Source organism: Microtus pennsylvanicus, chromosome 13 (assembly GCF_037038515.1).
Source record: "Microtus pennsylvanicus isolate mMicPen1 chromosome 13, mMicPen1.hap1, whole genome shotgun sequence".
NCBI lineage: Eukaryota > Metazoa > Chordata > Mammalia > Rodentia > Cricetidae > Microtus > Microtus pennsylvanicus.
This window is the reverse complement of record NC_134591.1, coordinates 74,747,313-74,817,474: the sequence shown is the minus strand read 5'-3', so window position 1 is coordinate 74,817,474 and position 70,162 is coordinate 74,747,313. Positions and strand designations below refer to the sequence as shown.

At 46.3% G+C, this 70,162-nt stretch overlaps 3 protein-coding genes and 2 pseudogenes across 4 annotated transcripts; 3 read left to right on the top strand and 2 right to left on the bottom strand.

The window, feature by feature from the left end:
- Positions 1-10,227: 10,227 nt before the first annotated feature.
- On the top strand, positions 10,228-19,360 carry Cfap107 (cilia and flagella associated protein 107). 2 transcript variants are annotated; one of them, XM_075946869.1, is made up of 4 exons: positions 10,228-10,338; positions 14,148-14,261; positions 17,804-17,981; positions 19,179-19,360. In XM_075946869.1, exons 1-4 carry the CDS (start codon positions 10,228-10,230, stop codon positions 19,358-19,360), a joined length of 585 nt encoding a protein of 194 aa, XP_075802984.1. The 2 variants fall into 2 exon arrangements, with proteins under 2 accessions (XP_075802984.1, XP_075802985.1); XM_075946870.1 differs by lacking the exon at positions 14,148-14,261.
- A 6,209-nt stretch (positions 19,361-25,569) lies between these two features.
- Positions 25,570-27,213, top strand: LOC142833352 (kinesin-like protein KIF2C pseudogene; annotated as a pseudogene).
- A 7,681-nt stretch (positions 27,214-34,894) lies between these two features.
- LOC142833351 (PRAME family member 12-like) lies at positions 34,895-37,745 on the top strand. The gene is made up of 3 exons (XM_075944634.1): positions 34,895-35,187; positions 36,133-36,708; positions 37,223-37,745. The coding sequence occupies exons 1-3, from the start codon at positions 34,895-34,897 to the stop codon at positions 37,743-37,745; spliced, it is 1,392 nt and encodes a 463-aa protein (XP_075800749.1).
- A 24,774-nt stretch (positions 37,746-62,519) lies between these two features.
- LOC142833350 (preferentially expressed antigen in melanoma-like protein 7) lies at positions 62,520-65,265 on the bottom strand. Its single transcript, XM_075944633.1, has 3 exons — positions 64,979-65,265; positions 63,931-64,500; positions 62,520-63,084 (listed from the first exon to the last, which is right to left on the bottom strand). Exons 1-3 carry the CDS (start codon positions 65,263-65,265, stop codon positions 62,520-62,522), a joined length of 1,422 nt encoding a protein of 473 aa, XP_075800748.1.
- A 1,363-nt stretch (positions 65,266-66,628) lies between these two features.
- On the bottom strand, positions 66,629-66,737 carry LOC142834543 (5S ribosomal RNA; annotated as a pseudogene).
- Between the last annotated feature and the right edge of the window lie 3,425 nt (positions 66,738-70,162).

Below are 70,162 nucleotides of genomic sequence, written 5' to 3'. Positions count from 1 at the left end.
AAGTTCAGTGCCTGGAGGCAGGCACAGAAGAGGGCATCGGATACCCTGGAACTAGAGTGACAGGCACTTGTGAACTGGCCTGCATGAGTGTTAGGGAGAGATTCTGTATGCACCACTATTCCTGGCTCCCACTTTGATTTTTATTCTACTTATGTATTTTTGTTTTGTTTTTTCAAGATACGGTTTCTCTGTGTAGCCATAGCTATCCTGGAACTCACTCTATAGACCAGGTTGGCCTCAAACTCAAAGATCTGCCTGCTTCTGCCTCCTGAGGGCTGGGATTAAAGGCCTGCCACCACCACCACCACACCCAGATGCTCTGATTTTTTTTTTAATGTGATACTATAAATCTCTTAAAACCCGCTTCTCCATATTTACATATGTACCTATAGAAAATCTATATTATTTTGAGAGATGATTTTGACAAACACAATTGCCTAAAATACATTATTCTCTACCTGTTGTCTGTCTTGTGCTGTTTCAGCCAACAATTTATCTTAGCAATCTAATTTAGTAAAGATATTTATCATAATTTCATTTATTATTTTTTAAATTATATATGTATCTGTGTGTTTGTTATGTACATCCAGGGGTCCTTTGCTCTGGAGGTAAAAGCAAGGTTGTCCGAGGTAAAACACTAACTACTGTTTATTTGAGTTAGGATACTGTGACAATCTTAACTCAGGTTTGTAGGCTCGGCAGCGGTGGACTTTACCCACTGAGCCGTCTCACCAGATCCAGTGATTGACCTTGGTGAGATTTAGAGTGACTATGGAAGCAGTTATCTGAGCGTGTTTGGGAGAGGATTTCTGGACTAGTGTAGCTGAGGGTGAGGAACACCGTTCTATAGGCTGGGGATCCAGTCTGGAGGAGAAAGAGAAAGGTGCCCAAGGAAGCCATTGGGATCCCCTGGAGCTGGAGTTAAAGGCTGTCTGACAAACTCGGGTCTTCTGGAACAGCAGAAAGTGCTTAACCAACGAGCCACCTCCCCAACCCTAATGCCCTTTCTCTTATCACAGTCCCTAACTCAAATAAACAAGTTAGTGTTTTACCTCTGACATCCTTGCTTTTACCTCCGGAGCAAGGGACACCTGGAGTCAGTGAGCCAGCTCCAGCCTGCAGAAGCTACCTGCCAGGGCTTGTTCTGTTCTCTGACCTGAACTCCTACCCCCTAATGCCACAACTGGTTGTCTTGTTTTGAAAACTGCCATACAAGGTTGGATTAGGTAAGAGAGGGCCTGGGGTTCAGTTTCTAAGTATTTTTATTTCTAGGGAAATTCTCAAAGAAGGACAGAGCTGCTGTTTCACTGGCAGAGCAAGGCCCTGGGTTCAATGTCCAGCACAAAAAACAAAACCTCACAAACAATAAAAAAAAAAACTACCTGGGGGTGGGGAGAGTCTCTATTAAAATGAAGCAACATTCTGCTTATGTCAAAACTGCAAAACCATTTAAAGATTTATTGTTATTATTCTTAACTGTGTGTATGGGGCGGGGGGAGCTTATGCATAGGTGCAAGCAGGTGCCATTGGAGGCCAAGGGCTTCAGATTCCCTGAAGTTGGAGCTTCATGGAGTTTCAGGCAGTTCTTGGACTCAGGTGCCCTGCAAGAACAGGACATGTTTAACCACCAAGCCATCTCTCCAGCCCCAACAGAACCAACCATTCATGGAGAGACATATTCTGGCACTGCAGACATGACTTGGTTGCTGGAATACTTACCCAGTGTGCACCAAGTCTCATAGCCAAATAAGACCAGGCACAGTGGTGCATACCTGTAATCCCCGGAGGCAGAGGCAGGGGGTCCTGGTGCTCTAGGTTAGCCTTGGCTAAATAATGAGTTTAAGCCAATGCAAGAGGGAAAAAGAAGGTGCTGGTGGTAAGAATGGATGTGTGTGTCTCTTGCTGTTTTTGCAAGGCCTGCAGGAGGCAGATGATCATTTACTTGCCCTGTTGAGCTCTCGGTTTCCCTGTTCGGCAATAGAAGGGCTCATCTCTAGCGTACCTTGATGTTCCTGGCAGGAATGCTTACTCACTCGGTGGGAGCTGTGATTAGAGTCCATGTTTTCATCAGACTCCGTTCCAGAGCTGCTGTCTGTCAGGTTTACAGCAAAGCCCCTGGTGGGGTGAATGGGTTCTTTTCTAGGCCTCAAGGAGCAGAAGAAGTCAATGGAGTACTCACTCCTTAGGTCTTGCTGTAGATGTTATTTTTCTCTGAACTGTCTCTGTACTAGCAGTGGTAGGTTTTTCCCTAGGGGCTTTGCATGGCACTCTGTGGTACCTCTTCCACAGGCCTGAGTACATGTTTCTTCTAATTGCACAGTAACTGGGTTGAATTAAAGTAGCCCCTAACTTCTCAGATGGTTGAAAAATCATTTCTGGAGGAAGATAGTATCATTCTGGACCTTAAATTGTGTTCATGAATAACTTTTAAAATATCAAGCAGGGCCGGGCGGTGGTGGCGCACGCCTTTAATCCCAGCCCTTGGGAGGCAGAGGCAGGTGGATCTCTGTGAGTTCGAGACCAGCCTGGTCTACAAGAGCTAGTTCCAGGACAGGCTCCAAAACCACAGAGAAACCCTGTCTCAAAAAACCAAAAAAAAAAAAAATGTAAAATATCAAGCAGGGCTGGAGAGATGGCTCAGAGGTTAAAAGAACTGACTGCTGTTCTGAAGGTCCTGAGTTCAATTCCCAGCAACCACATGATGGCTCACACCCATCTATAATTAGATCTGGTGCCCAGAACACTATATACATAATAAATAAATTTAAAAAAACTATCAAGCAGAGGGGCTGGAGAGATGGCTCAGTGGTTAAGAGCATTGCTTGCTCTTCCAAAGGTCCTGAGTTCAATTCCCGGCAACCACATGGTGGCTCACAACCATCTATAAAAAGGTCTGGTGCCCTTTTCCGGCCTGCAAGCATACACACAGAATATTGTATACATAATAAATAAATAAAATAAATATTTAAAATATCAAGCAGATGAGAAAAAAGGGGGGAGCTGGTAATATGAATCTGCTGAAATTATAGGAAAGGAAGGAATGGAGGGAGGGGGAGAAATGGACGGAGGGAGGGAGGGAGGGTGGGAGGGAGGAAGAGGAAGAGGCTGGGGAGCCAGCCCAGCAGTTAGGAGTTTAAACTGCTCTTGCAGAAGACCTGGGTTAGGCTCCTGGGTTCAGAGAATCCAGCACCTCCTTCTGGCCTTTGTAGTAACTGCATACACTTGAGGCTCATACATTCATGCAGGTACCCACACATACATAAAATAAAATTTAAAGCTTCTTAAACACAGACCCTGTGTGACTCTCTGCTAGGTCCTCTGTATCTAAGGTGTGGTTGTGTTCCTTGGCGTTCTTGTGAGGGTCCTAACAGTGGGAAGTAGGGCTGTTTCTCTTTTGCCTGTGCCTGGGACTGAATTGCCTCATCCAACCTTGATATGAAGGTTTGGGCCGAGTTGTAACTCGTGATGCCATGTTCAGTTGGTATCCCTAGAAGGCCTGTCCCCCCACCCCAAGGGAAAGGAATGAACGGGGGGGGGGGGGCAGAGGGGACTGGAAGGAGTGGGGAGAGGGGAACTGCAGTTAGGAAGAAGAAAGACACAATTGTCTCACAGGCTTGCTGAGCATCTGAGTGCGCCCAAGAAGGTAAAGTCTGACCTTGAAAACTAGGATAGGACTACAAATGGTGACCTGAACTTTTGTAAAGTAAAACAAATAATCAAAAAGTAGAACTGTTGCTGGGCGGTGGTGGCACACGCCTTTAATCCCAGCACTCTGGGATTAAAGGTGGATCTCTGAGTTCGAGGCCAGCCTGGTCTACAAGAGCTAGTTCCAGGACAGGCTCCAAAACCACAGAGAAACCCTGTCTTGAAAAACCAAAAAAAAAAAAAAAAAGTAGAACTGTAAAAGCACCGTAGCAAATTCTCTCTCTCTCTCTCTCTCTCTCTCTCTGTGTGTGTGTGTGTGTGTGTGTGTGTGTGTAGTGTGTACATGAATCAAACAGAAATTCTAAAACTTAAGAATATAATTAAAAAGACCCACAACATTATTTTATTTTTGGAAAATTTAGCCTTGGCTTTTCTTAGACTTGTTATCTTCCTGACTTGGTCATTTAAATGTTGGGAATTATAGATATGTACCAGCTACTTGGGTGCTTATGGGCTTTATTTCGTATTAGATGTATCTGAAGAAGATGTATGTGAGGTGGACTCTAGGTAGAAGCGTTTGAATCAGTATGAAGGGATGGAGGACTAGACAATATCAAAGGGCACTCCAGGCATAGTGATGGCATATAACAGGTGCCTATTGTCTGCCAGAAGGAGAGGGGAAGGAGGGTGGATTCCATACTTGACAATACCCGAAAGCTTCCTGAACACTTGAAAATTTTCCCCACAGATCAAAGTAGTACACAAGTAGCAAAAAGTAATTCACCCCAACACATACCAGAATGAAGCTGCAGAGAACCCAAGAGAGAAGACTGAAAACAATTGTTGGGCCAGACACGATGGCACATGCCTTTAGGCCTAGCACTTGGGAGGGAGAGGCAAGAGGATCTCAGTGGTTTCCAGGCCAGCCTAGTCTACAGAGCGAATTCCGGGAGTCACAGAGAGAGATCCTGTCTCGAAACCAAAAACTAATAAATATTGAACCAAACAAAAACCCAACTACTTCATTGGTGAGATGACTTAGTGGATAAAATGTTGGCAGGGTAAAGTCAGGAAAGAGTGGAATGATCTGTTCAAAGTGTGAGCAAGGGCTGGAGAAATGGCTCAGAGGTAAAGAGCACTGGCTGCTCTTCCAGAGGTCCTGAGTTCAATTCCCAGCAACCACATGGTGGCTCACAACCATCTGTATTGAAATCTGGAGCCCGCCTCTAGCATACATGTGTGCGGGCATACATCAAGGCAGAATGTTGTATACATAGTAAATAAATAAATCTACAAATAAAACAAAAGAAAAGTGTGAGCAAAATTAGCCATCAAGAAGAATTCGGTGCTCAATAAAAGTGAGCAAGCAGGATGTTTTCAGATAAAACAGAAACAAGGGGAGTTTGCTGCAATCAAAACTGAATCGAAAAGGAAGCTTATTCTTCAGGAGAAAAGAAAGATGATCTCACACGGGAGGTCAGAGACACAGGAGGGAATAAGAAAGTGTGGCAATCAGAGAATAAACACGAACCATCTGGTCTCTCCTTCAACCAAGCCGTCCTCAGACAGAACTCAGGCCGTCGTTGGCAAGTGCCTCTACCCACCGAGCCGTCTCAGTGGCCCGTTTGTAGCTCTTTTGATCAAGCATTTGGACCAGATCCAGAAGTGCCCACAGTGCAGCTGTTTCTATCCAAGGGAAGGGGGTTTGGCGGTATCTTGCCACTCCGGAAGCTCTCTGAACGCATCCATTTCTAGCTTTTCAGGTGCCTTATAGGAATGCTGAACACATCATTAAGCTACTTGTGGGTTAATTCAGCCTTTGACCTCTGACCCCTTGGCTCTGACTCTACCAGGAGTGCACCTACAGTCAGCTCACTGGCGTCAAAAGTCGGAACTGATTGAAAGGAATTTACGATGGATTGCGGTAGGGGGAAGCTTCTTCTATCTGCCTCAGGAGCTGGGGATATACACACCTAGATATCACAATGTCAGGAAAGAACAAGTCCGCGGATGCGGTGGGGCAAGCCTTTAATTCCAGAGTTCAGGAGTCCAAGGCAAGTGGATCTCTGTGAGTTCAAGGCCAGCCTGGTTCGTGCATCCAGTTCCAGGACAGTCAGAGCTACAGAGTGAGGCTCAGTCTCAAAGCAAAACAAAAACTGCAGTTACCTACAAGGGTTTTCTGTAAGGGCTTCTCTCTCTCTCTTCTAAGTATGTATCATCTATATAAGTAATTAATTATGTAAGGGCATGAAGCTTGCTTCCTTTCTTTGAACAAAACGCCGTCCCAAAGATGAAAGCAATAGAATTCGAGTGAGAATTCAACTGATTCTTATCAAACGCAGGCATTATACAAATATGCAAGAAATAAATACATAAAATCATGCTATTCTTCGCGCACATTCTTGTCTGAGGAAATGAAGTTAATGATGTCACTTGCTTTTCCTATCTCAAAATGAATAAGTCTCTGTAAGATTTCTGATTCCGTTTTTAATGTGACAAGTATAAGAAGCTGCCTGAGAAATAAAAAGTCAGCCAATACACCCCAACGTACAGTTGTTCTAGCCAGGGCTCTCTAGAAGAACACAAACCAGTAGAACCAAAGGGGATTTATCAGGTTCGCTTACGTGATGCAGGCTGGATAATCCAACAGTGACTGTCTACATGCTGAAGAGGCTGAGAACCTGTTGACCCTTCAGTCCATGTTGCTAGATGCCGCAGTCTGGTGCCGAATACCTGGGAAACTCCTGGAGAGCCACTGGATGGAAGCCCGAGGAAACGGGGCTCTCCTGGTAGCTGAGTACAGCAGTGGCAACCATGGATAGATGGCACTCGGTGGCAGGAAGTGAAGGCTTGGCAGGTGTGGTCCTGCCCACTGTGGGGGACAGTCTCCCCACTCAGCTAATCACCTCCCACCCCCGAGAGGCATATCACTTGGTGGATTCCAATCCGATCAAATTGACAACCCAAATTAATCCTCACAACAGCGTTTGCCAATTCTGTGACGTACATATTTGCACTGTGACAGATTTTAGCCACGGATGTGATTTCACAGCATTTGGAGGAGATGGCAGCTGTTCTCACAGGAGGTCACAGCCAGCCTAATTGGAGCTCCACTCAATATAATGTTTCTAAAGAGGTCCTGGAGTGGTGGTGGAGAGATGGCCCAGCAGTTAACAGCACTGACTGCTGCTGCAAAGGATCCGGGTTCAGTTTCCAGCATGCACGCACGAAGTTGCTCGCCAGTGTCTGTAACTCCAGTTCCAGGGGATTCTACCCAGTCTTCTGGCTTCCATAGGCACCTGAACACATGTGAGTGTGTGCGTGCACATGTGCGCAGGCACACAAACATACACACAATTTAAAAATTAACTTTATTTAAAAATGGAGACCCTACAGTTTGAAAACCCCTGCTCTAGGGAAATGGCTATCCATGGGCATCAAGAGATGGCTCTGTGGTCATTAGTCCTAATTGTCAACTTGATTGGTTTAATTTTAAAATATCAAGGAGATTAGTGAAGTTCTCCCTGGCTGTGGCTGTGATGACTCTCAGGCATTGATCCCTTGAGGGATCTGTCATAGGGTGAGACGAGGAAGGTGGCCCCTCGCTGAGGGAAGGAGGTCACTGAGGGCCTGTTTCTGGGGCTCTATTTTGTACTGGTCTCCTTCTCTGTGTGCTTTTCTCTGTTTCTTGTCTGTTATGAAGTGGTATTTGTTCATATAGCTGCAAAACTACACCCAGTAACAGGAAACGTTGCCTTGTGGAAGCTGTCAAAAGCAAAATGGAGTTATTATTTTAAATACTAACCAGATGGAAGCTGGGTGTCTTGGATGAAGGGTCCCCATGCATATGCCATATTAAAAAGAACAATACCAAGAGACTCTGCCAAACCACAGCTGACTGTCAAGGCCACATCTATGATACCATCTTTTTGGTAATAAGGGCTAGGCTAACTGAAGCCTAGCAAGTGGCCTTGCTAAATCATGAACCAGCAGTCAAGGATGCTGCTAGGAAGACCAAGTGAGAAGCTGCTGTGCACATCACTGCTCATGAATGCCTCAGAACCTACAAACCTGTATGCTCTTCTCGTCTTAACCTTTGACACCTGGCCCCTCCCCGAGCAAACTATTTTAAATGCACCTACAGCTATCACATGTTCATCGTCCCAGGTTGGGAAATATTATTTATTCTGAAATATATTATTTTTTTAAGTTTTAAAGTCTTTTTGTATTAAAGATACACCTCAGGCCAAGTGGTGGTGGTGCACGCCTTTAATCCCAGCACTCGGAAGGCAGTGGCAGGCGGATCCCTGTGAGTTCGAGGCCAGCCTGGTCTACAGAATGAGTTCCAAGCAGGGCGGTGGTGGCGCACGCCTTTAATCCCAGCACTTGGGAGGCAGAGGCAGGCGGATCTCTGTGAGTTCGAGACCAGCCTCGTCTACAGAATGAGTTCCAGGACTGGTTCCATAGCTACTGAGAAACCCTATCTCGAAAAGCCAACAACAACAACAATAATAATAATAATAATATACCCCAGACTACAGAGATAGATCGGCAGTTAAGAGTGCTTGCTGGTGCCACAGAGGACCCAGGTTCAGTTCCTAGCATCAGGCAGCACACAACCATCAGTAACTCCAGTCCCAGGAGATTTGATGCCAGTTGTGGAATCAGTTTCTCCTTCCACCTATGTGGCTACCAGAAATCAAACTTTGATTACTCAGCTTGCATGGTAAACACTTAACTCTCTGAACCATCTTTCCAGCGTGAAGATGTATCTTTTTTTAATGTGTGTGTGTGTGCGCGCGCGTGCATACGCGCGCCTTTCTAAGATTATGTAGCATTTGTACCCATGTGGTATGACTGTGCCTGTACTGTGGCTATTTCAGACAAAAGTTTTTTCTAGGGCTGGATAGATAGCTCAGTGGTTAAGATCACTGACTGATCTTCCAGAGGACCCAGGTTCAATTCCCAGCACCCCCAGGTTTCTATAACTCCACTTCCAGGGAATCTGACATTCTCTTCTGACCTCCATGGGCAATAGGCATGGATGTGAAACACAAGTAAGCAAAATGCCCAGATGCAGGAAACAAAATAAAACTTAATTTCAAACAGTTTCCTCTATTTATTAGGGCATCTTTTTTTGGTTAGCCCTTTTCCTTTTTCCTTTCTCCCCTCCCCTTTTCTCTTTGCCTCTTTCCTCTCTCTCTTCCTCTCCCTCTCCTATTCACCCTCTTCCTCCCTTCCTTTGCTAGAGTTTAAACTAAAGGACTTTTCACATGTTAGGCAAGTGCTCTGCCACTGAGTTGCATAACATTGCCCTAGCCCAGGCTTCCATAAGAGCTCCAGAACATTGCGTCATGTAGACATCCTCCACCATTCTGAAGCAGCCATCTGTAGATAGATATCTTGGTTGGCTCATGATCCTTTGGACTAAAGAATAAGCAAAATATTAAGCTCTGTCCCATTTAGCTGAGCCGAGGTCTGTTCATGAATACATCGCAGCCTCACCTTAGCTCCTAAAACACAGAATGTGAAGTAAGTGCTTATGGAATGAATGAATAAAGACTGAATGAATGAACCATATTGTTCATTCGCTGCAAATACAATGTAGGGTTCTTCCCTTAGTCAGAGTTACAGACAGGTAGAAGCTCGAGCTTTAAGCAGGAGTTGGAACTGATGTAAGTCTCAAGTGTCCACCAGCTAGCTGGGTGACATTAGGTGCCTGAACCTCTCTGTGTGCTTCAGCGTCTTCAAGTACAAAGCAGATACCGTCGTGGTACCAGCCCCCAAGAGGCGCTGTGAGGGAATGTGTAGAGACCACGGGTCTAGCCCTCCTCCCGGGGTTGATCTTGAGAACAGTTTCTGGCCAGACATCTTGTTCCATTTTCCGGCTAAACATCCTGTTTGTTCCTGTGCTCCCTCTGCCCCTCTGGTGGTTAGCTATAGGGCCATCGTTGACTCCATTTTGGGTTTGGTAATTTCCTACCTGCCTGGGGAGAATTTCACTGTGCAGCAGCTAGGTATATAAGGGATTTCCTAAGCTTGAATAAACAGCATTCAGCCTTCTTTCCTCACGAATGACCCATGTCTCTTGTGTGCTCCTTTAATCTCCATGCCCTTGCCCCGCTCGCGAATAGTACGGTAGCGTGATGAACTGTACAGCAGAGTCTTAGCATGGGCCCACATATCAGCAGTAAGCAGTATTAAAATTCAACTCACGCTCATGAAAGAGTCCAGCAAGGGTGGTGTCCCTCTTGTAACAAGAGATACCTGGCCTTTCACTACCGTTACTCTGGCTTCTTTATGTGGGGCCAACTCTGCTCCTCCAGAATCAACTGCTGCCTAGTGAAGAGTCTGCAGCCCGTGTCTGTCACCATGGATACAGTCAACAAAGAGAATCCAAGATCACATCACTCTCCAAAGTGAGCTCTCCAGACTTTGTTTTAAATTTCCTGAGCTTGACAGAGGGCCACCTGCTACCCACTCTGGGAAGGCAGATGAGGAAAGGAACATTCGAATAACCCCCAAATACCTTTCTGTCCCCTGAATCTGCCCAGTCAAAGGGACGTGGGGAGGAGCCTCACCATGTTTGTGACTTCAGCGGTTCCTCAGGCATTTTCCACGCCAGGCTGGCAGATTGAGAAGAAGTACTCAACGAGAGTGCTCGTGGGAAACTGGGTGGAAGAAAGAAGGAAGGTAAGAAGGGACAGTCCGTGGGGAAATAACTCAGGGAGCAGTGAAGTCCGCTTTTCTCAAATGGGAGGCAGCCTACAGTTAAGTCTGAACATCATGGTCTTCATGCTCTACACAGGAAAGATGCATTCACACGATAATTAAGGTCCCTCCTTATGTCTTAAAGACACCATAGTAGGGGTATGGATACAATTGTACCTCTAGCACTGTTGTAACTGGACTATTTCAAGGTAGCAGAATATTCCCCAATACCTTTGCTCTTTTAAATTTTATTATTATTTATTTATTAGTTTTTTATTTTTATTTTATTTTATTTTATTTTAGGTAAGATTCTTTCCACTTACCCCTGATTGTCCTAGAACTCACTGTTTAACCCAGGCTGACCTTGAACTCACAGAGATGTGCCTGCCTATGCCTCTCAAGTGCTCAGATTAAAGGTGGCATGTGACACCACCGTTGTACTTCTTTAAAGTGTTTCACTGGGTTGGAGACATGGCTCAGTGCTTACTGTTCTTGTAGGGGACTGGAGTTTGGTTTCCAGCCCCACCCCCATAGCTGCGCTCACCCAAAACTTCAGGGGATCCAATGTCATCTTCTGGCTTCCTTGGGCTGTATAAACACGATGAACTTACATACATGCAAGCAAATACTCATACATGTAAAATCGAGGTAATGAATAAATCTTTTTTTTTCTTTTTTTTTTTTGTTTTTTCGAGACAGGGTTTCTCTGTGGTTTTGGAGCCTGTCCTGGAACTAGCTCTTGTAGACCAGGCTGGTCTCGAACTCACAAAGATCCGCCTGCCTCTGCCTCCCAAGTGCTCGGATTAAAGGCGTGCGCCACCACCGCCCAGCTGAATAAATCTTTAAAACCAATAATTTGTGTGTGTGTGTGTGTGTGTGTATGTGCGTGCACGCGTGTGTGTGCACTTGCATGCAGATGTCATATCCATTGCAACAGGAAAATCCCTGAGAATCAATTCAGCCTTCATGATGACTGGCTCCAAAAACAAGCTAGCTTAAAAAAAAAAAAAAGGCCTCCCCTTGCCTATATATAGTCAACAAAGCGGGGAAGAGTTGGTGCTCTTAATTTTTATTTTTTTTCAGCAATGAAAAAAATCATTAGGCGTACAAAGGAAAAGGAAAGCATGCCAAAGAAATAAACAAGGTAGCAACCTTCCTAAAGAAACAAAGAGTACCGATGTTCATACCTTTAATTCCAGCACTCGGGAGGTAGAGGTAGGCAGATCTGTGTAAGTTTGTGTATCTCTGTGAGTCTGTGGCTAACCTAGCCTACAGAGTAAGATCCTGTTTCAAAAATAATATATAATGGCTGAAACTATCATAGCTTGAGGAAGGACATAGCTTTATGAACCCCAGAAGTTACAGGAATTCAAAGGAGAATAAATGTACAGAGAGACACTTTGGTGATAGTCATGACAATCAAACTATTAGAAATCAAAGACACGTGGACTCTTAAAAACATGAAAAGCATGGGCAGGAGAGATGACTCAGAGGTTAAGAGTACTCTTTAACTCTTTCAGAGGGCCCAGGTTCAATTCCCAGCACCCACATGGTGGCTCACAACTACCTGTAACTCTAGTTCAGGGGATCTTATGCCCTTTTCTGACCTTCAAGGGCACCAGGCTATTCATGTGGTACACAGATATTTATGCAGGCACAACACTTATGTATACTCATAGACTTAATAAATATACAAAAGACGACAGAGGAGGAGGAGAAAAATAAAAAAAAAAATAGAAAGAAAAATAAATGAAAATAAAAATCACAAACAATAATTTTTCCAGAAGGGGGAAGGAGAAAGAAAGATAGGAAAATAAATACATGAAAATAAAAACATGGACAATGATTTGTCCAGTGCAGTAACAATGACTTATCAGAGGACATGTCAGTGGAGGCTTTCAGCAAAAATCTAGAAGCGGTGTGTGGTCATAAATTCAAAGCATAATAAAAAGTAAAGACTGTCAGCTGAGCATTCTATAGCCCACAAAACTTTCCTTCAAAACTGAGAAAGTAATGAAGACATTTCCAGACAAGCAAAACTCGAGGCTGGTTATCCACCCGGAGCTCTGGAGATCCAGAGACCTGCCTTTGAGGTAATCATTCAAGTTGAGGGACTGAAGAAATGGCTCAGCGGTTAAGAGCACTGACTGCTCTTCTAGAGGACCCGGGTTCAATTCCCAGCACCCACATGACAGCTCACAACTGTCTGAAAATCCGGTTCCAGGGGATCTGACACCTTCACACCAATGCACATAAAATAAAGATAAATAAATCATAAAAAATTTTAAAAAATCATTCAAGTTGAAACTGATATGCAAGTTGAAAATGAAGGGATGCTAACCCACTTAAATGAAAACACACAGACAAAGATAAAAACCGGTACTGTATAATTTAAAATTAGTAACTACCTGTTACTTCCTACACGATTTAGAAAACTTGATAAAAATCGCATCTCTATCCAAATGAGCGCACAACTCCCTGTGATGTAACTTGTAACAGCAATGAAATAAACAGGACTTGCAAGATCGCTCTGTGTGTAAAGGTACCTGACAGCAAGCCTGATGATCTGAGTCTGCTCCCTGGAACCCACATGGGTGGGAAGAGAGAAATGACCCCTCCATGTTGTTCACTGAGCTTCACATGTGTGCCATGGCATGTTGCCCCCCCCCCATGCATTTAGATAAGTAAAATGTGTTAAGTATTTAAAATACACACTCTTGTTTTCATCTTGGGAAACTTACCTAATAACCAATTAAATCATGCAATAGAACTTTTTAAATGTTGCTTTTATCTATTTCATCAAACCTCAGCTTTCACAGCTGCACAGTTAAATAATAAAATGTCATAAGAGTCTGGAGAAGACTTGTAGCTGCAGACAGGTAGATTATAGTTTAACCATTCTTACGTTGTTCATGTTTCTTCTTATAAACTGTAGTTTCTATTTTCTTGAGATTTTTGTTTACATCGGCAGCACACTGACATTGGGGTTAGCTGGGAAAGTTGCTTACAGCTGGCTTTGTGCCCATCAGATAGGTCCCTATAATATTGTGTACTTTAGCAACGCGATTGCTGGTGGGGAGGCAGGTGGGAAGGTAGAGCTTGAAATGTGTTAAAGGTATGTTTTAAAGACAACTTGTTGCCACTTGCTTCATGGCTTTTACCTCTCCTCCCATATGTCTTGTTCCCGCTACATCTAGCTGGCAACTCTGCTTTTTCTTCCCCGAGTTCTCTCTGTCCAGAAGTCCTGCCTATACCTCCTGCCTTACTATTGGTTGCTTAGCTTTTTGTTGCACCAATCGCGGTGACATATCTTCACACCGTGCAAAGGAACATTCCACAACAGAGGGGCTGAAAAGATGGCTCAGTGGTTGAGGCCACTGGTTGCTTTTCCAGAGGACACAGGTTCAGTTCCCAGCACACACATCAGGTCACAACCACCTGTAACTCCAGTGCCAGCGGAATCTGATGCCCTTTTCTGAACTCTGAGGGCACTGCACACACATACAGGCTGGCAAAACACCCATATACATAAGATAAAGAAAAAAATTAAAATAATGAGAATAAAATTAATTAAAAAAAATGTTTCTTAAAAGGAGAAGGGGGAGGAGTAGAAAGGATTGAATGCAACATGACTGTGTGGCTCTGAGCCCCTTAGCTCATTCCCTTCCTGTGTTATTTGGTTTCCTGGGTTCTTATTCTCTTGGTCCCTGTGTGGTGGCTGAGGGACATAGCAAGGGTAAGAAAGGCGTCAGCATCTCAGACGTTCTCACGGTCATTGTGTTCTTTTCCAGTTCACCAAAGCCACTGACCACACACCCCAGTGCATTTACAGAAAGGAATATGTCCCCTTCCCAGGTCACAGACCAGACCATATTTCCAGGTGGTATGGGAAAAGGAGAATGGAGGTAAGTGACATTGATTATCAGGTGGGATTGTGCCAGAGGCTCTAGAATCCTAGCACCTCCAGGTACAGCAGGGAAGGACACCTTCTACACGATTTCCTCTGGATGTCTCCCTCCAGGCTTGCGATGGGGATAGAAAGCTTGTCACCATTTGTCCATAGGGCATAGCTGTGCTGTGTGCCACCATGCTCTGAGAATCCCAAGTGTTTTGTTTGGGCCAGCCTGTTGTCTCTGCTTCCCATGTCACTCCGCGTCCCCCAACACCTGTTTAAACTCAGGCCAGTGGTAGGCAGGAGTGAGGTGTGATTTGTGAGAAGCAGAGCATTTTAGTGAGGGGAGGGGCCCAAGAGACCAGCTACTCAGAATGGAAAGGCAGACCACCAATTCTTCCAAAGGGTGAGGCTCCACAGGAAGGGCAAGAGCAGGTAGCTTTCCTGTAAACAAGAGACAGCGCGTGCATCTTTCTCTTTTAAACTTTGTTTTGTTTTGGGGAGTTTTTAATGCTTGTTTTTTTTGTTGTTGTTGTTTTGTTTTTCAAAGCTTGGTTTCTTGTCTTGGAACTCACTCCGTAGATTAGACTGGCCTTGAACTCAGATCTGCCTGCCGCTGCCTCCAGAGTGCTGAGGTTAGTTAAAAGGGTGTACCACCACTGACGCCGCCACCACCAGGCTTCTTTTAGACTTTCAAAACACATTAAATTGTCAGTTTGCTATAGGAGACATCTGTGTATGGGTGGAGGCCAGAGGACAATTTGCAGGAAATGGTTCTCTCCTTCACATATGGGACCCGAGAATCAACCTCAAGTCCTCAGGCTTGGCAGCGAGCAGCTTTACCAGCTGAGCCTTCTCCGGCCCAAGCCACACCTGTGTTAAAGATTCTACAAGCCTGAGTGACTGGTCAGAACTTCCTAAGTATAATGGGTTGGAATGGCAGATTGAGAGCCAAATTATTGGGGGGCTATCTTCTTGGTAGCCATTCCTTGACTTTGTGTTTGACCCATTGCTATTTGCTGAAAAATTTTAAAACGTAGTAACTTAGCTTCCAGCTACCCAAAGCTGAGAACGTCCTCAGACAGCATCTGAGACTTGTAGCAGGCATTTCTCCGCTTTGTTAAGACACGCCTACCTACCTGATGTCCCCACTAATGCATTTGAAAAACGCTTTATTTTATGACTTTATTTTGTACCTACCAGAAAACTTCACGAGATTCTAGGTGTGGTGGTGCACACCTTTAATCCCAGCACTCAGGACACAGAGGCAGGGGGAACTCGGTGAATTTTAGGGCAGCATGGTTTACCTAGGAAATTCCAGACCAGCCGGGGTTGCACAGTGAAACACAGACTCAAGAAATAAAAGCAAAGAAACTAACTCCAACAATGAAACAAACCTTCCTGAGGGCCAGCTGGCAAGAAAACTCAGTGGGCCAATGACTCAAGTCACGAAACGTAATAACCTGAATTCAATCCCTGGAATGTTCTTTGGTGCGAAGAGAGAACCAGTTTCTGCAGGTTGTCCTCTGATCTCCACACATGCTTACACACACACACACACACACACACACACACACACACACACAGACTCACACTCGCATGCATGCATGCATGTATACAAACAAATGTTTGACCTTTTACATAAATGCAAAACAGCAATTAAAACCATGGACTCTTTCAAAAGAATCATGAAGTTGTTTCTACACACAGCCTGCTATTCTTGGCTACCTGAACCTGTGCTCCCGAGCCCTGATCACTCCTAGTTAGTTCAGAATAAACTATCTTTTTTTTTCCTTTGCGATGAGAGCTGGGTTTTGCATTGACACTCCAGAGACGACTGTCTTCCGTCTCTGGGACAGTCACACTGACATTAATGATGTCAGACTCAGCGCTGGCACCCCTGAGACACAGCTACACTGACATCCCTGGACCTGGCACACATCTCTAGTCCTCACTGCCATTCCTGGCTGCGTTGGTATCCCAAGACAGTGCCGCATCTCCAGGGCATACTCTTGGGTTCTTGAACTTCACCACTGCTTTCGTCAGGGAAGACGCAAAGGTACTTTAACTGAAGGAAGTCAGAATAAGAACTCAGAGCCTGGGGCTCCCAGTCCCCAACCACCCTTATCCCTGTTGATACATATCAGATCGTTACCTCACAGCTTCTTGGCCTTTGGCTATGATTACGTATATAGGACTGGCTATCTTTTAAAGAGACCCTTGGACTCACTGCAAACCTTGACCCCAAGACATGGCTTAATATGGCTAAAATGAATACATCCCAGGAGTGTGAAGGATGGTTCAGGAGTGAAGAGTCCTGGCTGCTGTTACAGAGGACGTGAGCTTCGTCCCCAGCACCCATGACTGCGGACACTCAGCCCTCTATCACTCCAGCTGCAGGTCGGAAGGATTGACTCCTCTTCTGGCCATCAGGGCACCCTCTTCCCCACCCTCAACACACGTGCATAGAAATAAAAATAAATCGGTACTTAATAGTCCAATCTACACAGAGAAATCCTGTCTCGAAAAACCAAAAATAAAAACAAACCCAAAACCTAAAAACAAACAGACTCTTCCTCAAGATTCTTTCTGTTCCTAAGGGCTCATTCACGAAGCCACATTGCCCTCTGGAGTTAATAGCTGTCCCTGGCTGGTGCTCTGCTGCCTCATGTGGCCATATGTGGCATTGCATGCCCCTCGTGAGAACAGAAAGTTAAGAGTCATTTTTGAGACTGCAGGACCGCATACAGAACCCAAAGAAATGCCAATAGAATCCCTGTTGGTCCCTCTCCTGAGGGTCTGCCACTCAGGGAATGCCACCAGCTCACTGCTGGATTAGAAAGGGACTCCTGGCCCCTAGTGGTGCAGATCTTGGGAACTGTGTGTCCGATTGCAGGTCAAATCCTTGTCTGTCTCTGGCTTTGTGCTCTGACTTATTTATGGAATGACCCTTAGAAGTCTGGGGTGCAGGGTGTCTACTGACCTCCTTTCAACCAGTCCAGCGCCATGGGATTCTCTTCGAAGTCGGAAGGATTTCCTTCAGAAAACCCTGGTTTCAGACAGTCATCCCAGACAGAGAAAAACACAGCTTTCTCCTTCCTGGTGAATAACTCCTCGCCAAAGAAACAGCTCCTTGCTCTGCAGCTGTGGGACCATAAATCCCTCCGGGGGAGGAAGATTTACAGGGACTTCTCTGGTTCTCCCACAGTAACTGAAGGAAATATGAGGCCCAAACGCTGCTTACCTTGGAAACAGGCAGCTGGGGGGAACAAGACAAGACTGAACCAAAGGATGTAATGTCAGATCCCAAAGCTGCACCTCGAGTGGCCCTGGCTGTTTCCATTCATTGAGCATCCTGACTTTAATTTTAATTTACCATGGTCGCTCACCCTGGGGACGAATAGACTTGGCCTGAGAACTGAAAGCAGCTAGCTGGGGTTCACAACTGAAAGAGGGATATGATTCCAGTGAGGTCTCTGGTGACCAGTGCAGGCTTCCTCGTCACTTGTGCCTCACCCCGGGCTGGTAACGTGGCTACTGTGTGTGTCCTTCCAGGGTCTCCCATACAAGCATCTGATCACTCACCACCAGGAGCCTTCGCATCATTATCTGATCAGCACCTATGATGACCACTACAACCGTCACAACTATAACCCGGGCGTGCCTGCCCTGCGTTCCTGGAATGGACAGAAGTTGCTGTGGGTGCCAGAGAAGTCCGACTTTCCCCTTGTTGGTACGTTTATAATTGGGAATTTTCCCTGTATTTTGTCTCTAAGGGAACCACAAATGCACAGGGCTGAGGTGTGCTCCTATCACAAAGACCTACAGGAGCAGTCGGGTGAGGTCACAGGAAAATGACCTCATTTGTCACTCAGGGCTGCCCCTGCCTTCTTCCCTTGACATCAGGGACAACCCTGTAATGACAGCCTCACCTGCACACCAGGACCAGAGCTAGCTGGAAGCAACATACTCCGTTCTCCCGCGCCAGGCATTCTCTCTAGGCACAGTAACTGAATCTTCTTCCTTGGGGTTCCTGGGGAGACACAGTGGTGACAAGCACAAAATGTTTCTGCCTGAGGGAACTGATGATCCAAGAAAGAGACTCGTTAATAATAAGATTGAGTAAACAAGATCCAGACAGGGGTGTGTACTGTAGGGAGAAAAAAAAAAGAGGCAGAGTATTTGAGAACTTCTTTTATTTATTTATTGGTTTTGTTTGTTTGTTTTGTTTTTTTTCTTTTTTTTGTGTGTGTGTGTGGTTTTTCGAGACAGGGTTTCTCTGTGGTTTTGGAGCCTGTCCTGGAACTAGCTCTTGTAGACCAGGCTGGTCTCGAACTCACAGAGATCCGCCTGCCTCTGCCTCCTGAGTGCTGGGATTAAAGGCATGAGCCACCACCGCCCGGCGTTTTTTTTTTTTTGTTTGTTTTGGTTTTGGTTTTTTTCGAGACAGGGTTTCTCTGTGGCTTTGGAGCCTCTCCTGGAACTAGCTCTTGTAGACCAGGCTGGCCTCGAACTCCCAGAGATCCACCTGAGGCAGGGTTTCTTTGTGTTTGCCCGACTGTCCTGGAACTAGATCTGTAGACCAGGCTGGGCTCGAATTCACAGAGATAGACCTGCCACTGCCTCCCGAGTGCTGGAAGTTAAAGGCGGGTGCTGCCACCATCCAGCTTTGAGAACTTTTTTTTTTTTTTCTGTGCTCTCTGGCTTCTGCTCACCCTGCCAGCCTTGGTTCTTTATAGAACAGTCTGGAAAATGTGGCAGGAGTAGAAGACAATTGCTCCTCCTGTTTGCTGACTCTTGCGCCCCACCCCAGCAGCTCCTCCAGGTGCTGTTCCAGAACCAGATAGATATTTTGCTTGGGTAGCCAATATGGCACCTGTGTATCTGCTCATAACCGCTCTGTGTCACCCAAACTTGGTTTCTCTTGCAGCGCCCCCCACAAACTACGGACTGTTTGAGCAACTGAAGCAAAAGTGGCTCGCGCCCAAGACTGGTCTGAAGGAAAGCATTTATACCACATCCTACCCCAGTCTGCCAGTGTCCGCTATGTCCAGGAGGGAGCATGCCATCCCGGTCCCTCCCCCTCAGCTGCACCCCATCCCACACTTCTGAGAACGACCACTCCACTTGCAATCCAGCCAGAGACAGCCGGAGACCCACGGCCTCGTTGGACTTGTCAGACAGCAAGCATCTGCAGTTGCAGCCCAAGAATTAATTATGGACCATTGTTGTGTGTGTGTGGGTGGGTGGGGGGGTGTCCTGGAATCATGATCTGTGTTTTATGGGACCTTCTCTCTAAACTCATAGATTGTTGTTGTTTCCATCCGATAATTAAAATTCCTTTACACTACTGCAAAACTGCAAAGCCACGTGTGTACAGAGACCAACCAGACCTTGCAGGAGGCAGAGAGTCCTGAGCCTATTGTGTTTCTGGTCACGGTGACCAGAGATCTGACAGACAATAACTCAGGGGAGGAAGGGTTATTTCTGGTTTACAGTTCCGGGGTACAGCCAGCCTACTGTGCTGGGGAAGACAGGGCGACAGAAGCAGGAGGCAGCTGGTGGCCTAGCATCCTGAGTCATGAGTCAAAAATCAGGTGACTCAGGGTGAAAAGCCGACTCAGCTGAGATCCAGGAGGGAGCTGCAGAGACCAGGGACAGTGGCCTGAGGGCAGGATCAGAAGAGCCGGTGATAAGGAAGGAGTCCACCTCACGGCTGTTGCTAAGGTTGTAGGGCAGGTGTGCTGGCGTACAGGGAACGTCATTGGACATTGGCCTCTGCCTCTGGGCTCGCAGAAGAGGGCTTTAAGAAAGTTGGAAGAATAGATTTCTTGGGGTTGGAGAAGTGACTCAGTGGTTAAGAGCACTGGCTGTTCTTCCAGAGGACTCAGGTTTAATTCTCAACCCTCACACGGCAACTCACAACTGGCTGTGACCCCAGTTCCAGGGGATCAGGCATCCTCACACAGATAGACAGGCAGGCAAAACACCAATGCACAGAAAAATAAATCTTAAGAAAGAGAGAGTAGTGTTAAGTTTAAATCCTAGTTAATGAGTGTGTATGAACAACCTGTTGTCTTTGGGGACCCCTCTTGGACCATTACTTTAATCTTTGAGTCTCTGTCACGCTGTTGTTCCAGTGCAATTCACAAGGACTCGCTAACTCTAATCTCAGAAAACCCTGCTCTTCCCAGAACTCAGATCCTCCCACTACAGCGTCAGAGCAAAGCGTCTCCTTTGGACCCCTTCTGTCCATCGAGGAGAATATTGAGTGTACCTCACTGTGGTTCTGTTCTTAGACAGAACTACATTCATCCATCCTCGCATTTATCCGTCTGTTCATCTCTATCCATCCATGTATACATCTCTATCCATTCATTTATCCATATACACATACACATCTCTCTCCATTATCCATCAATTCACTTGTCTCTTTATAAATACAGACATTTCTCTAACTATATATCCATGTGTACATACAAACATACATACAAATCTCTCTCTCTCTCTCCATCCATCCATCCATCCATCCATCCATCCATCCATCCATCCCAGCAATGTCAGTACAACTGGTTCCACTAGGTCATCTAATGTGGTCTCCCACCCAAACAAAGGCAACTGTTTATCTGTTTTGCAGAAAAATAACAAACAGAAAATTGTTCTTAAATTTTTGCAAAACACAGAGAGAGTTGAGTTCAGCATTTGCTGTGGATGAGCTTGACTTCTGCCTGGGGAAACAATCTAGCTGACTGACCACCGCATTCCAAGGTTCAGAGTCATTGGGCTTCTTCTGTTTTACAGATAAGGAGGAAACGGGCAGATGAAATTCATCAAATGGCCTGAGGTTACACAGTTGTTGACGCCAGCACCAGACACTGAACCCATGCAAGTGGCCACAAGCGTGCTCATGGAGCCCTTGTCCCTTTCCACAAGATGCCCAGGGTCCTCTCTGTGCCTGGCTCACAGGCGTGTGTGTATGTGTGTGTGTTGTGTGTGTGTGTGTGCGCATGCGTGTGTGCGACTTTTGCACTGCGGGCAATAATGTGACTCAAAGTCTAGTGCCCAAGTTTGTGTCATCCCTTCCACAGGACACCTTCCGGCCTCCAGCCATTCGCTCCAGGGTAACCCTGCAAGCACCAGCTCCTTCCTTATTTTTCCAAGAGTCCAGAAGTTAGACACTGACATACACTAATGGCCTGGTAAACATCTGTTGAAAGACTAAAAGAAAGCAGGGATGCTGGAAGGCCACGGGAGCTCTGGGAGACAGCGCTCCATCTTTTCTAACTCCCAGCCCATCAGTCCATAAAAATTTACTAAACTATAATAGAGCAGGTGCTGGCTTCACAGAATCTCAGTTCAGCAGGAGGGGAGGTCTACTAAATACTGACCCGACACAGGTGATGGAGAACAGGACTATGGGATTTGAGACCTGGGAAGATATGAAGGTGTGCCAGAGTAAATGGGAGTCATGACGTCCATGATGGAGATGTCTGATCCAGCCAGGTAGGGCCAAGGGAGGTTTTCCTAGGGAAAGATGTGTAGATCAAAGTGGCAAAGCTGAGGGGATGGACAGAGGGAAAGGGAGAGGGTGGCTCAGGCCACAGCAAGAGCATGTAAGAACACTGCCCTAGTCAGTTGCTTAGCAGCCGTGGAAAGCTCAGCAAGGTAGAATATGTTTGTTGTAGCTACTGTAACAAAACACAGCCATCCCATTGCCTTAAAAGGATATGCACCTATGTTCTTACAGTCCTGGTGATGAGACACACTTCTAGAAAACAAGAGGTCAAGAGGGCTGCATTCCTTCTGCAGGGTTTCAGGATGAATTCTTCCCCTGCGGTCCCTGCCCTGGGTCCCCCACCCATATCACCCCTGCCCCGGTCAGGGACACCTTCACCCACAGTTCACAATCCCTTTCCTAACTTCTCTGGGCCATTATACCATGCCCTGTCCAGCTGGTTAACATGGTTCTGGGGTAGGGAGAACTGACCTTAGGTTCTGGAGACAATGGTTGCCTAACATACACGTGTGTAGTGTCTTAAGGTTTCCATTGCCATGGTGAAAGACTACAACCAAAGCAACTTGGGGAGGAAAGAGTTTATTTGGCTTACACTTCCATATTGCTGTTCATCAGTGAAGGGAGTTAGGACGTGAACTGTTGGACCCTAGAGTCCAAACACCGAGGAGGAGTCGCCCCCAGAGACCACCCCTCACACCATAGCTGACGCAAAAGCATGATGATTTTATTAATTCTGTCATGACAGGGTCCCTCAGCATTCGGGAAGCTGAGAGACCTCGAATAGCTGGTACAGGCTACTTTTAAAGAAGGCCACAGAAGTGGGGGGGGGTTGTTCTTTGACTATTATGATTGGCTTATTCGAAAGGGCTATTACCAATAATTGGCTGGAAAGCTGTTGCCAGATCAGATGAGGTAAGAGGTCATTTTGACCCCATTTCCCAGGGGACTGAATCAAAACATACGTATATGGGTAATTGTTTAGGAACTGAGTCAACATCTTAAAGGTCATCTTGCCTCAATTTCTGGAGAACATATGTGTATATGTAGTTGTTAGGTCCTTGTTTCCCAGGGGAGGAGGGTAAACACTAAGGCACAGAGGCTGAAAGGGTTCAGAATTATCAGAAATGGCTTCAGAATTGTCTTAAAGTTTTACAGAACTCAAACAGGTCAGGAACAGGGAGGCAGGAACGGCTGCAGTGGCCTTGGGGGAGCACTGCTTATAGGCTTGCTCCTTGTGGCCTGCTCAGCCTGATTTTTTATAGAACCCAAGGCCACAAGCCCAGGCATGGGACTACGCACAATAGACTGGGTCTTCAAGCAGCAATCACTAATCAAGAAAGTGCCCTATAGCTTTACCTACAGCCTCATCTTCTGAAGGTATTGTCTTCTGTGTATCCCTGACTGTCTGGACCTCAGACTGTCCAGGCTGGCTTCAAGCTCAGAGATTTACCTGCCTCTGCCGCTGAGTGCTGAGATTAAAGGCATGTGTCTCCACTGCCCAGTTGGGGGTTTCCTTCCTTCCTTTCTTTCTTTTCTTTCTTTCTTTCTTTCTTTCTTTCTTTCTTTCTTTCTTTCTTTCTTTCGTTTGGTTTTTCGAGACAGGGTTTGTCCTGGAACTCATTCTGTAGACCTGGCTGGCCTCAAACTCACCGAGATTTGCCTGCCTCTGCCTCCCTGAGTGCTGGGATTAAAGGTGTGCACCACCATCACTTGGTTGGAGATTATTTTCTTAATTGAAGCTCCTTTCAATGACTTCAACCTATGTCAAGTTGACATAAAACTAGCCAACACACATGCATACAATACCCTTTAAGAAAATCAAACAAGGGGCTGGAGAGATGGCTCAGGGGTTAAGCGCATTGCCTGTTCTTCCAGAGGTCCTGAGTTCAATTCCCAGCAACCACATGGTGGCTCACGACCATCTGTAATGAGGTCTGGAGCCCTCTTCTGGCCTGCAAGCAGACACACAGACAGAATATTGTATACATAATAAATAAATATTTTTTAAAAAAAGAAAGAAAATCAAACAAGCTGGGTGGTGATGCACACCTTTAATCTCAGCACTCAGTAGGCAGAGGCAGGTGGATCTCTGAGTTTGAGGCCAGCCTGACCTATAGAGCTAGTTCCAACATAGCCAGGGATACACGAAGAAACCCTGTCTCGAACCCCCCACCTCCCAGAGGAAAAAAAAAAGAGTCAAACATGCTAAGAATAATTTGACTTGATGCAAGGCACCTGCTGGAGTCCGGAGGCAGGAGGATCTCTATGAATACAGCCAGACCTACATACGAGTTCCTGGCCAGCCAGGGTTTTGTCGTAAGATCGTCTCAGTCTGTGATCTGGTTGACCAGAGTGGGATCTAAGTCTCACCCAGGGAGGCCCTTCCTCCTCCACTCCCCGGCTCTACTTTGGCCAGCATCAGAATGCCCTGGGGGTGGTGGGGGGAGGTCATTGGCCCACCCCTAAATGTCTGGATCTGTAGGATAAAGGTGAGTCACTGTCATTGCTGTTTGAACAAATCTTCTAGAGGCTGCTATGGCTGCACCAGTTTGGAATTATTCCTAGAGGCCCATTTTTCTCCGGTTTATATATGTATTCATACATTTAAATTTCTGTCTCTGAAACAATGGATTCTGCAGTGAGCGGAGCAAGGGCTGAAGACGGAGCTCCGCTGGGAGAGTGCTCACCCAGCACACGTGCAACTCTGGGCTCTGTTTGGAGCGCAACATAAACCGACAGTGGTTGTGGGCAACAATGGTCCTAGCACTCAGCCAGTGGGCGCAAGAGAGTCAGAAGAGCAAAGAAATCTTGGTCTGCACAGTGAGTTTGAGGCCAGCCTGGGCTACTTGATGTCATGGGCAGCCCACCAGAGATGACCACTCAGACACCACTGGTAGCCAAGTTTTTAAAGGCAAAAACCGCCTCCTGATGTCTTGCCGGCAGCTATAGGGGGGCTTTGTAGAAGTAGTCAGTTTGAAACAAGCAGTCTTTTCTTTCTTTCTTTTCTTTATTTCTTTCCTTTTCTTTTCTTTCCTTCTTTTCTTTTCTGTTTCTTTCCTTTCCTTTCCTTTTCTTTCTTTCTGTCTTTTTTTTTTTTTTTTGAGACAGAGTTTCTCTGTAACCCTGGAACTAGCTCTGTAGACCAGGCCGGCCTCGAACTCACAGAGATCCACCTGCCTCTGCCTCCCAAGTGCCCAGCTGAAGCAAGCAATCTTAATAGGAGTCAAAATAATCAGTTAGCTGGGGGCAGGGGCGTTTTCATACAAATGGGCAGTTTAACAGAGGCTGAAACAAGTCAGCTAGGGCATCCTCACCTTTGGTTCCAAGAACAGAGCTGGGTAATTTTCTATGGAATTCTCCATCAGGAGGATAAAATTCTGGTTAAACATGAAATGGCCTCATCAAGAATACAAGATGGAGGAACCTTTGTATTGTCTTGCCCTGTTACAATGAGACCCTGTCACAGGGAAACACACACACACACACACACACACACACACACACACACACACACACACACACACATATATATATATATTACTAAACCAGATATCCTTGAAGGTTTCCCCAGCTATAGGAGGTATAACTCTACAATGTAACTGCTGAGGCTGTGTTCATTTATCAAATGGGTACAGCAGTCATTTCTAACTCAGATAAGAACACTAAGCCCGATTACTGAGCTGTATTAGCAGAGCCAAAGTTTCCAAGCTTCTTGCATTTGTTTTTCCTGCTTCTGTTTGCAAGTCCATGGAGTCGCTTCATGCCCGATTGTTTCCTGGTTTCTCCATCAAGATCCATCGCAGTAATGGTGAGGACAGGGACACTCAGGAAAATGAAACAGGTGGAGCTGCCTGTGGCTACAAACTCAAGCAGTTTTCAGTCGTCATTCCGAGGAATTGTGAAGGAAATGGAAAAACTGAAGAACAAGCGTGAAGAGAAGAGGGCCCAGAACTCGGAAATAAGAATAAAGCGAGCTCAGGAATACAACAGCAGCATTCCAAAACGGGAATCTGCTCCAATGATTAAAAACTTTCTGGAATGTCACCCACTCACTGTGACTGATCCTATGGAAGAGCACAGATCCGTGCCTGTGTTCGGAAGCGCTCGCTGAATAAACAAGAGCTGGCCAAGAAAGAAATCGATGTGGTTTCTGCCCCAGCAAGTGTTTCCTCTGAGCATGAACCAAATTAAAAGTGGACTTGACAAAGTGTCTGGAGAAGCAGGTGGTCTTCTTCAACTTTGCCTTTGATGAAACAGCTCCCAGTGAAGTTGTCCACAAGCTCACTGCAAGGCCGCCACTGCTACAGACGATTTTTGAAGGGGGAAGAGCAACCTACTTTGCCTGTGGGCAGACCGGCAGTGGGAAGACTCAAGCAATGGGTGGAGACTTGTCTGGTAAATCCCAGAATGCATCTGAGGGGATCTATCCAATGGCTTCCCAGGATGTCTTCCTTCTTAAGAGTCAGCCTTGCTCCTGGAAGTTTATGTGACATTCTTCGAGATCTACAATGGAAAGGTATTTGATCTGCTCAACAAGAAGGCCAAGTTACGTGTCCTGGAGGAGAGCAAGCAGCAGGTGCAGGCTGTGGGACTGTACCTGGTCAACTGTGTTCATGATGTCATCAAGATGACCAACATGGGCAGCACCTGCAGGACTTCTGGACAAACGTTTGCCAACTCCTCCTGCTCCCACGCCTACTTCCAGATTCTTCTTCTTCGAGCCAAAGGGAGATTACGTGGCAAATTCTCTTTGGTGGACCTGGCAGGGAATGAATGACGGGCCGACACTTTTTAGTGCTGACTCTCATGGAGGGTGCAGAGATTAACAAGTAAGTCTCTCCTAGCTCCGAAAGAGTGCGGCAGGGCTCCCACCCCATTCAGCAAGAGCAAGCTGACACCGGTGCGGAGGGCGCATTCCTTGGGGAGAACTCTAGGACTTGAATGATTGCTGAGATCTCACCAGGGGGAAGCTCCTGTGTGCATATACTTTAAATCCGCTGAGCTATGCAGACAGAGTCAAGGAGCTGAGCCCCACAGTGGGTCCAGTGGAGAGCAGCCAGTTCAAATGGAAACACAAGAGATGGAAGCCAATTCTAATGGGACTTCACTGGCAGTCAGTTTCTTCAAGGGAGAGGAGGAGCTGTCTTCCCAGATGTCCAGCTTTAATGAAGTCATGACTCAGATCAGGGAGCTGGAAGAAAGAGGCATGGAGGAGCTCAGGGAGATCAAACAGCAAGGACCAAGGTGACCTGAGCTCTCGGTGATGACCGATCAGCCAGACTATGACTTGGAGACCTTTGTGAAGGAAGCAGAATCTGCCCTGGCGCGGCAGACCAAGCACTTCTTGGCCAGGTGAGAAGTCAGCAAGGCCCTGCGACTGGCCGTGCAGCTGGAAGAGCCGGCTAGCAAACAAACAGCAAGAAATGGCACCAATCATGGCTTCAGATAAAGATCTGTTTGGTGTCACACCAGCCTCTTCCCCTCCCCAACAAACTTTGGGGACCTTCTGATTTTGGTTAGGGATTAAATTGGATGGGTTTTGGTAAATGCCAGGTAAGCGACATCAGGCCCAGGAAAGCTAGGGGAGGGATGCTGCTCTCTTCCTCAGTTTGGAGCAGGAGGGAGCCTTTGTTTCGTGAATGCTCTTCCCCCTTTCTTCCCTGTCTGAGAGGAGAGCTGTTTGGCTGGTTTCCCTGGTGCAGCTCCCCTCCAGAACAGCTGCTGATAGAGACCCTATGAGGCCCAGGCTTTGGGAGAGAAATCGATCCTTATCCAGCTTCTCCTGCCTCGGGCCTGTGGTATCATCCTCGGTCTGAGTGTTCTCATGTTTTAAACTTTCAGGGAAAAAAGAATTTGTGAGACCTCTTTCAGTTTTTTAAGCTAAAAAAACCCTCTATTTTCTGTTTTATGTATTTATGTAGGAATAGCCAGGAAAGTAGTGAGGTTGTGGTGGTTAATATCAAATTGTCAGTTTGACCTGTACTAGAATCATCTAGAGATAACCTTGTGAACACGACTGTGAAGTAGTTTCCAGACTGGGTTAACTGAGGCATAAATAACCCCTTTAAAAAAAGCGTTTGTGTTAGATATTTTTGTCACAGCAAGGCACAAGGTAATTAATACAGAGCCCAAAGTTGGCACATACTAATCCCTGTGCGTAGTAGCTGCTAATGTTTGATATGTAAAGACTATAGGCCGAGTAAAGAAAAACAGCCTAGGTCAGACAGTGGTAATGCACGCTTTTAATCCCAGCATTTGCAAGGTAGAGTTCGAGGCTAGCCTGGTCTACACAGTGAGTTCCAGGACTACACAGAGAAACCCTGTTTTAAAAACAAACAAACAAGCCAGGCAGTGGTGGTACACACCTTTAATCCCAGCACTTGGGTGGAAGAGGCAGGCAGACAGCTGTAAATTCAAGGTCAGCCTGGTCTACATGGGCACGTTCCAGGACGGCTAGGGCTGTTACACAGAGAAACCCTGTCTTGAAAAATCAAAACAAAACAAAAAAACAAAGAAAACAGCCTGGGTGGGGAGTGGCACGCACCTTTGAGTCCTGTTCAGGTGAAAGTTTCACTCCAGCCCTGGCATCCATGTGCCCAGAGTGTCTGGGATGTTCTGGTGGAAGATCCGCCCCAAACCCCCTCTCCTGGAGTTCCCCCAGTCCAGACTTTGTCCCTGAAAAAGCCCACCATAGGCGGCTCCTCCCTGCAGAGGGCATTAAAAAACCTCATGGGTTTCCCTCGTGGTCTTATCAGGAATATTTTGCTCAGAATAAACCTTGATTTATTAATTTGGTCGGATTGGCTTATTACATCGGTGGTGGCAGATTCCCAATAACCAGGGTTCAACTTAACAAGTCCTAGCCTTTTCAGGCAGAGACAGGCAGATCTGAGTGAGTTCATGGCCAAAGCAGGCCAGCCAGAGTTACATAGTGAGAACCTGCCTTTTCTTTTTTAAGGTGGGGGCAGGGGCAGAGAAAATGGTCAGGGCATGAACGATGGCCCAGACCTAGAGGCAGAATCCACTCACAAGTAGCTATGCCCATTATGGGTGAAGACCCAAAGACCACTACCAGAATTCTACTTGAGAGTCAGTATTAAGCTGGGCTGTGAATGCCTAGAGAGAAACACTTCTCACAGAGCAGCCCCGATGGCCTATTCCAGAGAGTTCTTAAAGACAAAGAATACACAGAAAAGCTACATCCAGGTTGGCAGATGCAGGGAAGCAAGCCAGCAATTTAACAAGCGCCAAGGAGATGCTGTCTGCTGGGGCTCTTCTACCCTGAGTTCTAGGACAGGGTTGGGTGCCTTCCCACTTTCCCATAGAACTTTTCAGGACAAGGGGCAGAAAACCAAAGATGGCTGCAGCTGAGGCAAGCTGGAGGAATCTTGGCTGACACAGTCCCCTCTGCCAGCGTGCAGTGGCATCTTGGCTAGAGAGCCTCACATTAGAAATTTCCTTGAGAATCAGGCTGTAGGAGGTGGGAGGAGAACCCCAGCATCTGCCTGCACTGCCCTGAGTGGCCCTCTTGACACCAGTTTACCTTGGGTTTTGCCTTGGAATCTCTCTGTGCCTTGTATTAACGCTAGAAAACAGGCGCGACAAAAAATTCGGAGGCAAACCGAGCTTAGCGGAACACCCACGATGTCGCGGAACGACACTCAGGTTGCAGAGGCAGGAGGATCAGGAGTCAGTCCAAGGTCATCCTTGCTAGCTTGAGACCAGCTTGGGTTACAAGAGACCGTCTCAAACAAAATTAACGAAACCAACTAAAAATTGGAAGAAAAAAAAATCCGAACGTAAACTCACCCCACCTCAGTGACTGTTCTGTTCTTGGATAATAGGTGTGGCGGGAGGTGAATTTAGATGGACTGCGGCTGGGGAAATCCATACACAAATTCCAGGTAAGACGTCAGCCCACAAGGTCTCCGCCTTGCTGTCATGTCCCCCACCTTAGTTTCGTCATCTGGGAAAGGAGGTCTCTCAGAGGTCCCTAAACGTGGGTTGGAAGCCGGACCCCAGGGACTCCTAATCCCACCTGCCTTCTGAACTTTGATTTCACCTAGACTGGGAACTTCCAGGTTCCCCAGGCTTGGGAGCCTGTGCTATAGGAACCCCGTCACCAAGTCAACCCCTCCACTGGGGGGGAAGGGTCTTCTCTCCCTTTGAACATTCCAGGAATCCCCCCACTGGGGAGCAGGCTTTTTCCCTTATCTATGCAAACTATCAGTCAAGTTGCTCCATCCCCAGTGCTGCCCAGGGCCACTCAATTACAAGTCAGGCTCCCTTTGAAGCAACTCAGCAAACTCAGCGTTAGAGCCCGTGCCTAGCACGAATAAGGCAAGGCCGTGGGTGTAGAAGACACAGTTCTTGTGCTCAGGGATAAGCAAGCACTAGGGAAACCAGGAATGTTAAACCGGCAGGGTTGTGTCTTCTAAGGGAAAGAAGCGTAACCTGTTTTCTGCCCAGAAGGCTAGGAGCAGCCGGTGGGGGTGGTTAATATCCCGGTGACCTGTGCACTATATGTATGGTGAGACCACACCAGATCTTCCCCCAGATCCTTAAGATGTCAGGCATACTTCACAAAGAGTTTTCGATGTAGCCATCCCTTATTTATTTATTGCGCACACAGGATTCTGTTTATTATCACCAGAAAATGTCTTCCGAATCGTGCTCTGCTTAAATATGCCTAAAAAAACTGGGTGTCAAAGTTTGAACCAGACTACTGAGACCTGTTGAAACTGCACTTCTGTCTGGCCTCTCATCCCCCACACTCTGCTGGCCTGGTGTTTGCAGAGCCCCCTCCCCCACCCAGCCCCCCCACGTGGATTCAATCCCAGCTCGGAGTAAACCTGGCTCAGTGGCTCGCACTTGCAGTCCCAGCGTTTGGATGGAAGCAGAGGAATCTGGAGTTAAGGCTACTGGTTTACACATTGAGTTTGAGGCCAGCCTGGACTGTTTGAGACCCTTCCTCAAAATAAAATTTAAAATGTAAAACCGTCGCCCCTTGATCCACCAACCCAGTAACGCGACCCCCAGGACCTGAAGCCTGTCTGGCTGTTCTTTCCGCAGAGAGGCCTCAGCGTTCTTCGGAGGGTTGGTTACAATTGGACACTTTAAAACATTCCTGTCCTTGAATGGGCCGGTGAGCCTGGAAGCCCTCGGGGTAGAGACCTCAGCCAGCAGCCACGAGGGGAGGCGGGGAAAGGGGCGGGGCTAGGATAGAAGAGGGGGAGGCGGAGGCCACGGAGGCTCAGTCTCTCCTAGTCCAGGAAGTGCAGTACAATGGCGGTTTTTATGTTTCAGTAGGAGAACCCTGGCCTCTGGAGTTCAGCGCAGAGACTTCGTTGCAGGTATTTATGACCATCCCAAAGCCATCACAACTCTCCAGGGTAGAGCAGGTGTCAGCGTAAAGAGTCCCCATCTCTCTGGCAGATCCACAATAGTCTGGGGTAGTTTAAGGATTGGCGCGTGCGTGCGTCCTGAGAAATGGGTCGCAGACCTCAAGCAAACTTCGCGGAAGGCATTTGCCCAAACCTGGAGAATTGGTGTAAGCCACTCACTGCCTGACCGCCTGGCTCCTTTTATTTTGTTTGGTTAGTTCTTTGTTTTTGAGACAAGGTCTCTCTGTGTATTTCTGGCTGGCATGGAGATCTGCCTGCCTCTGTGGAGGTTTAAGTGTGCCACTTTGCCTAGCGCTTCCACGGCTTCTGCTTTTTTATTTAATTTAAATTTTATTCGTTTATATTTATTATTATAGTTATTTATTCTTGGTTTCTAGAGACAGGATTTCTCAGTATAACAGTCCAGGCTGCCCCGGAACTTGCTTTGTAGACCAGGCTGGCCTCGAACTCTCTGAGAAATCCCCTTGCCTCTGCCTCCCGAGTGCTGGGATTAAAGGCGTGCGCCACCACCGCCGGCTCCTATGTTTTTGAGACAAGGTCTCATTGTGTAGTCCTGGCTGTCCTGGAACTACTAGGTTCTCCTTGAGCACGTAGCAATCCACTTGCCCTGCCCACTGAGTGCCAGGATTAAGGGTGTGTGACTCGTGCTTGTCCCTGCTTTGCCCGCCTTCCGCCTGCCTTCCCGCCTTCCGCGCCCGCCCAACCCCCACCTTTCATGGAAATCCTTTTGCCTCTGCCTCCTGAGTGCTGGATTTAAAGTTGTTCCCACATCCAGCTTGCATAGCCCCCTATTGCAACCAGTGCAGTCTGCACGAGGCTGGCCCAACACACAGTCTGTTTTGTTGTTGTTGGTTTTTTCTGTTTTTTCGAGACAGGGTTTCTCTGTAGCTTTAGAGCCTGTCCTGGAACTCTGTAGCTCTGCAGACCAGGCGGCTGTGAATCCACAGAGATCCATCCGCCTGCCTCCCAAGTGCTGGGATTACGTGCGCCACCACCGGCCAGCCAGTCTGCTTCACATTTATCTTTTTTTTTAAAGCTTTATTCTGTGTTTTCTGTATGTTAGTGTTTTGCCTGAATGTATGTCTGCGTACCCTGTGAGAACCTGGTGGTTGTGGAGGACGGAAGAAAGCAGTAGAGCCTCTGGAGTTACAGTTTGGTTTTGTTTTGAGGCAGGGTCTCACTGCGTAACCAAACTTGCCTCAAACTCACAATCTCCCTCAGACTGTGTGGAGTGCTAGAATTTCAGGTGTAGGCTGCTACGTCCGGCAATGTTTGTATGAAGGAATGTGCTATAAAATAATGATCTGGGAGCTGGAGAGGTGGCTCAGTTGGTACAGTACTTGCCTAGCATACACAGCCCTAGGTTTGATCCCCAGCACCACATAAAACTGGGCATGGTGGCACATGCCTGTAATTTTAGCAATTGGGAGATAAAAACAGGAAGATGACACATTCAATTCTTGGCTACCTGGTAAGTTTGAGGCCAGCCTGGAACCCAAGTGATCTTATCTTAAAGTAATAATAATAATATAATTGAAAATATCTTTTAGCCAGGTGGTAGTGGCCCATACCTTTAATCCTAGCACTCGGGAGGCAGAGGCAAGCAGATCTCTGTGAGTTCGAGGCCAGCCTGGTCTACAGAGTGAGTTCCAGGACAGACTTCATAGCTACACAGAGAAACCCTGTCTCAAATAATGAAACAAACAAACAAAAACCCTTCTGAGACAGGGTTTCCCTGTAGGTTTGGAGCCTATCCTGGAACTAGCTCTTGTAGACCAGGCGGGCCTCGAACTCACAGAGATCCACCTGCCTCTGCCTCCCGAGTGCTGGGATTAAAAGCGTGCGCCACTACCACCCGGCTTTCTTTTTGTTGTTATTGTTTTTTTGTTTGTTTATTTTTGCAAAACAAAAAAAATCTTTTTAAACAGCCAGCTATGGTAGTCTACACTTTTAATCCCAGTACTCAGGAGGAGGAAGCAAGTAAATTCCTATAAGTTTGGGACTAGTCTGATCTGTAGAGAGAGCTCCAGGTCAAGGATATTTAAAAAAACAAACCTAAAGAAACACCGTCATCATAATCAGTCTCAAAAATGTGACTGAGCACCTAGCCTGTTCTGAAATGATGGCCTGTCTGTCCTCCCCAACTGCTGGCTGGAGATGGGTGTGATGAAAAGCTGTTTTCTGGTGTCTTAGGGGGAACATTAACCCTCTGCCTTCACAGATCGCTGGCTCTCTGCATATATCGCAACCCGAAGACTCAGTTCCTGCCTTTGCTCATTGGCGGGTGGTACCATTAGCTAGAGTATCCTGGTTACATATTCTGGTGACTCCATCAGACAGCTTGGGGAACCCTCCGGTAAGTTGATGAGCTAATGAGATGTCCTGCTCACTGCCAGCACTTTGGGGTCCCTGGTGGTCCTTTTCTGGAAAACTCTTGTCTCAGTTGGTACAGTACTTGCCTAGCATATACAAGCTCTGGGTTTGATTCCCCACTGCCACATAAATCCATTTATGGTAGCACAGGTCTGTAATTTTAGCAATTGAGAGATAGAGGCAGGAGGATCAGAAGTTCAAGGTCGTCCTTGGCTACCTCGTGAGTTTGAGGGCAACTTGGAACCCAAGAGAAGTTACCTATAATAATAACAATAATAAAATAATTTTTAAAAGGTGTTTTGAAGACCCAGGGGAAGTGGTCTACAACTTTAATCCGGGGCAGTGCGGTTGTGAGCCTCACCTCATTTGCAGATGGGGAGAGGCTGAGTGTTGATCTGGCCAAAGTCCCAGACAGTAGAAAAAGGACTGGTTAACTCTTATAACCCTTGTTTCCCAAAGCTTCCAAAAACCATGGCCTTTCTCCCTTTTAAAACAACCCAAACCATCCAAGCCCAGCCACCACCTTCTCTTCCTCCTCTGTGTTACCCACCCATCCCCACCAGCTCCCTGATCCTTCCCATGCCTCTCAAAACTGCCTTCCCAACCATGTGACTTTGTGAAGCTGTCACAGGTGAGGAAGACGGGAACCGCCGCCTTTGCTTTGTTTTGTGTGGCCCTGGCTGTCCTGGAACTTGCTTCGTAGACCAGGCTGGCCTCAAACTCAGATCCATTTGTCTCTGCTTCCTGAGTCCTGGGATTAAAGGTGTGCGCCATCATCCATTGGCTATTAATTATTTATTTTTTAATGCGAAAATAGCAATTGGTTTTTCAGCCTCCTAAACTGTTCCCAGCCAGAATCACTGCTGGAACTGAGAATGTGACCGTTGGGCCACAGGATATACTCCACCTTTGTTCCAGGGCCCTAGGTGATGACAGAAATCTTACCTAAAAAGCAGAGTAAGCTCTCAGGCTCTTAGGACCATACTGAAGGTGAGAGGATGCGGTGCAAGGGGATCCTGCTTGGGAATGGATGGGTAAGGGGAATCATTGCCAGAGCAGCGGCTGTGGGCCTGACTTGGTTTCTGAGTTGAAGGGCGGGCTTCTTTTTCTTTTCCTTTCTTTTTTCTTTTCTTTTTTTTTTTTTTTTTTTTTTTTTTTTTTGTCAGAGGGAGGGGGTTTCGAGACAGGGCTTCTCTGTGTGCCTATCCTGGAACTTGGTCCTCGAACTCAGAGATCTGCCTGCCTTTGCCTCCCAAAGGTGCGCCACCACCACCTGGCTGAGAAGGGCTTCTTAATCCTTGACATCTTTTCTTGGACATTGCCTTAGCATCATCTCCCTGCAGATCCATCAAGATGAGCTTCCAGGCCACACCCACACTCCTGCATCTGGCAGTGCGGAGCCTGCTGAGGGACGAGGCCTTGGCCGTCTCTGGTCTGCAGGACCTGCCTGTGGAGCTCTTCCCACCGCTCTTCAAGGAGGCCTTCACCCACAAACGGTTTGTGGTCCTGAAGGCGATGGTGCAGGTCTGGCCTTTCCCTTGTCTCCCACTGGGAGGTCTGATGAAGATGAAGGCATCCTACCTGGAGACCTTACAAATCATACTGGATGGGATTAACATACTGCTTGACCAGAAGGTTCACCCCAGGTACTCTAGGAGGGAGGCTTGGGAGCCTAGGGTAGGGAGAGCTAGGGTCAAGGAGAATAGGGAACAGAGGGAAGCTTAAAGGCTTCTGTTGGCTTCGGGAGGATTTCAGAAGCCATTGGATCATTGCTGAGCCGTCTAGGACTTGAGTGTTCAGGACTGTTTAGGACAGATATAGTTATTGTGATTTCTTTTATCATTTTTTAAAAGATTTTATTTATTATGTATACAACATTCTGCCTCCATGTATGCCTGCAGGCCAGAAGAGGATACCAGATCTCATTACAAATGGTTGTGAGCCACCATGTGGTTGCTGGGAATTGAACTCAGGTCCTATGGAAGAATAGTCAATGCTCTTAACCACTGAGCCATCTCTCCAGCCCTCTTTTATCATTCTTAAAAAAATAAAACCTGGGGATAAATATTAAGGATATAAACTTGAGAGAATCACAAGTGTCTACTTCCCAGCTCAAAAAGGCCTCATGACCCCTTGGCCCCACCGCTTTCTCCTCTGAGGGCCTCTTTCTCTTCTCGAGTCCGCCAAGGAACTCCATGATCCATTCTGGCCAGCTGAATGTGAATCCTGTCTCTCGAACCAATGCCTGACTCCCTTGGATATCAGAGCACAACCCAGAAAAAAGTTCCCATGACACATAGCTGTGCCTACCCCTGCCTCTTTCCATAGGCGTTAGAAGTGGGACCAGGCCAGATTAGAGAGGAAGGGTTAGAGATCACCAAGGTGAATAGAAGGATCAGGGAGGGAGGGAAGTGATGTTGGGAGTAAGAATCAAAATTGGTTCAGGCCTGGTTTCATAGTGCAAGCCTATAGTTTCAGCCCTCGGCCTCAGGCTACAATTTGGCTGAGACCCTATTTTAAAAAATGGAAAAGAAGTATGATGGGGGAAAGGTGGGTTCTTGTCTTAATTCTTAGACTTATTTCCTCAACAGTAGCCACAAACTGAGAGTTCTGGATTTGCGTGCTATGCACAAGGACTTCTGGAACGTGTGGGCCGGGGATGAGGCAGCTGCCGGCTCTCTGGAAGTCAAGCGTAAGAAGAAAACACAAGACAGAGGTGCAAGGGTAGTGGCCAAGCAGTCGTTGAAGGTGTTTATAGACATGTGCCTCAAGCCAAGAGCCCTGGATGCATGCATGTCCTACCTCCTGCTGTGGGTGGAAGGGAGGACAGGCTTGCTGGGCTGTAAGAAGCTGAAGATCTCCACGATCGCTCTCCGGAACATCGTGAAGGTTCTGGAAATGCTGGACCTGGACTATATGGAGGAAGTGGAAGTGTGCTGCACCTGGAAACTGTCCACCCTGGCCAGCTTTGCTCCCTACATGGGCCAGATGCGCAATCTCCGCAAGTTCCTTCTCTCTCATGTCTGCATCCCTGTCCCCATTTCCCTCGAGGAGAAGGGGAAGCTGATCGACCAGTTTACCTCGCAGTTTCACAACCTGGAGTACCTCCGTGAGCTCTCGTTGGACTCGATCTCCTTCCTTGAAGGTCAACTGGACCGGTTGCTCAGGTGAGGGAAGATGGAGAGCTTTCCCTGAAGACTGCAGCAAAGCCTTTTCTCTCTTGGAACAACTTAGTGATAAAGCTAGAGTTGGGGTGTCCTGCTTTAACAGTGGGGGAAGGAGCTGCAGGGCAGTGGGTGGAGCTAGACACACAGTGATGGTGCCAGACCCTGAGTTAGAATGGGTAATTTGAGTGAGCATACTCTGAGGGGCAGCCTACTGGGTATTGGCATTTATATAGTAGCCGGAATGACTTTAAAACAAACATCCAGCCGGGCGATGGTGGCGCACGCCTTTAATCCCAGCACTCGGGAGGCAGAGGCAGGTGGATCTCTGTGAGTTCGAGACCAGCCTGGTCTACAAGAGCTAGTTCCAGGACAGGCTCCAAAGCCACAGAGAAACCCTGTCTCGAAAAACCAAAAAATAAAAATAAAAAAATAAAACAAACATCCATCCTACCCCAGGAGTCCCTAACCTAACCACAGCTACTTATAGAAAACTAACCACTCGATCTCTCCCTAGGTGCCTGAAGGTCCCCTTGGAGACTCTGTCTATCACTGACTGCCAGCTTTCGGAATCAGATTTGAAGTCCCTGACCCAGTGTCCAGGCATCCGTCAGCTCAAACATCTGGATCTGAGTGGTGTCGTACTGACCAACATAAATCCCAAGCCCCTCCGCGTCCTGCTAGAGACCGTCGCAGCTACCCTGAAGACCCTGGACCTGGAGAACTGTAGAATTATGGACTCCCAGCTCAGCGCCCTCCTGCCTGCCCTGAGCAGCTGCTCCCAGCTCACCACGTTCAACTACTTAAGGAATCCCATCTCTGTGGCTGTTCTGGAACGCCTGCTCTGCCACACCGCCAGGCTGAGCCGCTTAACCTTGGAGATGTATTCTACCCCGTGGGAGATTTATGGTGCCCAGGGTGCTTTCCACCACAAGAGGCTAGAACAGCTTCGTGAGGAGCTGAGCAGTACAATGGAGCCCCTGAAACACAGCAGGACAGTGTGGTTCAGCATCATTCCCTGTCCACCTTGTGGCTACTAAGCCATGTGAGTCAGAACCCAAGCTGTACCAGGCATCTGGTCCTATCCAGCTGGGTACCAAATGATTCCTTCTAGCTCTTAGAAGCAGGTTCCTTATAGTATAGGTGAATCCCGAAGAGAACACAGAACCTGTGGTCTCAGTTTGTGTTGGGGGGCGGGGGTGGGAAGGGAAGGGTCTAGCAGCAAAGGCTACCTCAGAGAGAAATGTTGACCTGAGAATTGATGGGACCTTTAGGACACACACATTCAGAATAAGAGGTGACGTGTCTAGAATCCAGATGAAGAAACACTTGAGGGTGTTGTTGGCTATGATGTGGACTGAGTAAAGAAATGGCCAGTGTATTCTCTCCTTGATGATACAGGGTGAGTGGAATACACTGTGACTGTGGTAGCTTTGCAGGCCTCAGTGGCCACCGGCAACACAACCACAAAGTATCAAGGGATAGGCTTAAACTTTAAATAGGCAACAACCATACACATGCTTGAAAATCAGTAAAGCAAGGCCGGATGTTGGTGGCACAGGCCTTTAATCCTAGCATTCAGGAGGCAGAGGCAGGAAGAGCTGAGCTTGAGCTTACCCTGGTCTACAGAGAGTTCTAGGACAGCCAGGGCAGATAAACAGTAAAGCAGACAGAGTCGTTAAGAAACATCTCTGTTAGTCTAAAGATACCTAGGTCACAGTTGACCACCACCACCAGATCTGGTCTTCATCTGACCTGTGTTGGGTCTACAGCTGTTACAACCTCTTGACTAGGCCTAGTGCACTGTGGGTGGGTAGTTATTAGTAATACTACTGGGGGATTAAACGTAGGGCTCAGCATGCTGGCCAAACGCTCTATCGCTGTGAATCTTTAAAGCATTGCACTGCTGGGGTATATGTTGGATTTAGGGGAATTTTCGTTGTTTAAATAAATGTGTGTTAAAGAAATTGGTTTTCTGGTTTTTTTTTTTTTGTTTTGTGTTTGTTTTTGTTTTTTTTTCAGAGACAGTCTACATAGCCCAGGCTGTCCTGGAACTCACTGTATACCAGGCTGACCTCAAAGTCTCAGAGATCTGCCTGCCTCTCTGCCTCATGGAGCTGGGATAGCAAGAAGTCTTGGTATATGTGGTTCATACTAGACTTGAACTCATGGTACTCCTCCTGCCTTAGCTCCCACTACCATCACCACTAGTGTGGGTTATGAGAGTGTACACCCACCATACCTGGCTGGGAATGTTGTGGTTTCATTAACTCGCATTTTCAACTCCTCTCTTGGGTATCGGTGCCCATTCTTTGAGTTCATACACACATGTGCCACGAATCTCCTCTCCAGAGTCGTTGGATTGGGAATGACAGGATTGCAGCCTGAGATGTATGTACGTGAGTGTATCCAAGGGGTGGAGGGGATGTGTTTAAAGGAAACAGAAATGCAAGTTACCCGTTGAGAGGGGAGGCTCACTGATCCCAGGGGCCTCTGGCAGGAGCTGCACACAAACCTGAAGGGGGCTTATTTGGGACAGAGTGGCTCTGAAGAATTCTCGCAGGCACAGGGCTCTGTCCTTATCTCCTGGCTCCATTTTGGTGGGGCTGGACATGACTGAATCCATGTGAATACGGGTAGCTTGCACTAGGACACACTAACCCTCCCCAATGTGGGGCTGAGAGCTAGCTAGAGCCTCTAGATCTCCCCAAACCATGCCTTCCCTCCTTCCGGGTTGCAACCCTTCTTGGCCTAAACTAGTTATGGCTGGTAAAGACAACTAGATTCCCTTGGAATCAAATACTAAGATCACACAGGTATGGAAGTCTTTAGTAAGAGTTCTGTTACAATATTGTATTTTTGGGGGGACTTGATCATATCAATGAAAAATCTTTCTACTTCCCAAACCAAAGATATCTTGAACTTGTGACATCCTTTGATCTCTGCCTCCCAAGTGCTGGGATTACAGGCATGTGCCACCACATGGTGATTGCGAGGGACTGAACCTAAACCTAGGGATTCATGCTCGCCAAAGAGCTGCATCTCCAGCCATAGAGCATGCAGTTCCCACAGTGGCCAGAAGAGGGCATCAGATTCCCCTGGAACTGGAGTTACAAACAGGAACGGCCACTTGGGTTCTGGGAACTGAATCTTGGTCCGCAGCAAGAGCACCAAATGCTCCTAACCACTGAACCATCTCTCCAGTCCCCTGGAGCTGGTTTAGAGATGACACAGGGTATAAGGATGAATAAGACCAAGGTGCCTGTGGTCGATTGATTGATTGTGCCTTTAAATAAAGGATTCCTATTGAGTTCCCCAGCTGAGGCCTGATAGTTAGGGGCAGGGGACCCGAAGTATGAGCTTTAGTTTCAACATCAGATGAGGCTATGAGCTACATCTAGACAATGAGGCCCGCCTAGGAGCCAATGTACTGATGCATGGTTAGGGCTTAGTAAACATTCAGTTTGCCCTGTTTCTGATAAAACAAGAGGAAGACAGAGACATGAGAACAGAATGGGACTGAGCTTTGACCCCTGGCCACTAAATCACTGCTCACCACCAAAGCAGAACAGATTCCACTTTTGTGAGCTTAAGAAAGATTTACAAACTATGGGGTTTGAGCGCCACCTTCTGGTAGGTCAAACCAAGTGGCACAAGGTAACATTACAAGGACTATAGAGTATTTTAAAAAACGTTACGAGCTAGTTCCAGGACAGGCTCCAAAGCCACAGAGAAACCCTGTCTCGAAAAACCAAAAAAACAAACAAACAAACAAAAAAACGTTACGAGTAGCATATGGTGAACTACACCTTTAATCTCAGCACTCAGGAGGCAGAAGCAGGCTGATTTCTATGAGTTCCAGGCCAGACTGGTCTACACAGTAAATTCCAGACAAGCCAGGGCTATAGCAACACCTTCACTCTGTGTGTCTGTGTGTCTCAAATTATATATATTATACACACTATACTATATTATTAATATACAATTATATGTGTGTGTATTATGTGAGTGCTATTGGTGGATAATTTGAATAATTCTGTGTGCTTTACATAAGAATCCTCTTAAAAACATTTGTTCTCAGACAGGATCTCATTTTGTAGCCCTGGCTGGTCTAGGACTCGCCATGCAGACCAGGCTGCCCTTGCCTCTGCCTCCTAAGCACTGTGGTTAAAGGGCGCACCCGATGCATTGTTTAAAATTATAAAAGGAGCCAGGCGGTGGTGGCGCACGCCTTTAATCCCAGCACTCGGGAGGCAGAGGCAGGCGGATCTCTGTGAGTTTGAGACCAGCCTGGTCTACAAGAGCTAGTTACGGGACAGGCTCCAAAACCACAGAGAAACCCTGTCTCGAAAAACCAAAAAAAAAAAAAAGAAAGAAAGAAAAAAAATAAATAACAGGTGTAGCCACTTAAAATTAAAAAGGAAGTTTAGTTCTCTTAAATAATGCAACGTATATGAAAATATGTTAAACTTTGTTTTCTTTCTAAAAAAAACAAGTGAAACTTTTTAAAAGGTAGATTTTAAATACCAATGCACAAGCATTTTTTCCGTCTTATGCAGTCTGGGAGTGGTGCTCACAGAAAACTGAACCCAGAGGTTATGGAGAAAGTTCTAGGCAAGCCTGAGTGAGACCCTGCCTCACACAAACAATAAACAAAAAAGCATTTAGAGGTAGAGGCGGGAGGGTCAGTGCAAGTGAGTTCATAGTTTGGTCAAGCCTGAGCTGCATGAGACGGCCACAAACCAACACAGCTTTCAGCGGGACCACTGAGATGGCACATGAGTAACGGCACTCGCTCTGTGCAAGCTTGTGGACCGGGGTTCGATCTCCATAACCCATAGGAGGGCAGCAGAGAACTGACTCCCCATAGCTGTCCTTGACCACGCATGTGCCATGATATGCTTGCTGGACACATATGCACACCCCCCCCCACAGAGTAATAAATAAATTCATACTTAAAGAAACACCTTCAGTGCTTTAGAGACGTATCCTTGCTTCCCCAAATCCAAGACAACTCATTTCTATGAAGCTTTTTTGTTTGTTTGCTTTTCTTGGAAAAGGTCTCACTGTGTGGCTCTGGCTGTCCTGAATTCACTGTGTAGACCTGACTGGACTGGAATTTGTAGAGATCCTCCTGCCTCTGCCTCCCCAGTACTGGGATTAAAGGTGTGCGCCACCAAGTCCTACACTAAATTAAAAGGTGTTTTTTTTTTTTTTGGTTTTTCGAGACAGGGTTTCTCTGTGGCTTTGGAGCCTGTCCTGGAACTAGCTCTGTAGACCAGGCTGGTCTCGAACTCACAGAGCTCCGCCTGCCTCTGCCTCCCGAGTGCTGGGATTAAAGGCATGCGCCACCATTGCCCGGCTATAAATAAATATTTTTTTAAAAAAAATAAAAACATCTTGGTTAAGAGATGAGAGGAAAGTAAGTATGACAATCTAGTCTCCAACCCCAAAGACCCCAGAAGGAAATAATATGACCTAAGTAAACAGAAAGTGCATTGTAAGCAACTTCTAAAACTCTAGAATTGACAGAGATATCTTGCTGCCTGGACAGTCACCCAAAGTTCTTCTATAGTGTTGAGGCATCCATCTTCAGCTTACAGGCTCATAGTATGTGGAAGACTTTTTCATGAAACAGAAAATTTGAAAGACTATTTTGCCTATATTGGCAATTTGTCAGTCAGTTTTTTTTTTCTCTGTCCTGTAGAATGTGTAGCAGACTCTTTCATGAAGCAGGAACCCTGAAGGACTGTCTCACCTTTACACAAGCTCAGGGGAAGGGGAGTGGGGGGAGGGGAGTGGTGGGGAAGGGGAAAGAAGCAGAGGAGGGCAGAGGAGGGCTAGGGATGTAGATCAGTTGACAAAAATGCTTGGGTACCTGCCTTTAGTCTCAACACTCAGTAAGTGGAAGCAGGAGGACCTGATATGCAAGGTCATCCTCTACAAAACTGAGAGTTTGAGACCAGACCCTAACTTTAAAAATCAATTAAAAAATAAAACTCAATTAAGTAAAAATAGCCAAGGGTGATGGTGCAAGCCTTTTATTTCAGCACTGAAATAAATAGATAGATCTTTGTGAGTGCCAGGACAGCCAGGGCTACATAGTGAGACTATCAAACAAACAAACAAAACAAAAAAACAAACAGACATACAAACATAAAACAAAACATAGTGAGACTCCCCAAAACCAAACCAAAACAAAGGGGGTCTTGGTGGCCCAAACCTTTATTCTGGCACTAATCCTCAGGTATGGTGTCCTAGCTCTTGGGAAAGAGAGGCAGGTGGATCTCGGTGAGTTCCAGATCAGCCTGATCTACATAATCAGTTCCAGGACAGCCAGGGCTGTTTGTAGAGACCTTGTCCCACTCTCCCTTCCCACTGCCAAAACACCAAATAAAATAAATCACTATCAACGAAACAAAACACACAGAGAAAAACTGAAACGATAAACTAGTTTCTAGCTTTTCAGACACCTAAACCCAGAGATAGTTAACATCTCAAGTCTATGGAACTCCCGCTAGACCATCAAGTCCCGGAAGGTAGATCTTATTTACGGCAATAACTCAGTCAAAGAACTGTTGATCTGATCAACTCAGGTAGCAACTGGCATCTTTTCAGAATGATTTAGTCTGTCCTTTGTAGAAAGCCTGGAGCTACATCACTAACAGAACCCATTTAAGGACCTGGTTAATGTCTAAGCATGTAAAGAAAGAGTGTTCCCAAGCAAGTTCCACGTGCACATTATGGCAGACACAGTAAACACCAATAAATAAATAAATGCAGCCGGGCAGTGGTGGCGCACGCCTTGAATCCCAGCACTTGTGAAGCAGAGGCAGGCGGATCTCTGTGAGTTTGAGACCAGCTTGGTACAAGAGCTAGTTCCGGGACAGGCTCCAAAGCTACAGAGAAACCCTGTCTCGAAAAACCAATAAAGCCGGGCGGTGGTGGCGCACGCCTGTAATCCCAGCACTTGGGAGGCAGAGACAGGCGGATCTCTGTGAGTTCGAGACCAGCCTGGTCTACAGAGCTAGTTCCAGGACAGGCTCCAAAGCCACAGAGAAACCCTGTCTCGAAAAAACCAAAAAAAAAAAAAAAAGAAAAAAAAGAAAAACCAATAAATAATATAAATAAATAAATAAATAAGTGCAACAATCTTTTTCAAAAGATGAATGAGAAGAATCTAGAATCAGAAGCAGCTCTCACACACATTTGGAGAACAGTTCATGAAACTGGGTTCAAAAAAGGCTTGGGGGCTGGAGAGATGGCTCAGTGGTTAGGAGCATTGCCTGCTCTTCCAAAGGTCCTGAGTTCAATTCCCGGCAACCACATGGTGGCTCACAACCATCTATAATGAGATCTGGTGCCCTCTTCTGGCCTGCAGACATACACACAGACAGAATATTGTGTACATAATAAATAAATATTAAAAAAAAAAGGCTTGGATCCTTGACAGGACAATGGCACTGGGAAGAAGATTTAGAAGCACAAGGTGGTCTCTGTGGACCCTTGGTTTCATTTTAGACCATTTAACTCTGTGCATGGAAGGCCTTAAGCCTGAGGTGTAATCTTGGTCAGTGTTCTGACTACCTCTGTCAGACTCTCTGTATCATTGTAGGGAATAAGTTAATAATCAATCCAACATACAGTGACTCTGTCTTCCACATACAGGAGCTGTGGTACACACATGCCCACACTCATGCACACAGGGACACAGAATGAACACATATAATAAAAAAAATAAAGAAGACCAGGTATGGTGACGCCTACCTTTAATCCAAGCACTCAGGAGGCAGAGGCAGGCGGATCTCTGTGAGTTCGAGACCAGCCTGGTCTATAAGAGCTAGTTCCAGGACAGGCTCCAAAACCACAGAGAAACCCTGTCTCGAAGAAAACCAAAAAAAAAAAAAAGATTTATTTATTTATTATGTATACAGTATTGTCAGTGCCTGCAGGTCAGAAGAGGGCACCAGATCTCCTTACGGATGGTTGTGAACCACCATGTGGTTGCTAGGAATTGAACTCAGGACCTTTGGAAGAACAGGCAGTGCTCTTAACCACTGAGCCATCTCTCCAGCTCCCTCAATAGGTCATTTCAAAATGCAATAGCCTTCTAGAAGTTTCAGGTCACCAGCCTCTAAGAGCTATGTTTAAATTAAGTATATTTAAGATGGGAAGGGATCGGGGCTGGAGAAACCGAGGTCTCAATGGTTAAGAGAGTTGCTGCTTTCTGGAGGACCCAAGTTGGGTCCAGGCACTCATATTAGGCGGTGGCTCTGTAATTACAGTCTCAGAGGACCCAATGCCCTCTTCAGACAACCATGGAAACCATATGCACATATACACATGTACATACATAAAAGTAAATTAAACATTTTCTAGACAGGAACCAGACACTGAAGGACTCTAAAAGGATTCATGTTGTTTGTGGAGACAGGGGGTCTATGGCCCAAGCTTGTCTTGAGCTTTAAGCAATCCTCTGGCCCCAGCCTCTCTAGTGTTGTCATTGACATCTTCTTACTTCCTTTATTATGTAACTCCCTGTCTGAGCTTTTAAATTCTTCTAATTATCCCTCCGGCTAAGGAAAAGGCTTTTATTTCATCATGATCCAGATAAAATCATTTATTAAGTGATTTGAACCTTTTGACGTTTTTGACAAACTTTCCCAAGATCAAATCCTCCATCTAAAATCCCTTTGACCTTGAACTGAGAGTCCCAGAACTCCCCAAGAGAATTATGAAAGGGTGGTGATAAGCTAATTAGCCTTATTGTTTATGATGGAAAGGTTTGTCAAATAAGAAATGATGCTTTAAAAGCCAGAAATAGCGACATATACCTATCAGCCTAGCGCTTGTGAAGTAGAGGGAAGAGAAAACGAGTTTAAAGTCATCCTCTGCCACACAGAAAGCTCTGGGCCAGCCTGGGCTACACGGGAGCATGACAAACATTGCCCGGTGATAAAGCATTTGCCTAGCATGCATGCTATCCTGGTTCAATTCCATGCACCAAATTAACTAGGCCTAGCAGTCTAGTATCTAACGTTTAGGAGGTGGGCGTGAGGATCAGGAATTCAAGGTCATCCTTGGCCAGCCGGCAAATTTGAAGCTAGTCTGAACTACCTGACACACGACATGGGGCGGGGGAATGAAAAGAAAGTCATGAACGGGCTAATGAAGTTTGCCAAATTCTGTTCTTGGACTAGGTGAGGTCACATTTATTTTCATTGGTATGGGTAAGTGTAGTAAGTGATTTCTTTTGTTTGTGTTCTGAGACAAGATTTTATACTATGGTCCCAGCTGGCCTCAAACTGATGGCAATCTTCTTGCCTTCATTTCCTGAATTGCATGTATGAACTGCCACTGTGCTCAGGAACAAATGATTTTTTTTTTTTTTGGTTTTTCGAGACAGGGTTTCTCTGTGGCTTTGGAGCCTGTCCTGGAACTCCCTTTGTAGACCAGGCTGGCCTCGAACTCACAGAGATCCGCCTGCCTCTACCTCCCGAGTGCTGGGATTACAGGTGTGCGCCACCACCGCCCGGCTGGAACAATTGATTTTCAAGTTAAGTCAAGCTTACTTGCTTGTTTCCTTTTTTCAAAAATTTGTATTTTTATTAGGCCCGGTATAATGGCACTTGCCTTTAAAATCCCGTCACTCAGGAGTCAGAGGCAGGTGGGTCTTTGCAGGTTTGAAGCTCACCTGTAGCACAAATTTTAACTGGTGCCAATAATAAAGACCCAGAGTCATATATTAGGGGGTGAAAGCTGAGAGATCAGAGAAGCAGAGCAGCCAGTCATTAGAGAGTTCTACCAATGCTCAGACTGAAGGGGCGAACCTATCTCTATGAATTTTCAGACTGCATGCCATCTCTACCAAACCTCAGACTGGATGCCATCTCTACTGAACCTCAGACTGCATCTGCATGCTTTTCTCCTCCCACCTTCTGTTCCTCTCTCCACCCAGCCATATCTCTCCTATCTCCACCTCCCTAGCGCTGGGATTAAAGGCATGTGATCCCAAGTGCTGGAATCACCTTTGTGTGAGCTCTATTTCTCTTTTAGACAAATCCAATCTTGTGTAGCCCAGGATGGCCTTGAACTCATAGAGATCTGTCTGCCTCTGTCTTCTGAGTATTGGGACTAAAGGTATGTGTCACCACTGCCTGGCCTCTATGGCTAACTAGTGGCTTAGCTCTGCACTCTGATCTTCAGGCAAGCTTTATTTGTTAGAGTACAAACAAAATATCTCTACACTAGCCTAGTGTACATAGCAAGTTCCTGGACAGCCCCCGCTACATTGAGAGACCCTGTCTCAAAACAATAAGAAGAAAAGTTGCTGAGTATTGGCATTAAATTCTCTTGAACCCTCTGCCTTGCGTCTAGAGTTCTGGGATTACAAGGAGCCCTAGCATATCTGGCTGGCTATCAGTAGATGTTCAGATGTTAAGCCAATCTTGCATTCCTGGTGGACAGTCAACCCTTAATCCTATCTTGAATTCTTGTTTGTCATTTATAGAACTGGTTAGAAAAGATCACTGGGTGTGCTGGTGCCTGCCTTTAATCCCAACATTTGGAAGTAGAAGCAGGTGAGTCTCTGAGTTTGAGGATAGCCTGATCTATGGAGTCAGATACAGTACAGCCAGAGCTACACAGTGAAACCCTGTCTTGAACAAATAAAAGCAAAAAACAAGAAAGAAAAAGAAATAAAGATAGGAATATGGGGTTGGCAGGAGAAGAATGAAGACACCATTGGCCACGGGGTGGGTAAATACACTTTACTATTTTTAAAATATTTATTATTTGCTTTTACATGTGTGTACCTGAGTGTAAGTATGTGTACCATGTGTACAGACAGAAGGAGGCATCAGATCCCCTGGAACTGGAGTTCCTGACAGTTGTGAGCCATCATGTGGATGCTGGCAACCAAACCCAGTTTCTGCAAGAACAGTCCGTGCTGAGCCTTCTATCCAGCCTCCGTTTCACTGTTTTCCCCGACTGTATACAGATTGCCCAATTGTGAAAGTGACTGTGTTACACAAGGGCTTTCACTTGGACGCGTGTCATCATGAGATATCTTATTGGAATATTTCCCTTGCGAAGCTTGGGATGGAGCCCAGGGCCTCAGGTGTGCTGGCAGTGACTTCAGCCCCAGAGCCACACCCCATCCCTACCTTTGTCATTCTAAGATCTAAAACCAAGTCTAAAAGGATCAACTTCTAAAAAGCTAAGAGATGACAAAATTGGTCCAGGGAAACTGCGGGCTGTCAAAATGGTTTGGCAGGTAAAACGAGCAGCCTGGCAACTGGAGTTTGAGCTCAGGAAACCGTGCAAAGGCAGAAGGTGCGGGATATCCTGTGAGCTCTATTCATGTGCAATGACGCTCTTGCCACCCCCACCCTACAGTCTTACACCTTACACAGCACACACAGGTGATGTTTGAGATAGGATCTCACTATGTAAACAAAGATGGCCTTGCATTTACAGATCCACTGGCCTCTGCTTCCTGAGGGCTGGAACTGGGGTGCTTGTGCCGCATCACTGGGCATTTAAAGAGAAAAAAGAGAATCAGAAACTGCAATAACTAAGTCAGATGTTAAAGGTAACTCCTGCTTGCCCATTCAGGCTCAGACGCTGTCCGTGTGACTCTTCTACACGTGGGGATAACAGATAAATAGGAACGGTTGTTCCGGTCAAGCTGCGAGCTGAATCTCAGAAGACAAGGAGGCTGTACCATTCAAGTTTGACCTTTAGACAGTCTTTATCCAGTAGCAGCTACTGACTTCCAACAGAATGCGAATCTGAATATAACAATGCCCTGTCTGAGCTGGGCAAGTGATAGGCGCATGCCTTTAATCCCAGCACTCGGGAGGCAGGGACAGGCGGATCTCTGTGAGTTTGAGGCCAGCCTGGTCTACAGAGTGAGTTCCAGACAGGCTCCAAAGCACCTGTCTCAAAACACCAAAAGTAAATTAATTAATAAACAATGCCCTGTCTGAAACAAACCAAGACACCATAAAGTTGATAGTGGCTACATGGATTGCCATTCTGTAGTGTGGATATGGCTATCTTCATAAAACTGTTTCTCTGTGGAATCTTTTTACTATTTTGATGTCAAAGAGTGTTAATTTTAAGTTTGGGGATTGGATGGCTCAGTAGTTAAGAGCATTACCTGCTCTTCCAAAGGTCCTGAGTTCAATTCCCAGCAACCACATGGTGGCTCACAACCATCTGTCATGAGGTCTGGTGCCCTCTTCTGGCCTATAGGCATACATGCAGACAGAATACTGTACCCATAATAAATAAATAAATCTTTTTTTAAAAAAAAATAAAGTTTGGGGATTTTCTTATTTATTACTTTTTGTGTATAAGTGTTTTGCCTGCATTATGTATGTATGTATGTATGTATGGTGTGTCTGGTACCTGCAGAAGACAGAAGAGGGAGTCAGATCCCCTGGAACTGGAGCTATGAAAGGTTGCGAGCTGGGGCTGGAGAGATGGCTCAGTGGTTAAGAGCATTGCCTGCTCTTCCAGAGGTCCTGAGTTCAATTCCCAGCAACCACATGGTGGCTCACAACCATCTGTAAAGAGGTCTGGTGCCCTCTTCTGGCCTTCAGGCATACACACAGAATATTGTATACATAATAAATAAATAAATTTTTTTTTTTTAAAAAAAAGAAAGGTTGCGAGCTGCCATGTGAGTGGCTGGAACTGAACCTGGGTCCTCTTGGAAGAGCATCAAGTGCTCCTTACTAAGCCATTTCTCAGTACCTATTTCTATTTAAAGAAATTGTTGGCCGGGCGATGGTGGCGCACGCCTTTAATCCCAGCACTCGGGAGGCAGAGGCAGGTGGATCTCTGTGAGTTCGAGACCAGCCTGGTCTACAGAGCTAGTTCCAGGACAGGCTCCAAAGCCACAGAGAAACCCTGTCTCGAAAAACCAAAAAAAAAAAAAAAGAAATTGTTTTCTTTTTTTTCTATCAAATGATTCCAACTCAGGTAATCAGGCTTGGCATAAAGTACCTTTACCTGCTGTGCCATCTTCCTGGCCCTGTTGTTTGAGACAGAGTTTTGTGTAACCCAGGCTGGCCTCTCACAATGTAGTCTAGCCTGGCCTCAAACTCCAAGGCCTCTAGCTTTCACAGGCCAAGTATTGGGACCACAGGCCTGTGCCTTCATGTCTGGTGTTTTTTGTTGTTGCTTTGCTTTGTTTTTTCAGTCTATGCAGAGAAACAGAACAAACCCTGTGCTGTTTCTCTGGCCTATGGTGCGCTCATTCAGTGGGAGGTGTCCGTGTTTGTGGAGTGAATTCACAAACGGCCCTTGAATTTCACCGAGTATTTCCCTTTCAACCACTTAATGCAAGGAAAAACAAAATCCTGTAGCAGGATTTCTGGGTGGAATTCCAAAAGTCTAACCAGATTGCAGCAGTTTGTATTAGGAGCTCCAGCTGTGAAGGGGTGTGTGTGTGTGTGTGTGTGTGTGTGTGTGTGTGTGTGTGTGTAGTGACAGGGTATGAAAGCCTCAGAGGAGCCAGAGGTAACAACTGTCTAGGAGCTTGGAGTCAGGAGTGTCACATCTGGTAAGTCTCTAACCTCAATTGACACACCTCTGCTCCCTTCCCCCTAGTTTAAGCTCTTGGTGGTACTAGGCTAGAATCGACTTCTGCCTTCTGTAGGCTGAAATATCACTTCTTGAGTTCTGGGCTAGCCTGAGCAGTGGCGGATCTCAGTACTCCCTACAGCCAGTTTCTAGTACATGCACCTTGTTAACTCACAGTCTTAGCATTGAGTTTACAGAGATCCCATCCAGGAAAGGCTGGAGTTTTTCTTTTTCTTAAGTAAAAAAAGATGCTTTTTAATTTGAATTAACCTATAGAAATGAATGAAGACTTACCTGGAGTGCTTAACAGGCATTTTCCTTGCAGTCAAGATGAAGTATGGATCATATTGCCTGGCTTGATTCCAGCCAAGTTAGCTGGCCTACATACTTTCCTTTTCCTAATAACTAGATTTGTATAATTATACAGTTCAATCAAATAGTGAAATAATGACAATCAAGTAACTTGTATATCTGAAAAGTCCAGATGTAGAATTGGTGGTAACATCTGATGTTTTTAAATATAGATGGTTGTGAGCCACCATGTGACTGTGTGACTGTTGGGAATTGAACTCTGAGCCTTTGAATAAGCAGACAGTGCTCTTAAGTGCTGAGCCACCTCTCCAGACCAGGAATGATCTGGTTTTAAAATGTTTCTTTTTAAAAATTATTTATTTATTTATTATTTATTTATTATGTATATGGTGTTCTGTCTGCCTGTTTGACTGCACACCAGAAGAAGGTAAAGATCTCATCTTAGTGCTTGTGGACCACCATGTAGCTGCTGGGAACTGAACTCAGGACCTCTGGAAGATCATCTGATTCTGGTAACTTCTGAGCCATCTTTCCAGTCCTTAAAATAACTTCTTACTATGTTGTCCAGATTGACCCTGAACTCCCTGATTCTATTCAATAGCCTCAGCTTCTGGGTGTCAATATCATAGGTGTGTGCCACAAAACTCAACTCCCCCCCCCCCCCCAAGACAGGAGCTAGCTATGTAACTGTGGCTGTCCTGGAACTTACTGTGTAGACTAGTCTGGCTTCCAACTCACGGAGATCCACTTGCCTCTGCCTCCCAAGGGCCAGGATTAAAGATGCTCACAATTATGTCCAGGTACCATACCCAGTGTTGATGGTTTGAAGCCTGTGTGGAGGATGGGCACTTAGAAAATGACTGGCAGTAAAGTTGAAGGACAGGTGCAAAGGAGAGGCACAGAGGAAGGACCAGAGAGAGAAGATGTGCTTGAGGGTGTGGTGGGTACTGGGTCCTGCTAGGTCTTGCCTGGGTTGGTTTCTTTTTGGTCCTTCCTATGTGTGCCCTGCTAGGCTAGCCAGCATTTGGTTCTTGCTTGACAGTTGGGGAAGGATGCTAACAGGCCTCGGTGTGTGTTTAATCATGTACCTACCATCTTGGGTACTGATATGCCATACACTTAGAAAAATCACGACACAAACTGTCCTTTTCCATGTCATCATCGGTCATCTCCTGTATTAGCCATCAGTTCTAAGAATTGTCTGTTTTCCTCATTAGGTTCGTGAACACCTCTTTGAAAGACCTGACAGTGACTCACTGTGTACTCTCAGGAACAGAGTGGAGCTGTTTTTCTGAGTCCCATGTGTCAGTCAGTTGCAACAACTGAATTTGGAAAATATCAGATTAAGTGGTTTAAGTCTTGAACCCCTCCAAGTTCTGTTAGTGAAAGCTGGACCTACCCTGGCAGCCTTGGACTTAGAGGACTGTCACATTGAGGATCTCGGTCTCTATACCATCTTACCTGCCCTAAACAGCTCTCCCCATTTCACCAAGTTCCACTTCTCTGGGATCTGAATCTCCTTGTATGCCCCGAAGAAACTACTGCTCTCTTCCTCTACCCTTCCTAGTCCCTCTCAGATCCACTGTGCCTCCAAGGAGCTGTGCAGTGGTGGCGCACGCCTTTAATCCCAGCACTTGGGAGACAGAGGCAAGGGGATCTCTGTAAGTTCGAGGCCAGCCTGGTCTACAGGAGTTAGTTCCAGGACAGGCTCCAAAGCTACAGAGAAACCATGTCTTGAAAAAACAAAAACAAATAAACAACAACAAAAAAACCCAGAAAACTGCAGGCCTCTCATTTATATCACTGAACATGGCATAACAGATGCAATAAGACTAGGCATAAACTCTCATGTTCAGGCTGGATAAGGCAACCCAGTAGTAGGAAAAATGTCCTGAGTGAAGGCAAAATGTCAGAGAAACCCCCATTCCCAGCCCCGCAAAAGCCCCAAGCTAAACATCCATAGCATTATGCAGAGGACCTACACAGACCTATACAGGCTCCATGATTGCCGCTTCAGTCTCTGTGAGCCCCCGTGAGCCCTGCTTAGTTGACTTTTGAGGGCTGTATTCTTCTGATTTCCTCAACAACCCTGAATCCTTTATTTTTTATTTTTTTATTTTCGAGACAGGGTTTCTCTGCAATTTTTGGTGCCTGTCCTGAAACTAGCTCTTGTAGACCAGGCTGGCCTCGAACTCACAGAGATCCGCCTGCCTCTGCCTCCCGAGTGCTGGGATTAAAGATGTGCGCCACCCCCGCCCGGCTACAACCCTGAATCCTACAATCCTTCTTCCCCCCCACTTCTGATGGGTTCCTGGAGCTCTGCCTAATATTTGGGTGTGGGTCTCTGTTTCCGCCCCCATCAGTTGCTTGAGGAATCGGGTCTTTCTGATGATGCCAGGGCTAGACCCTAATCTGAGGTCTCTGAGCCCTGCAGCTTCAGGTTCCTGGCCATCCGACTAGTGTTGGGCATGGGCTCCCTCTTGTGGCTCAGGCCTCAAGTTAGACCAGCCATTGATTGATCACTCCCACATTCTCTGAGTCAACATTGCCCAGCACACCTTGCAGGCAGGACAAGTGTGGGTTGAAGATTTTGTGTCTGGGTTGTTGTCTCAATCCCACCACTGGGAGCCTTGCCAGGTGACCGAAGATGGCAGGTGTAGGCTCCATATCCTTCCCTACTGGGAGTCCTTCATAGGGTCACCCTCACAGGTTCCAGGAAGATTCCAGTGCTCTGGGTTGCCACATTGCCCCTTAAAAGTCCCTCCATTCCAGGCTTCTTTTCCCATACTGTCTCCCTCCTCCCTTCCTCCCCCACCTGATCCTTCCTGTCCCCATCCCCTCCGGTTCTCTGCCCACTCAAAAAGTTTATTCTATTTCTCCTTCCCAGGGAAATCAATCGATGTGTCCCCCATCTCCCCGTAGAGTCTCCTTACTTAGCTTCTCTGGTGTGTGGATTATAGTGTGACAATCCTTTACTCGACAGTGAACATCCACTTATAAGTGAGTACATATCATGTTTGTCTTTCTGGGTCTGGGTTGCCTTGCTCAGGATGATATTTTTCTAGTTCCGTCCATTTGCCTGAAAGCATCATGAAGTCATACTTTTTTTTTTTAAGAAAAACACTTAACGTTATATGCATTGGCATCAGATATCCTGTAACTGGAGTTACAGACAGATGTGAGCTGCCATATGGGTGCTGGGAATTGAACCCGGGTCTTTGGAAGAGCAGCCAATGCTCTCAACCACGGGGCTATTTCTCCAGCCCCCATACTTTTATTTATATGTTTCTTTTTCTTGTGTTTTCTGTTTGTTTGGTTTGGGTTTTTTTTTGTTTTGTTTTGTTTTTTGGAGACAGGGTTTCCTCTGTAGCTTTGGAGCCTGTCCTAGAACTAGCTCTTGTAGACCAGGCTGGCCTCGAACTCACAGAGATCCGCCTGCCTCTGCCTCCTGAGTGCTGGATTAAAGGCATGCGCCACCACCGCCCGCTCCATTGGTTTGTTTGTTTGTTTGTTTGTTTTTGAGAGGGTTTGTTTGTATAGCCTTGGCTGTTCTGGAAGTGTCTCAGTAGACCAGACTGGCCTTGACTCCAAGAGCTCCAAGTGCCTCTCTTCACGGAGTCCTGGGATTAAAGGTGTGTGCCAACATCATCCAGCTGATATCACTTTTATCTAATAGGTGATTTTCTAACTCCATTGTGTAAGTATACCACATTTTCTTTATCATTCTTTTTATTGACAGACATTTATGTTATTTCTATTTCCTGGCTATTATGAAAACAGCTAAACTGGGCGGTGGCGCACACCTTTAATCCCAGCACTCAGGAGGCAGAGGCAGGCGGATCTCTGTGAGTTTGAGGCCAGCCTGGTCTACAGAGTGAGTTCCAGACAGGCTCCAAAGCTACAGAGAAACCCTGTCTCGAAAATAAAAAACAGAAAACAAACAAACAAACAAAAAAACAGCTGAACAAGTGTCCTTGTGGTAGGATGGAGTAGTGGTGTAGCTGGGGCTTGAGGTCGACTGATTCTCAATTTTCTTAGAAATCACCATCTTGATTTCTAAAGTAACTGTACAAGTTTGTTCTTTTGACAAGAATGGAAGAGAGTCCTTGCTCCACATTCTCCCCAGGAAGAGCTGTCATTTGTGTTTTTTGTTTGTTTGTTTGTTTGTTTGTTTTGTTTTTCGAGACAGGGTTTCTCTGTAGCTTTGGAGCCTGTCCTGGAACTCACAGAGATCCACCTGCCTCTGCCTCCCGAGTGCTGGGATTAAAAGTGTGCGCCACCACTGCCTGGCCGGGGATCTCAAGAGCTGCTTTGTCTAGCTTTTACAATTATCTCAAGCCGGGCGGTGGTGGCTCACGCCTTTAATCCCAGCACTCGGGAGGCAGAGGCAGGCGGATCTCTGTGAGTTCGAGACCAGCCTGGTCTACAAGAGCTAGTTCCAGGACAGGCTCCAAAACCACAGAGAAACCCTGTCTCGAAAAACCAAAAAAAAAAAAACCACACAAAAAATACAATTATCTCAATACTCCTGTTCAAAATGATCACCAAAGGATAAGAAAGGGTCGAGAGAGTTGGTTGGGTTGAGAATGCACTTGCCTTACAAGCCTGAAGGCTCCAAGTTTGGTCCCTGGAACCTACTGTGGAAAAACAGAAACAATTCCCCAAAGTTGTCCTCTGACCTTCCACACACGGTGGCACATGTACACACCTGCATTCACAGTACAGGGAACACACACAAGACATTGCACTCATGAGGCGGGAAGTGTGGTCTCCACACCCCCTACCTTGAGTGGAAGGCAAGTGAGCATTTTTTCAAAAGTCCTGAGTATCTCTCTAAAGGTGGCCGGCTCAGCGCAATTCGCGAAACTCCATTTGCAGAAGACGACAGCAGCACAGGTGCAGAATGCCTGTAAGCCCTGAAGAAACCAGACTGAACAAATATTCAGACCACATTTCTTGCTTCTCAGATAGTTCCCACATCAAGCCAGCATAACAGTATCAACACCAGCTCAGACATCCATCATCACCAGTGAACTGTGGAGGCTGGAGAAATGGCTCAGGGATTAAGAGCACTGGGGGGCTCTTCCGGAGGATCTGGGTTTCATTCTCAGCACCCACACGGGGGCTCACCTGTATCTAACTCCAGTTCCAGGGGAATCAAATCCCTCTTCTTGCCTCTGTAGGAGCATGAAACCCATGTGGTGCATATATACTCATACGGAAAAACATACGCATAAATAGATATAAATCTATATAACTATATGATTGGAATCTCCTTGGGGAGGAAGCCGCATTCCAGACTCTGCCCCTGAGAAAATCTGCCATTGCTGGCTCCTCTCCTGGAGATGCTCGGGATCACACCTGCTGGCTATTTAAGACCAGGCTCACAGAACTGTCACGTGTGCTCTTATGTTCTGCCTGCCTGAGAGTCACCCGGGGGGGGGGGGTGCTCTCCTTTGCATTGCCTTGTTTATTAAATCTGGATTTATTAATTAGGTTTCATTTGGCTTATTGCATCGGTGACAGAGGAACCCAGCAACTAGGGATTCAATACCTATCACTCTATATGATATAGATACACATCTATATTTATAGATATATAAAGTTATTACTGAGGCTGATAATGACTCAGCACATAACATGACTCCTGCACAAACATGAGGACTTGAGTTCAGATTCTTCAGCATCCTGGTAAACACTAGAACCTGTGATGAGGGTGAGGATCTGCAAACCCTGTGCTGAGGGAAGGACATGGGGGAGAAGAGACAGAATCCGGGAGACTGCTGGCCAGTCAGTCTACCCAAAGGGACAGGTTCACAGAAAAGCTTAGGTGGAGAAGTAATGTTGACCATGCAATGGTATCACATGACTTTAATTCCATCACTGCAGGGGAAGAAACAGGCTGATCTTAATGAATTTGATGCAGCCTGGTCTACATAGAGAGTCGAAGGCCAGCTGTGGCTAACACAATGAGACTATGTCTCAAAAACAGCATACCAAGGAATCAAAATATTTTTATTTAGAATCAGGACCAATGTCTTTAGTTAGTTCCCCTGAAGACACACAGATCACAATTCCATGTGCCATCGAGTGTCTATATCTCTATACGTGGAGGAATGGCACAATGGAGGGAAGTTACTGTCTGCTTAGGAGGCCTGATAAAAAGGCACTGAACCTGGCAGGGCAGACAGCCACTCTGGCCTTCAGGACCCTCAGGGTCTTTTCTGACTCTTAGGTAGTAATACTCCTTTTCCTCACAACTCTCCCCCGCAGCTGCACCTCAGAACCAGTAACTGCCATCTGATTGGATGCTAGAGGCCCAACAGATAATATATATTATTTGTTTTTCAAGACAGGGTTTTTCTGTAGTTTGGGAGCCTTCCTGGAAATCGCTCTATGGACCAGGATGGCCTTGAACTCACAGAGATCCACCTCTCTCTGCTTTCTGAGTGCTGGGATTAAAGGTGTGTACCAACAAAGCCCTGGTAATACATCCATTTTTATCAGTGTTTAGATTGACAGAATTCCTTTTGTGAAAAACCAGAAAAACCCAGATAAGCCTGAAAGTCACTAGTCTATACACTGGATCACTCCCCAACAGTTTTATTTTATTTTAAGGATTTATTTATTATGTAGATAGCCTGCATCTGAAGAGGGCACCAGATCTCATTAGGGATGGTTGTGAGCCACCATGTGGCTTATGGGAATTGAACTCAGGACCTCTGGAAGCGCAGTCAGTGCTCTTAACCTCTGAGCCATCTCTCCAGCCCACAGTTTTATTTTACTTAGCTAGTTTCTTTTTTTTTTTTTTTTTGGTTTTTTTTTTCGAGACAGGGTTTCGCTGTGGCTTTGGAGCCTGTCCTGGAACTAGCTCTGTAGACCAGGCTGGTCTCGAACTCACAGAGATCCGCCTGCCTCTGCCTCCCAAGTGCTGGGATTAAAGGCGTGCGCCACCACCGCCCGGCCACTTAGCTAGTTTCTATTTGTGTACATAGTTTTGGATTCCTTTGGTGTCTGTATGGGGTGACAAATGTTCAGGAGTTGAAGCAGGGGCTCCAGCCTCTAGGACTCTGAGATTCTCCATTTCCTTCTCTGAAGCTTATTTCTGCTCACTTGTCTGCTTGATTTTGTGTTTAAGTTTTGACTGGCTACCACGTTTACCAGTGAATAGTTAACAGACAGTGTAACTGAAGGTGACCTTGACTTTTATCTCCAGCCTTGCAAAGGCAGGAATTGCAGGTATTTGCCACCTTGAATCAATCTATGCCCAAGAATCTTTGGTCTCCACAAACCTTTTCTGAAAGCGGCTTCTAGTCCTGATCAGATTCTGGAATCCCTGCCCAGCTCGTCCTCCAGGTGTTCTACATAGTCTGGGACTGATTGCATTGAAAGTGTCATTCAGAGGTGGAAGGATTAGAGACAGGGTGAAGGCAGGAGCCCATTCATGTCCCTCCCCATGAGCAGTAACTGGGGGTTGCCGACACTTAGCCATAGTACCACAGTTTGGGAGGAGAAAGACCTGACTGGGCTACACAAAACCATGTTTCACAGATATTAATTACTTCATTTTATCTATTAGACTACAGAGCAAAATTCAGCAGCTCCAATCAGCTGAGGTAGAGAGAGGCTCATGTCTCAGATCCAGCACCATTAGCCCCAGCAGGACCCGGAAAAGATGAAACAGATGTTGAGGACAATAGCCCCTCTGAGGAGAATGTCCTCATGGCTATGGTTCTACTTGAATCACTATTATCCTGAAAACCTTGGTAGCACATGAAGGTGGGGTCCCAGGTTAGAGCTTGGCATGAAGACCATTATCTCTCTACAGGTGAATTAACCCCCCCCCCCAAAAGGCCCAAGACTCTGCTGGACTACATATGAGATTCTCTAGAGGTGTAAGAATTTATCAGATGTTTAGCACTCTGTCTGGGGTAAGCATTAGAATGAACAGCTGTTTTTTTTTTTTTTTTTTGGTTTTTCGAGATAGGGTTTCTCTGTAGCTTTGGAGCTTGTCCTGGAACTCGCTCTGTAGACCAGGCTGGTCTCGAACTCACAGAGATCCTCCTGCCTCTGCCTCCCGAGTGCTGGGTGAACAGCTGTTTTCTAGAAGTACCTGGACCTTGAAGAATTCTTGTGGGAAACAGTGATTGTTTTGCTGAAGGGGCATTGCCACCATGCCATGAGTTTGGTCACAAGACACCTCTGGCACATCTGAGGCTCTTGTATTATTGTGTATTGAAAACAATACATAATACAGGACTAGAGTCCTGGAGTCGCGTGATGCTCTCCTTTAGGAAGACTTGTAAATTAGGTTAGAGACCTTGGTATGAGGAAATCCTTTGTATAACCATCAATCAATATGCCTTTGCGTGGCTGTTCTGGGTTCAGGTCATCAGACAGAATGGATCTTCCTGCTACCTTGCAATTTCATCTTGGAGTGCCTGCTTTCTTCAATCTACCTATGCCTCACGGTGCACCTGACACAGTACAGTTCCTGAGAACATGCTGGGCTGGGACACCTGACTCTCATAGCTAAAATATAAAGCTACTTGGGCAGTGTCAAAATATGTCACATAGCAGAGCGCATGCCTGTCTGTGGTATTTGGCCTCTGAGGGCTTTTGTGTTGTAAACAATGTGTACCATTTTCTAGCAAGTACTCACTGCAAGGGGACTGTGTCTGAGACTCCTATGCTGTTAGTCTAATGGTCAGGCTTTTCAAGACTTTTTATTTATTTTGTTTTTTTTTTTTCTAGACAGGGTTTCTCTGTAGCTTTGGGGCCTGTCCGGGAACTCGCTCCTGTAGACGAGACTGGCCTCGAACTCACAAAGATCCACCTTCCACTGCCTACCAAGTGGTGGGATTAAAGGCCTGAGCTACCACAGCCTGGAAAGACTTAATTTTTTAATTAGAATTTTAATACTGGTTATGTGTTTGTCTGTGACTGGGTGTAGCCCCTGAGTACAGGTGGCTAAGGAAGCCAGAATACATGTATACCCTGGAGCTAGGAATACAAATGTTTGTGAACTCACCTGACCTGGTTTCTGGGAACTTAACAGTTCCCAACTCTCTAGGCCTCTTCTGTCTACCTATGGAGGTCCTAAGAGGTATTGCTATGCCTAGATCATGGAGTCCCTTCAAAACCAACTAGGTGACCTTGAACTGTATATAAAAGCAAAGAACCTTTATTCTCACACAAGTTTGCAAACTCAGACTCTTCCTGTGACCAAAGTATTGGAGTGGTGGGGGAGCCTTGAGCTCAGTTGGGGTTGGGTTTTTATAATAGCAGAGGTTGGGGTGAGGAATTTCTAAGGCTCAGGACCACTGAAGAGCTGACATTTGTCTAGGGGTGTCCTGGTGAAAGGGGTGTGTTGGCAGGTAATCTTATCTACAAAGGTTAGAATGTTAGGAATTTCGTTAAGAAGGTATGTCCCTGGGTGGTGCCTGGTTGGTCTCAGTTTGTGTTCTTTCTTGGAACTAGGTATTGCCTTAGGGTAAGCTACTGAGACTCAGGCCTCTATTGGACTTGTAATGACTGGGCTCTACAGTGTCTGATTCCTTGGAACTGGAGTTAAAGAGGGTTCTGAGCATCCACGTGGATACTGGGAACCTGACTTGGTCCCTGAAAAGAACAAGTGCTTTCAGCTTCTCAGCTGTCTCTCTAGCCCTCTTCTCTTGACATTTCTACTTTTGTTCAGAGTGCAAGAGGTGGCCCTGAAAATGTAATACATACTAGTGACACTATACAGACACAGCAGGATATACTTAGGAATATTCGTATATGTACATATACATATATGCATGCAATATCAATTAATGAGAAAGTGGTCATGTTTTTGAACAGCAACGAGGGATATATGGCAGGGTTTTTAGGAAATAAATCATAGAAAGAAATATATCATTTTTTTTTTAGAATCTAAAAAGAAAAAATACATATAATTGGCAAAGGATCTTTACAGTTAGGTTTTATGGAATTCAGTAATCATTCATAAAAAATTCAATTTTGGGATTATTACAGTGTCTTTATTTTATTTTGTGTGTGCTTGCACATGACATAACGTTCTTGCCATTACCTGTTTGTGGAGGGTAGAGTTGGAGTCAGCCAACCCCTTCCATTATGTGGGTATCCAGGATCAAACTCAGATTGCCCAGGTTGGCCCTAGTTACCCTTTACCTATGCAATCTTGACCCCATATTTTTATAAAACTAATGGAGAAAAAAACAAAAGGTGCCACAGGAAATTCTTTACAGATATCTGCTTATACAGACATAAGGACACACAATGGTTAGGCTCAGAGACTCATTAACAAACTAAAGACAGTTTGGGCTAGAGAGATGGCTCAGAGCATTGGCTGCTCTTCCAGAGGTCCTGAGTTCAATTCCCACAACCACATGGTGGCTCACAAGCACTAAGATGAGATCTGGTGCCCTCTTCTGGTGTGCAGTCAAACATGCAGACAGAACGCTGTATAAATGATAAAGATTTTAAAAAATAACTAAAAGACAGTTGTCCACTGGGCATTATATAAACTTAGGGACTGGCAATACTTTAGGAAAGGACCTTTGTTCATCTCCTGGAGGTCTTCATGTGCAGCTGACCAGTCAGAGTTGGGGGCCTTGAAATATAGGGCCCCACAATCAGGTGACTTACAAGCTGAGTTTGGTGGTGTTTATTAGAGATCCCACTAGTCTTTAACTGGGAGTGGGGGAGGGGATCAGGGTGTAGGGGCCAGTCATGATAAGCTAAACAGAAACAGACCACCCTAAGGAAGTTCTTTACTTCCAACCATTATCACCTGCCAGAGTAGAACTCAGCCACAGATAAGTTTAACGGAGGCCTGAGTCTCAGTACTGTATTCTCAGGTTGCGGGAACAACCACAAACTGAGATTGCCAGAGCACCACCCAAGAACAGACCATCCCAAGAAAAAGGCCTAAGATTCCAACTGTTGTAGATAGGATCACCTGTAGTGAGCACACTCACCAGGACATCTAGACAAATGCCAGCCAATCAGGAGCCCTGAACCTTAGAAACCCCTCACCTCCACCTTTACTGCTATAAAAACTGAGCTGGGGGCTCTGTTTTTTCCAATATGTTGGACGTGCGGAGAGACTGAGTTTGCAAATTTGCACAAAATAAAGGCTCTTTGCTTTTACACAGGACTCGGTCTCCTTGTTGGTTTTTGGAAGACTTCGTGGATCTGGGCATACATAACAAGGGGTCTGAGGCCACTCTGGGCTTCATTAAAAAGAATGGAAAAGAATGATGCTTATCCCCTCTTCCTTTGCTTTTTGTTGGGTTCTGTTCTGCTTCAGTCATCTTTTGTCCCCCAGCTCCTCCTAGCCTGAGTACCCTGGATTGCAATCTGATGCTCATTCATCAAAACTCCCTTCCTCAAACTTTGACTTTGTATGCATTGCTACATTGAAACCTTACATATAACCCACTGGGTGATGCCCATATGGGAAGACACTGGCAGATTTGCTTCAATTCACTTGGTTGTTGAGAGGTCTTAGTCAACCAGAGCTTAGACAAGACAGAATCTTTCCATTTCTCTGTCCAAAAGACTGTCCTGACCATCATCTTTCAGAGCGAGATTTAATGACTAAACAGCACAACACAGAGGGAATATCAGGTTCTCAGGATCTGTCTATTGCTTTCCTTTGTATGCAGGAGGAGGCCTCTGAAGAGTCCTGACGGAAGCTACATTTGGAAATGTAGAACTCTCTTTCTCACTCCACAAGACACTTAACCTCCCCATCCAACATGCTCATCAATGTCAACTCTTGTGTTGTATCCCCCAGCACATAATTCTGTTTCCATCACACGGAGTAATGTTCCAAGCTGTGTTCTCGTGTCCCCTGGATGAGAGGCCTGTCCCTATGCCTCATTCCTCAGTCAGGAAGGAATTTACAGTAAGCAATCGCAAAGTGTGGTCTCCAGTTCAAAGATGTAACGCTTACCACAGTCATAACAGGCACTGCTACCAAAGCGGATAGACGTGAACTGCCTTTCTGTGACGATTGTGTTCTTCAGCTCAGCACAACACTGGGAAAATTCCTCTACATTGATATAACCCAAGTGATTGTAGACCTCCTTGGGAGCAGGGTATAGCTCCTTGGTCAGCTGGCTTAGGTTGGCAGTGTGGTGGAGAAGTTCTTTCAGGACGTCGATTGAGAAGTCATTATCATAGAAGTTGATGCTGGTGAGCTGGGAACATTGGCTCAGGGCAGGGAGAAGGACCCTGAGGTCAGGGTCCTTCATCCTACAATCTTTCAGTTTCAGGGTCTTCAGAGTGCATGCAACACTCTCCAAGAAAAATTTGAGAGGCAAGAAATTCAAATCACTTAAAATGACCCCCCTCAAGTACAGATGTTTAAGCTGACAGTGAGTCCACTGGGCAAAGGAATCCAAGTCTGACTGTGAGAACTGGCAGAGGGAGATGGACAGGGACTCCAAGGGCGTCTTCAGGCACCTAAAGAGAGACCAGGGGGTTAATTTGAAACACAGTGGTGGGTTTGTCCTAGAGGGAGAAGAGACCACATAGCCAGGGTCAACGTGACCATGGGATGGCAATGAGCCCACACTACAGCCCATTCGATTCTAATCACTCAGGACACACCACTTTCACCCTAGGGTGTCACCTTCATGGTGGGACTGGCTTATTCCACAGCTATCTTTTCTAATCTTCAGTGACAAGCAGGGACCCAGAATTGCAAGGAGGCCATTAGGCTAAAGGGCCTACAGGACAGAGAAAGATGGGGCCCACAAGGCCACATCAGGTTGCCTCCTGAAGAATGACTGACTGACTCTGCCCCAGTGTCTGCACCTGTTCACTATTCAGCCGTGACTTTGACTCTCAACCCCAGCTTTTCCATTTCCTGTCCACTTAGCCCCCTCCTGCTCTCAACAGAGCCTTTACACTATTTGGGAACTAGGGGCAAGCTGGGATGTATTCCCCCAGATCTAAACACAGAGCTCACCGGGGAAACCATGCAGCTTTGTGTCCTCCTCCTGCTGCGCGCTCTTCTTTTTCCTGCTCCATCACATTAGATCAGACAGCATTGCGTGGAGGAAACTGCAACCCACCCTCACTAGATCTAACCCTGGCAGCTCAGACCATGCAATCCACCGCACTTCATTGCTCGGCTTTCTGAGTGTCATCATGTGGGCCCTCGAATGGGTTAACATGGAATAAGACCATCCCTCCATATTCACTGTGAAACGCTCAGTGGCCTACAGATTCCAGAGGCCCACACTTTCTAACGTGGAAAAGAAAAGTTTACTCTGGTAGCTGAAACTGCTCTTCATCCTTTCTTACCTAAGCAAGAGTTTCATGCGGTCATTGACGAAATAGACATCATCCAGGCTAAGATGTTGGAGACAGCTGAGCTTGGAGAACACAGACATGATCTTGGTGACCCACTTGTCTTCCATGGCAGTGGTAGTCCTTCCTCTGAAGATGCGGATGACCATGACTTTGTGAAGATGGCTCATCTTGCTGATGTAAGGAACAAAATGTGCCAGGGTGGAGAGATTGCACACTGTATTCAGTTCCAACTCCTTGATGAACTCTGGCTGTAAAATTTTTAAGACATCCCTGACCTTGTAGAATGGTAGTGTCCCAATCGTCAGCTTCACACAGCACAGCTGCAGGGAACCCCTTCTCTTCTCAGCCCACTGCAACAGCCGTGCTTGCTGTTCGTCCTGGGGGAGCTGAAGTTCAGTGACAATCTTCAAATGCCGCCTCAGTGTGGGTCTAGAGAGGCCCTTCACTCCTTGCCTCTCAGGCAAGGTTTCTGCTGAGGGCTCTACGCTCTTTCTTCCTGTCCACACTTCCCAGAAATCATGGCAGTCATTCCTCAAGTCCACCACCCGAAGCTTCTGTCCTCTGTGGATAAAAGAGAAGTGCCAGGAGGTAAATTGAGACCCAAAGCTGTTTTCTCCCTCTTGGAGGGAGATTTTCCCTATTCTGTTTTGTCTGCTTCATATTCGTGGTTTTTTTTCAGTGCTGTGTTCCCAGTCCAGAGCTTCAGGCTTGTCAAGCGTGAATACTTTGCCTGAGCTGCACCTGAAGGCCCATCCTGTTCTTCCATTCAGTTGCTCTGGACTTCTGTCGGCTCCTATTTCTACTACCCAGGGAAGACACAGGCACAGGGTCATTCTGTGGCTGCATCTGTTCCAAGAGGTATCTTATACTAAATTGACATCTGCTACAAGTATTCAACAGGAGGAGCCAAAGCCTCAGCAGCCCCTCTATACTGGCCAAAGCCTCTGATCCATCTTTGACCCCATACTCCCTGAGCCCAGATGTCCCTCCCTTCCATATATTCCAGTGTGCCATTTGGCATTCTGTGGTTACTGTTTACCTGGGGCGAAACCTCCGTCGCAGCCATGTGTCTACTCCATCTAGCATAGCCTGATAGGTCTCCAGGTTGGGGTTGTTCATCAGAAACCCAGTAGGAAGGCAGGGGTAGGGCCAGTCTGTCACCAGAGCCTTCATTATCTTTTTTCGTCTCTGAGTGTTGGCCTCCTTGAACAGTGGGGGAAAGAGCACCATTGGTAGGTTCTGCAGAGTCGAGATGGTCAAGGCCTCATTCCTCACCAGGCTCTGCACTCCCAGCTGTAGGAGTGTGGGTGGGGCCTGGAGGGTCATTCTGACGGATGTTTAGGGAGGTGGTCCTGAGGAAGAATTTAGGAGAAAATATATTTTCAGAGCCTTTCTTATGAAGCTCTTTCCCCATCACAGTGAGCACCTGTCCCCACTCTGGCCTTGATGGAGATTGGCTTTGCTCATTAGTCACTCGTTGGTGGTCTCAAAGGCAAACTCGCTACACTGGCAGCTTGTGGAGCCTCTCACAATCAATCACAAGCACCATTGTCCCAACCAGATGGCTACTACTCTGAAGTCCATAGCCCTTTGGAAGAAGGAATCCAGGAAGGAAAAATCGGAGCTCCTTTCCTCATGGCAGAAAGGATCCTAACCACCTTTCAGAGACAATGGAGATGTGACATGCCCACCATACTCATGTTCTGATTTCAACAAACTGATCCTGCCTGGCAGGGACTGAGGAGAATCTGTGAAATGGGGTCACTGCCTTTAATTTTTCAAAGATTTAGCATCTGGTGTGGGGACACTAGCTATTTCGTACTACTTTGGGGTATAGAGTGTACCGGGTATGTGTTTGGGAGGATGGCAGTGGCCGTTCATGTCTTTCTAGCAACTTGGTTTTGCTCATTATGTAGCCAGCACAGAGCCAGCTATACAGGCCAGGCTGAACTCAGCTAAGATCCTAGAGCTGGACACTCGCCAATCTCGTGCGACCTTATTGCTCAGTGTGGTGTCATTTAAACAGGCAGATGCAGGAAGATTTTACATAGTCTAGTCTATTTTTTATTTTATTTTTTTGGATTTTTCGAGACAGGGTTTCTCTGTAGCTTTTGGTTCCTGTCCTGGAACTAGCTCTTGTAGACCAGGCTGGCCTCGAACTCACAGAGATCCGCCTGCCTCTGCCTCCCGAGTGCTGGGATTAAAGGCGTGCGCCACCACCGCACGACCACATAGTCTAGTCTATACTCTGAGTTTGAGGCCAGGCCGATAGCAGAGGTTATAAAACTAAAAATAAGCAGGAATGGTATGGATTGATGAGTCCCTGTGATTTTGACTGAGGTTGTCCGGTGCTGGGGTTTGATCCAGGTCCTGGCAGGTGTCAGACAAATGTTCTACCTCTGAGCTGCATTCAACTCAATCATTTCCTTTTATTTTACATAGAGACAAAGTCACTTCATGTACACAGGCCATCCTAGAGCAGGAATTTGGTTTCCCTCACATCTCTAGTGCTAGGATTCCAGCATTGTGCAAGCAGCCTACCTGACTTCATTTTATGTCCATTTGAGGAGTGAACTTGTTAAACTGACCAGGATGAAGCAACTGCACCCCAACAGGCACTATCCGAAGAATCACTGTCTTGTGTCCCTTCTTAATAAAACCATCCCCAGGCTTGTTTTTTAATTAATTAAGCCTACAGCACCCGGTATTCCCAGGCGGTCTCCCATCCAAGTACTAACCAGGCCCGACCCTGCTTAGCTTCCGAGAAGCTAAGCGTTCAGGGTGGTATGGCCGTAGACCCCAGGCTTGTTTTTAAGATACTGGTACAAATTATTTCAACAAGCCAGCTGGGGGAGAGGGGTGGCACATGCCTTTAATCCCAATTCTTGAGAGGCAGAGGCAGACCAACCTGGTTTACATAGTTCTACAACATCCAGGCCTACACAGAAAATCCCCGTCTTGCCGGGCGGTGGTGGCGCACGCCTTTAATCCCAGCACTCGGGAGGCAGAGGCAGGCGGATCTCTGTGAGTTCGAGACCAGCCTGGTCTACAGAGCTAGTTCCAGGACAGGCTCCAAAGCCACAGAGAAACCCTGTCTCGAAAAACCAAAAAAGAAAATCCCTGTCTTGGAAAATAAAACAAAACTAATTTTTTTAAATTAATGCACATAAGTGCAACTCATGAAGTATAATATCAGGGATTACAAACACATTAAATAGCAATGAGATAATAACTGAAACCAGTGTAGCAGAGAAGCAGGGGCAGAGCTAGAAGGCCAGAAGTACAAGACCACCGTGGGTTCTGTGAAATCTTGTCTTGTCCCAAAGACCCTCAAAAAACTGGGCAAAATTTAGATAGAGATTAATTACAGTCTATCCGTCATTGCTCATTAATACCCAACTAATTCGCTGCATGGTGGTAGTACACACCTTTAATCTCAACACTCTGGAGACTAAGGCAGGCAGAGCCCAGTGAGTTCCAGGCCACTGTGGTCTACAGAATGAGCTCCAGGACAGCCAGGGAGACACAAAGAAACCACATCTCAAAAACTCAAACAAACATGAAGCCCTAACCAAATCAAGACTAACACACAAAGCTAAATTTCCAGCCTGCCTCTTGAAGGAATTTTATTTCAATTATTAAAAATATTGCTGATTTTGTGTGTATGGTTATTGGGACTGCATGTATGTATGTGCACTATTTACATGCAGTGCCCGGCCAGCAGAGGACTTTACATGACTGTGACGTAGGTGCTGGGAATGGATCCTAGGATTTCCAGAAGAGCAGTCAGTGTGGTGTCTCATGTGCTGGACCATCTCTTCAGCCCCTGGAGATAATTTTAAAGCCAGGGTCTTAACATGGAGGTGCAAGAGGTCCTGGCTTCTATTCCCAGCACTGTATTAACCTGAAAAGCATCTAGAATCCCAACAGTGAGGAGTTGTAATCAAAAAGATCATACACATTCAAGGCCAGCCTTGAATGAGACCAAGTCTCAAAAATACAACTTTTAGAGCTAGATATGAAGAAACAGGCCGGTGACCTGCATCCCACCTCTTGTGAGGTGCAAAGAGGCAGATTTCCAGTTCCCAGTCAGCCTGTTCATGACCTAATGAGATTCCCTCCAATAGAATTCATAAATTTTTAAGAACTAGCTCTGGGGTTAAAAGCACTGGCTGCTCTTTCAGAGGCCCAAGGTTAAATTCCCAGCACACACATGGCAGCCATCAACTGTCTGTGAACTTCAGTTTGAGGGTCTCTGACACCTGCACACAGACACACATTCAGGCAGTACACCAGTGAACATAAAATAAAAACACGTTAGTAGGAAAAGTAGGTCTGTAGATGAGATTTACCTCTACCTCACAGAGATCTACCTGCCTGCCTCCCACATCCTGGGATTAAAGGCTTGTGCCACAGCCAGCAGCTACCAGCAGTTTATTCCAAAATCGGGAAGGGGAGGCAGGAACACAGTTCAAGGTCATCCTGTGTTGCACAGGATCTGCAGGCCAATATAGTCAATGTTGCTCTCTTGTCTCCAAAAGCCACAAAGAATTTTAAAGGACATTTAAGGTTTTGACCTCCACATTGACGATGATCAGGCCAGTGTATTTCTGTAGGTTTGAGTCTAACATGGACCATCGAACCAGACTATTTCAAAAAGCAAAGAAACAAGTTTTCTATGTTCACTGAGCAAAGTCAAGACACTGATATCTCCCAACAGGAATCCCAGATGTTGGGAGATTGAAGTACGCGGTTTACCGAGTGAGACCTTGTCTCTAAACCAACCAAACACAAGAACTGTTAGATACAAATCAGAGCATGGTAGATCATGCAGGTCATCCTAGCGCTCAGGAGGCTGAGGCAGGAGGACATTTATTCCCATCCCAACACAACTACCTAGCCAGGTCTAGGAGGGTCTATGCAGCAAAGGGAAGCACTGTTTAAACCCCACAACTAAACCAAAGAAACACAGAGGACAGCGGGGAAGAAAGCCGGCCTGGGTTTTCGAGCCCAGTGTCTTCTATCTGTCTATGAAGAGACAGATTCCAGAATGCCCTGTGTGTCTTGTGTCTAAAATGGTCTCTGAGCCAGTTTGGCTGTCCTGATGGAGGACTTACCTGATCTGGACAGCGGTGACAGGCTCCAGAGTTCTGAGTATCCTCTCTGGCTCCAACGTCCTTTAATCCCAGCACTCGGGAGGCAGAGGCAGGTGGATCTCTGTGAGTTCGAGGCCAGCCTGGTCTATAAAAGCTGGTTCTGGGACAGGCTCCAAAAGCTGCAGAGAAACCTGTCTTAAAAACAAACAAACAAACAAACAAACACCTTTCTCCTCTCACCCCAGAGCAGCTGTACCACCAACAAAAGCTGCCATCTGATTGGATGATTTTGCTCCACCCATTTAAATTTATGTGGAACTTCTTTCTCAATACACACAGAACCAAAGCTCCACGGGGAGAGGGAGGGACACAAAGAAAATTCTGACCCTAGAGTAAGTATCAGAAACCCAGGCGTGAATTCATTTCACAACACTGAATCTGTTTACTTTTTAAAACTCATTCATTTATTTGCTTATTTATGCACTTGGCTCATAATTTACTTGTGCAATGAACTCACTTTTTTTTTTTCTTTTGAGACAGGATTTCACTGAAGCTTTGGGACCTGGCTTGGCCTTGAACTCCAAGAGAGTGCTGAGGTTAAAGGCGTGTGCCACCACCGCCCAGCTGTAGATAATCTCGTTCAAGGCTCTCAGCAATCTAGCAGCCGGGCGGTGGTGGAGCACCTTTAACCTCAGCACTCTCTTTGAGGCAGAGGCAGGCGGATCTCTGTGAGTTCGAGGCCAGCCTGGTTTACAAAGGGAGTTCCAGGACAGGCTCCAAAGCTACAGAGAAACCCTGTCTCAAAAAAAAAAAAAATCTTGCTGCCTCGTCCTTCCTTCAGTTGACTGAATTTTGTTCCTGCATTCTCCACATTGTTCTGAGTAGGAGTCAGTTAAGGGTTTATCTGTGCCCTGATAATAGACAAAAAAAGAAAAAGAAAACAAAATGAGCTGAAATTATTATTGGCATACCTGTGAGTGTGCTCTGGAGTTCAAGGCTGAGCTTGTTTCTCTTCCAGTCGTCTACTCTGGCTTCTCTGTGAACACCGAGGTGGAAGGACAAGTTCAAAGTCATCTTCAGGTGTGCAGGAAGCTTGAGGACAGCCTGAAGTCCTAGAAATCAGGTTT

What these genes read in the sequence shown, in the direction of transcription:
- LOC142833351 (XM_075944634.1), top strand. Translation starts at nt 34,895, where the DNA reads ATGAGCTTCCAGGCCACACCCACACTCCTGCATCTGGCAGTGCGGAGC. An exon ending in GACCAGAAGGTTCACCCCAG is followed by an intron (nt 35,188 to 36,132) that starts GTACTCTAGGAG and finishes TTTCCTCAACAG; the next exon opens with TAGCCACAAACTGAGAGTTC. An exon ending in CAACTGGACCGGTTGCTCAG is followed by an intron (nt 36,709 to 37,222) that starts GTGAGGGAAGAT and finishes ATCTCTCCCTAG; the next exon opens with GTGCCTGAAGGTCCCCTTGG.
- LOC142833350 (XM_075944633.1), bottom strand. Translation starts at nt 65,265, where the DNA reads ATGACCCTCCAGGCCCCACCCACACTCCTACAGCTGGGAGTGCAGAGC. An exon ending in CGACGGAGGTTTCGCCCCAG is followed by an intron (nt 64,501 to 64,978) that starts GTAAACAGTAAC and finishes TTTTATCCACAG; the next exon opens with AGGACAGAAGCTTCGGGTGG. An exon ending in CGCATGAAACTCTTGCTTAG is followed by an intron (nt 63,085 to 63,930) that starts GTAAGAAAGGAT and finishes GTCTCTCTTTAG; the next exon opens with GTGCCTGAAGACGCCCTTGG.
- Cfap107 (XM_075946869.1), top strand. Translation starts at nt 10,228, where the DNA reads ATGTTTGTGACTTCAGCGGTTCCTCAGGCATTTTCCACGCCAGGCTGG. An exon ending in GGGTGGAAGAAAGAAGGAAG is followed by an intron (nt 10,339 to 14,147) that starts GTAAGAAGGGAC and finishes GTTCTTTTCCAG; the next exon opens with TTCACCAAAGCCACTGACCA. An exon ending in GTCCGACTTTCCCCTTGTTG is followed by an intron (nt 17,982 to 19,178) that starts GTACGTTTATAA and finishes TTTCTCTTGCAG; the next exon opens with CGCCCCCCACAAACTACGGA.